At 34.3% G+C, this 70,606-nt stretch overlaps 1 protein-coding gene across 5 annotated transcripts; it reads left to right on the top strand.

Annotated features, from left to right (window-relative positions):
- The first annotated feature begins 23,307 nt into the window (after positions 1-23,307).
- On the top strand, positions 23,308-69,655 carry LOC123558500 (protocadherin-11 X-linked-like). Of its 5 annotated transcripts, XM_053543845.1 has the most exons (9): positions 23,308-23,399; positions 30,030-30,104; positions 30,537-30,619; positions 59,972-62,752; positions 64,948-65,106; positions 65,365-65,479; positions 65,743-66,543; positions 67,315-67,409; positions 68,747-69,655. In XM_053543845.1, the coding sequence occupies exons 4-7, from the start codon at positions 60,035-60,037 to the stop codon at positions 66,165-66,167; spliced, it is 3,417 nt and encodes a 1,138-aa protein (XP_053399820.1). In that variant the 5' UTR covers positions 23,308-23,399; positions 30,030-30,104; positions 30,537-30,619; positions 59,972-60,034; the 3' UTR covers positions 66,168-66,543; positions 67,315-67,409; positions 68,747-69,655. The 5 variants fall into 5 exon arrangements, with proteins under 5 accessions (XP_053399820.1, XP_053399821.1, XP_053399818.1 ...); XM_053543846.1 differs by lacking the exons at positions 23,308-23,399; positions 30,030-30,104; positions 30,537-30,619 and adding an exon at positions 47,588-47,696; XM_053543843.1 differs by lacking the exons at positions 23,308-23,399; positions 30,030-30,104; positions 30,537-30,619 and adding an exon at positions 56,490-56,861.
- Positions 69,656-70,606: the final 951 nt, after the last annotated feature.

Below are 70,606 nucleotides of genomic sequence, written 5' to 3'. Positions count from 1 at the left end.
AGTGGATGTTGGGGTCAGATTTGAGTGTGTACAAGCTTCTACACAATGCTACACCACGTGATCAAAATTATGCAAAATAATGCTGAAAATATTTAAAATCAATATCATTTTCGAGCTAAATACATGTATAGAATTTTTGTACCAAAACTGATATTTCCCACATTTTCTGTGTTTCGTACAATATTCACAAAATAACAGTGATCGAGTTCTTTAACCTTAAGCCTGCCGGCGGCAAGTGATTCTGCCTTAGTGCAGACCAAGATCAGCCTCGCATCCGTACAGTCTGATCATGTTCTGCACTGTTCGCTTCACCCCTTTGAATAATAAATGGTACTGCCCAAACTGAATGATGGACCAGCCCATTTTAGAAATTTAACGGGCTAAAGGCTAAAGTTAAAAAAAAAAAAGACCGTCCTTAGTACCCTTGATCATTGAATATCAGAAAGCAGTATCATTCCGCCCATATGCACAAACATGCTAAATATCTATACGACCTTTAGTTAATATAATTTAAAATCCACGAGTATCTGAGACAAGATGTTTTAGAGAAAATTATTCGATCGATCTTTGAAAAGAAGTGACGAAAAGAGGTAGTTCTTGGATCTTGAAGTGATGGAGCGAGTATTCATTCTCATTTTATCTATTTTTCTTCAGTGCCGGTCGAAAACTAAAGTATGGTGTTTGCCCAGAAATTCCGGACAAGGCAAGGAGGAAGGGTCAACCTGTGAAAATAAGATTTTTTTTTTCACAAACCTGTTTCTGTGAAAATAAGATTTTGGTCGGCATCTTCACCTGTGCTCAGATGCCCATAAATTAAACAGGTAAAATGTTGACAACAATCAAAGAAAGAAATGACGGGAGAATACTTCTGTGTTAGTCCGTTGGGTTGAAATTGACATTAAAGGGAAGTCACTTCTGATAAAGTTGAAGTAACAGTCGTTTACACTTTGTCTCCCTTGGACCGAAAGTGACAATATTACGTGTCTGCACAATGCACGTTCAATTTAGACAAGCAAGTATAATGATAAAACACAGTTATAATTCTGTGAACATAAATATAAAGCAAGAAAAAGAAAACAGATCTAGAATCATACTCGATTATCTTTCTACACTGCATACTGTATGCAACTGTTACTTATCACGGGCGTACGTATCAAACGCTTTTTGGGGGAAATGGCCGATACTATACAACATTATTTTTGTATAATTCTGTACCCTCTGCAATGAATGTGTGCAGGAATTATAATTATAATATTATCGATAACGAGAAGTAACACTGTATTGGATGTGTCCGCTTAAAGCAACGTGAGTTACTCCCCATTACTAAATTGACGCCATTTGTAGTATTTGCAAACGCGCACGCGAGGACCAAACGGCACGCGAGCACGACAATTGATGGTAATTTTTCGTAAATTGGCTTGTACCATTCTTTGTTTTAATGCCATAAAGAAAGTGCACTCTGTCAGTACAATGACACACTTAAATAAACGTCAAATGTAAAATATAAATGTTTGCAAATACTAGATCTACAAATGGTGTCAATTTACTGATAAATGCAACATGAGAAATGTTGTCACCCATGGTCACCCACAACCTGACAACCCCCTGTCCTGACTTTCACCGCCTCAGTAGCCTAGTGGTAAAGTGTCTGCTTTGATTGCAGGTGGTCTGGGGTTTGATCCCAGGCTGTGTCATACCAAAGACATCAAAAATGTTACTGGTAAATCTAGCTCCTTTGCTTATAGTCGAACTAATCCGAAGTATACAGTTTGTTTTATATTGTGACGTCAAACTGCGGTGGCTGCAAAAGTCAGAAATTAAAAAGCAGCCACTCAGCGACAGTAAGCTTGTCAACTTTGCTTAGCACCCTGGACAGAAAGGGTTGTACCAGGAGGTTAAAAATAACAGAATAAGCACAGGTAAGTATCAGTTACTGGATACCTTGTTTGTCACACAAATCTTGAGTTTTGTAGCTTGTGTTGTATTCTTGATTGAATGCGACATTAAATAAAGCTTACTTTTAGGCTGCATTTAAAAAAGTCTTTGTTTGCTGTCTCCCGACCCTACTTTTTAAAGTTGGGCAGGTAGGCAGTTCTTTTTTTCTTTTTTTTTTGGTGAAGGGATTATACTTTTACCAGTAGATATATGATTGTTTCTTACAGAATATTTCTTCTGTAAAAATAAGGCAAATCTCTATATCTTGTACAAAAGGATGAAATTAAATAATACAATTAAAACTTTCTTACTTACTATTCTGCTTACTTGTAATATATGCAGCACTTGTCATATCGCAACTTAAGAAAAAATTTGACCAGCATTGTCCAATAAAAACTTTTGGGGCGCAGCATTTTAAGCGGGTAGGTAGGGAGACAGCAAACAGACATGTTCTTAATTTTGGCCTTACCTTTACTTGCAATTCAGATGCTCCACTAGTTCATCTTATCAAGTTCTTGGGTAGAAGTCACTACACCCTCTTCACTTCAGGTTTGAAGGCTTAAAACCTTACAGTGGTGGAATAGAGAGCAGGATATCAATTTCCAACAGAGTTTAGCCCCAGCAGGCCTTCAGGCATTCCTGCTTTTTCCTACATACTCCTACTTTTTCCTACTTTTTTAATTGCCTCCTACTTTTTCCTACTTTTTGATGAAAACCTACTTCTACTTTCTTGCTTGACATAAAAAAGGAAAAAAAAAACCTTTTCAGTAATTATATTTGCAGGTGATGGACTCTTGATGTGTTGCTGGCAGTTTCTGGAGCCATTTGGTGCCTCCTGCAATACATTGCCTAATATCAAGGTACCTATAATCCTACCAGACCATTTGAGCACACTGATTTAAGCACAAAAACTTCCAGTCAAGACATCTGTGGTCATCATTTTTGGTTGCCAGTGTACAGGCCAAGATCCAGGGCCGGGCCGAGGGGGCTCTGTATCCGCCAGTTGGCTGAGAAGTGACCTATACTGATACAAGATGCACCCTACTTATAATTTTCACAAAGGAATATCAAAATTTAGACTCAGAAATGCACCAGAGGCAACCATTTCATACCTGTTTTTCAAACTTTTCCAAGGGGGAAAGCACCCTAACCCCCACACCCCCTCAATCAGGATGGGAGTAATCCAACATTACCTCAAAATTTTGACTTTAAAATGCACCTGAGGCCACCATTTCATGCCTGTATTTCAAAAATGTCCAGGGAGAGAGACCCCTAACCCCCCTAACATAAGAGAAGTGCAGCCAACAGTAAAAAACACCAGAGGCCACCACTTCATACCTGTATTTCCAAACATTTCCAGGGGGAGATCCCTTCTGACCCCCCTAATATGGACAAAGGCACCCCTCCAATACCTACCCACTCTTAGTGCTCGCTATGCTTCTCGGTGGGGAAGTCTTCATTCTAGAATGATCTTGTGTCGGAAACTAAACAAAGATTTCCAATGAAAGTGCATTGTAAATTAATAGGACTAAGTCTTAGGAAGCGGCTAGTAATACAGTCCCGTACAACTAACCTAAAATTCTAGTTGTACAACTTTAAATGAGTCATATATGATTCAGATAGGCTAGTCATACATGAGTTTTCAATATAAATACTGGTAGATAGATATCATGCATTTTACACTTTGATCGATACCAAGAGAGAAATATCAGCACAAGGGGGGTAACTCTGTAAGTCTTATTGCTGCTGAAATATGCATTAGATCTCCTTAATGGTTTCAGTAAGACAGTAACATAGATGGCAAGATAAACATTTTTTGTAAATTAATTGTGGTCTTAAGTTTTGTAATACAGGTGTAACGGTCAGTTTTTTTCTCCAGTCAGTTTTTTTCCCCGTGGAAAGAACTGACTGGTGGAAAAACTGGCCTGTTACAGTGGTAGCTGTCTTATTCTAACCTGTTTTCATGAATTCAGTTCTTTCAACCAGTAATTTTACTCGTACTAATAATTTCTGTTTCTCCACAAATAACTGATTACTTCCCCACATTGATTAGGGATTAGTTTCTTTTTGTTTAATCCATAGGGAACAGTCACCACCAGTAGAAGGGAGACAACTCCATTAGTCTTATTGTTACTGAAACAGTGAATTGAAAATGACAGACTGTTTGGAAGCCTAATTCCAATTTAATGAAAGAAACAAATTCATTTGCTCGTTTATTTAAGTATTGCAGTTGCAAGATATGTATCAGCAGTCAGAAAATTACCCAGTCAGGATGTAAATTTGCCTCACTTTTGGATGAAATTAGGTAAACAGCAATAAAATATGAATTTTCTGTTATATTACATTGATCAGTTTGATTTAAGGACCAGCACAAGGGAGATAACCCCATCAGCCATATTTCTGTGAAAAGACATTTACCTCCTTTTAAACTTATATGAACTTTAGAGAAAATAAATCGAATTCAGGGTGAGGTATTAGTATAGGTGGATGGGCTGGCTTCCATCATTCGTCGTCCATCATCCATCATCCACAGTTTATGTAAACATCTCCTCTTGGACTTCCGACTACTGGTTAGAAAAACACCAGTCTTTGTCTGTATGATCCTCTCTCAAATGTGTTCAAATAGTTACACTTGGTTCCTCTTACTAGACATAAAACTTCTTCCCATGTACTGTAAGATAGATCTTCATCAAACTAAGTCTGTAGCATCATTATAATGTCCTCTTTCAGTTTTGTTCTTATGAGGTCAATTGGCCCCTGCTACAGCTAGAAATACAATACCTTTTTAACAACTTCTTTTCATTAACTGCTCCATGGATCTTCATCAGACTTTGTAATATCTTTATAAAGTCCTTCCTCAAATTTACCAAGGGTCTGCTAGAGCTAATAAAAAGAAATATCTTTAAACAACTTCTTATGAACTGCTTGATAGATCTTCACCAGACTTGGTCTGTAGCATCATTGAAAGGTCTCCTCTTTACTTTTTTATGCCCCTGAAGGGAGGCATATTAGTTTTCAACTGTCCGTCCGTTAGTTTGTCACAACATTAACTTTTTGCATGAAGAAACTTGACTTGCATACCACTGCACCCAGGACCTTCAAACTTCACATGCTGATAGTACTTATTGAGTACCCGTACACGACCCCTACTGACTTTGGGGTCACCAGGTCAAAGGTTAAGGTCACCAGATCAAAGGTCAAGGCGCTGTGGGGGCATTTGTCACCATTAGTGACAGCTCTTGTTTCAAATGCAGGCCTTTGGTCCCCTTTAGTGGCAGTTAGAGCTTAAAAAAGAAAAAAATCTTTAGTGAACTGCTTGGCTGATCTTCATCAAGTTTAGTCTGTGGCATAATAAAAAGTTCTCTCCAGAGTAAGGAGCACAAAGGCTAAAAATAAAAAAAACTTTAAACAACTTATTGTCATGAATGACTTGATTGATCTTAGACAGACTTGGTCTGCACCATCATTGGAAGGTCCTTTCTTAATTTTTTTTTACAATAAGAGTACTTTGCCTCTTTTAGGGGCTGCTAGAACTAAAACTGGAAAATCATCTAAACAACTTCGTCTGATGAGCTGCATAATAGATCTTTATGACACTTTATATGCATCATTGTGAGGTCATCTCTAAAATGGGGGCACTTGTCCCCCTTTCATGGACTGTTCGGGCTGAAATAGAATATTGAAAAGACTTCTGATTATGAACTTCCTGACTGATCTCCATCAGGCATTCACAGTAGCATCTTTATAAAGTGCTCTCTCAAATTTCTTTGAATGGGGACACCTTGCTTCTTGTAGTTGGCACTAAGGCTAAAATAGAAATGGTTTTAAACAACTTCTTCTCATCAGCCACTTGATAGATCTTCATCAAACTTTACATATGTCACATGAGGGCACTTAGCCTTCTTTGGGCCACTAGAGCTAAAAATAGAAATACCTTTTAACAATTTTTTCTCATGAAGTTCTTGATGGATGTTCATCAAACGTGGTCTGTAGCATTCTTAAAAGAGTCGAATTTCTCTAAATGTGGGCACTTGAGTCCTTGAGGGGAACACTAAAGCTAAACAGAGAAATATCTTTAAATGACTTGCTTGAGATTTTTAAACTTATATACATATGTTTGAGGTCAGAAAGTCAATGGTCAGGTGAGTGAGGCCCATATGTTGTTTCTTCTGCTCTTGCTGCTGATGATGGAGGTGATGTGGCTGATGAATAGGTGATGATGATGCTCGTGGTGATGGTTGTGCTGCTGCTTGTGCTTCTGCTGCTGTACATATTAATAAAAGAGATATTTATAATGATGATGATGATGATGGTGATGAAAATGACTTTGCATGTCTGCATTTTCCAGACAATAAACACTATATTGCTTATGAAAAGGTAATGCTAACGGTGGTGGTCATACTGGCAGATGATGATAATGAAGATGGTGGTGCTGCTGATTATGATGATGAAGGAGACTGGATTTACGATTGGTGATGATGATGATGAGTTGGCTGCTTCTGAGAGTGTCTTATCTTTTTGTCAGGTACTTTGCACATTTAAGTTTTTGACTGCAAGTCACAGATAAGATACTAAACAGTTATGTGATGATTTTATAAAATAGCATCGAAAAATTAAAAACTGTAAGTATAAATTTATGGAAATTGTCATTGTTTACTCTGCAACAGTCAATATATTAAACTTTTGAAACAATTTTTAAGCAGCATAGTCATAAATCAAGTGACCTGTATTTAATAGAAAATCTGTTCTACCCCACTGACTGCACCACCTTAAATACAGTACTGCACTCGTTGATTGTAGGGTACACCATTTTAGGGTAATCTTTACTTAAATAACTAAAGCATTGTTTACATGCATCTGTGGGCAGTGGACTCAACACAATTGGCTGATAGTTGAATTAATTGCTGACCTTTTTCCAAGGTTTACTGATACAGGTTAAGAAATTAATTTATAAAGTGTTCCTTGTATGTTTTTAATGAGTAGCTGTAAATGCATGCATGTCTTTTCTTTAATTGTCCAATTGAACAAAACCTGCTTTTATGTGATATTTGAGACCAAAAAGGCTGCTCTATATTTCATTGATGTTTCCATTTTGAAGGAAATTTTACAGATGTGCTTTGATACCTATAACAAAGAAATTTGTTGATTTCTTGGGCTGTTCAGGTGATAGAAAATTTTAAGATACATTCATTATATATGAATTCCATTTTTAGCTTGACTTTTCGAAGAAAAAGTAGAGCTATTGAACTCGCCCCGGCGTCGGTGTTGGTGTCGGCGTCGGAGTCGCTGTTGGTTAAAGTTTTTTATAAAGTTAAATATCTCTGTTACTATCAAAGCTATTGACTTGAAACTTAAAATAGTTATTTACTATCAAAGTCTACACCAGGAAAAACAATCCCCATAACCCTGAATTGAATTTCGATGGAGTTATGCCCCTTTTTGATTTAGAATTTTTGGTTAAAGTTTTTGATAAAGTCAAATATCTCTGTTATTATCAAAGCTATTGACTTGAAACTTAAAATAGTTATTTACTATCAAAGTCTACACCAGGAGAAAGAATCCCCATACCTCTGATTTGAATTTTGACAGAGTTATGCCTCTTTTTTAACTTAGAATTTTTGGTTAAAGTTTTTGATAAAGTCAAATATCTCTGTTATAATCAAAGCTATTGACTTGAAACTTAAAATAGTTATTTACTATCAAAGTCTACACCAGGGGAAACAAACCCCATAACTCTGATTTGAATTTTGACAGAGTTATGTCCCTGTTTAACTTGGATTTTTTGGTTACAGTGTTATAAAGTTTTTTTCTGGCAAAGCTCTAATTCAGAGCCAAGCACTGAGAAAAGTCGAGCGTGCTGTCTTATGGCTGGCCTTTTGTGGGTCTAAGGTTCCAACCTGATATCTGCCCTTGCCTAAATCAATGCAGGGGGAGCTAAATGGACTGGTATCAATCTTTTTTTGGTGAAAATGGGCTCAGAAGAGCATTGACTACTCGAACGGCCATTTTCAGTATATGGTCTATGTAGGATTGCTCAGTATCCTTGATTACACAAGTATTTCGCTTAACTCTTGTGACTTTGAGTGAATAGTGTCTACTGTAACACCATAGAATTCTTTATAGTCAATATTTCCACAAAAAAGATACTGGCCCCTGTAAATTGGGTATTCTTCCAGCAAAAAAACAACAAAACCTTTTATATTGAACATCTGATTTGTACACTTCATGACATTCCTTGTGTACCAAAATGGGGCAGTTGTGGCCAAGTGGATAAAGTCTCTGATGGAATCACTTCCTCCTCCCTGCTGAAGGTTCAAAACCTTACTTGAAAGAAAGAACTTTTGTATATGAGAAAGCTATCTAGCTGAATTGCTGGGGGTCGTAAGTTCTACCAACGCATGTCATGCCTAGAATAATGTTCAGAGGGGAACCTGGGCACATCCTCGACCACTAAAAGCTGCAAAGCCACCATATGACTGACATTTTGTCAGTGCGATTTGAAAAAAAACCCAAAAAAAACCCAAAAATCTTGGGAACCAAGTCCTGTTTGTTGGCTAATGATTCATAATTAGCACTAATGACTTCAGCAAATCTAATATGCCAAGTGCGGTCTGAAAATAAACAATAATTGTGTTATATATTGCAAGCTGCAAATTTATGGGATAAAATATTAAAAGATAAGGTATTATGTTCACAATTGTTTACAGTATTTTTAGCTCACCTGAGCAATGCTCAGGTGAGTTTTTCTGATCGCTCGATGTCCGGCGTCTGTCGTCCGTCGTCTGTCGTCTGTCGTCTGTCGTCTGTCGTCTGTCAACATTTAGCTTGTGTATGCGATAGAGGCTGTATTTTTCAATTAATCTTCATGAATATTGGTCAGAATGATAACCTTGATGAAATCTAGGCCGAGTTCGAAAATGGGTCATCTCGGGTCAAAAACTAGGTCACTAGGTCAAATCAAAGAAAAACCTTGTGTATGCGATAGAGGCTGTATTTTTCATTTAATCTTCATGAATATTGGTCAGAATGATAACTTTGATGAAATCTAGGCCGAGTTCGAAAATGGGTCATCTCGGGTCAAAAACTAGGTCACTAGGTCAAATCAAAGAAAAACCTTGTGTATGCGATAGAGGCTGTATTTTTCAATTAATCTTCATGAATATTGGTCAGAATGATAACCTTGATGAAATCTAGGCCGAGTTCGAAAATGGGTCATCTCGGGTCAAAAACTAGGTCACTAGGTCAAATCAAAGAAAAACCTTGTGTATGCGATAGAGGCTGTATTTTTCAATTCTTCTTCATGAATATTGGTCAGAATGATTACCTTGATGAAATCTAGGCCGAGTTCGAAAATGGGTCATCTCGGATCAAAAACTAGGTCACTAGGTCAAATCAAAGAAAAACCTTGTGTATGCGATAGAGGCTGTATTTTTCAATTGATCTTCATGAATTTTGGTCAGAATGATTGCCTTGATGAAATCTAGGCCGAGTTCGAAAATGGGTCATCTCGGGTCAAAAACTAGGTCACTAGGTCAAATCGAAGAAAAACCTTGTGTATGCGATAGAGGCGATATTTTTCAATTGATCTTCATGAATTTTGGTCAGAATGATTACCTTGATGAATTCTAGGTCGAGTTCGAAAATGGGTCATCTGGGGTCAAAAACTAGGTCACTAGGTCATATCACGTAAAAACCTTGTGTATGCGATAGAGGCTGTATTTTTCAATTGATCTTCATGAATTTTGGTCAGAATGATTACCTTGATGAAATTTAGACCAATTTCGAAAATAGGTCATCTGGGGTCAAAAACTAGGTCACTAGGTCAAATCAAAGAAAAACCTTGTGTATGCAGTAGAGGCTGTATTTTTCAACTGATCTTCATGAAATTTAGCCAGAATGATTACCTTGATAAAATCTAGGCAGTGTTCGAAAATGGGTCATCTCGGGTCAAAAACTAGGTCACTAGGTCAAATCGAAGAAAAACATTGTGTATGCAATAGAGGATGTATTTTTCAATTGATCTGTATGAAATTTGGTCAGAATGATTGTCTTGATGAAATCTATGTCGATTTTGAATATGGGTTATCTGAGATCAAAAACTAGGTCACTAGGTCAAATTAAAGAAAAATCTTGTGTATGCGATAGAGACTGTTTTTTTTCAATTGATTTTTATGAAATTTGGTCAGGTTGATTGCCTTAATGAAATCTAGGTCGAATTTGAATATGGGTCATCTGAGGTCAAAAACTAGGTCACTTGGTCAAATCAAAGAAAAAACTTCTGTATGTGATAGAGGCTGTATTTTTCAGTTGATCTTCATGAATTTTGGTCAGAATGATTGCCTTGATAAAATCTAGGTCGAGTTTGAACATGGGTCATCTAGGTTCAAAAACTTGGTCATATCTAAGAATATGCTTGTTTTATCGCAAGAGACCAATTTTTTGGTCCAATCTTAATGAAAATTGGTCAGAATATTTGTTTCCTTGAAATCACTAGGTCAAACATGTTTTACACTGTTATGGAGTGTTTCTTAGGTGAGCGACCTAGGGCCATCTTGGCCCTCTTGTTTGTTTACCCAGTTATTTGATCAATATCAATAAACGTATTGATATAATATTTCCAAACTTGATCAGGATCAGTAACATGCTTTTATTGTCATGGAAGAAATTTATTTCTTCTGAAGACAGCCTGTGATTGTCGTTGTTTGTTCACATGCACACTTTGTTGGTACATGTACTAGTATTTCTGTGGCATTGTTTTGTAAAACTTTGGAAGATCATAGACTTGAGTTTTGGCCAGGTAATGTTTTGGCTTCGTTAGTTTCCAGTTGCATCAAAAGATGAAAAAAAACAGGGTTTATGATATTTTTCTAAAGTACCAGTATATATGTATAGTTGCAAAAAGATGGCCCGTTGATCTAGTGAAAACGTGATTGACTGTCCAGGTGTGGGGTTTGAATCCCAGTCCAGGCTCTGGAAATTTCTGGGATGTTCTGAATTGTCTTCCACCTAACAAAGAAGCCAGTACTGGATTTTACCAGAATTGACAATTTTGTGACACTGTGTACACACCAGACACATTGAAGAAATAGAATTTTTGCAAACATCTCAGTTATGTTAGCAGCACAGGCCTGTATCTGATGGATTTCTCTCTCTGTTTTCAGAGGGCTTTTGTTTGCTCTGTCCCTCTGTTCAGATTGCTCTGTATATGTACTGGCAGAGGATAAGTCTGGTGCCCTGAGTGACTGACTTTGTATGTAAAGCATATTTTAATATGTTTATTTTGAAAGGGGCCTTATATAAAATCTGGTATAATATAAATTATATCATCTTATTTTTTTATTTGAGGGGTGGGGGGAGGGAGGGTTCACAAGTTCTGTTAGGTGTAAAAAATTGTTTGTTTCCTGTAATATGCTAAAAAGAATTAGTGTAGGTAGGTTGGTATTTTTAAAAAAAAAATTTTTTTTATTAAGTGGGACTTTTCAGAAATTATTTTTGTGTTGAAAAAATGGATGCAAATAAGGGAATTATGCCTTTAGAGCATCAGTAAGTTGATTTCTAACATCTCTGATCATGTTTAAAGCATAAAAAGAGCAGTTTTGAAAAGAAATCTCCAAGGCCATAAAAACATTAAGGGTTGGGCCAGAAATTTAGGGTAGGTTGGGATTTAGTAAATTTTATGGCCTAAATGTAATTTTCATCAGAAAATCATTACCGTAGATACCCATGTATAATGCGCAGTTTTTTGACCCCCGGGACCACCCCCGAATCGTGGGTGCGCATAATACACAGGTATAGACAATTTTCCAACTTCAAAACAAGTTTGTTACCGATGTTCGCCATTTTGGTAAAGGGAAACTACTCCCCGCGCTTACTGTCTCCGCTAAAATCTAAGATTGCCGTTACGTTCCGTAAAAGATCGAATTGTTTATTTTTCTTTCAAACAAAATTAATTTCATATAAATTTAAAAGTATTTTGACGAAAGAAATGTTTATAAATCACAAAAATTATGTTACTAATTAAAGATCGAGAATTATCTTTAACCGAGATCAAACTGTGAACAACATAATTGACACGAGGTGACACGTTGATTGCCGGTAATTACTGGCTTTATGATCGTGACAAAAAGACTATCACACCTTTTGTTATCAGTTTAAATTGAGAAGCTCATGTCATTTTGAAAGATACCATTCCGTAATATTGAATCAGCTGCTATTTATTTATTGAAAATAGTGAATTAAAAAAGGTAAAACAACAAATATAACAATAATTTACTGGTTTTATTTTCGAGAAAACAAAAATCGATAGTACCGTGAGACCGATGCTGCTCTCCGCCGTGGAGATAAAATTTATTACCGGTGTCGATGTAAACTCTACTTTCGTTTTCCATCCACCTCAAAATTGACCAAAATTTTTTTTTTTTTTTTTTTTTTTTTTTTTTTTTTTCCCAGGATTTTGGACTAAGATCGGGGGTGCGCATTATACACGGGTGCGCATTATACACGGGTATCTACGGTAATATTTTGTGAGTATAAAAATTGAATGAAATTAATGAAACGCCTATGTTAAACATTAATGCAGATATATAAAAGCATTTAATTTTCTTTCCCATTAAAGCAAAAATCTTGGTAAATTTAACCTCGCCAGAGTAACAAACTGTACAACAAAATGTTCTTCCAAATGGTGTTCACAGTAGAAAAGTTGTACTGTACCTCTCTTCAGTGATGGATTCTGAATAACTTTCTTAAGCTACAGTCAAACTTGTGTTACAGACCACCTCTGAAACAGAGACCACCTAGCTCTAAAAAGGGCTGATTTTGTTTCTCATTCAAACATTTATAGTGTATTTTAACCTGTCAATAAAGATGGCTTTTTTGTACCAATTGTGGTCTTTATAGACAGGTTTGACTTCAGATTTAACCATTAGCCTGCTAAATTTCTAAAATGGACTTGTCCACCTTCAGTTTAGGAGGCACCACTTATTATTCAAAGGGGTGTTCACCAAAAATTTACTGACTGAATAGCAAACAGTTGCAGACCAGCGTGCAGGCTGATCTTGGTCCGCACTGGTCTTAAAGGCAAAACTACTTGCCACCAGCAGGCTAAAGGTTAATTAGTTATCCTTAGTATGATATATCAGTAGGGAATATTTATAATACAAAGTCAAACTTAAAGGTAATTTAAGATGGATATCGGCTTTTATTTATTTATTATTTTTGAATACATTGATTTTTTTTATAAATATATCAATACTATCTTTTAAAGATTCGTTATTCTGTGTTGTGTGTAAGTGTATGTTACATGTTTAGTTTAAGGAAATGTTTGCACATATCTTTAATTATTTAATTTATTTATATTATAGCCATTGTCTCACTTAATTTGACACATATATTGATATTTAAACTGTTTTTATGGTCTTTTACCTGAATAAATTAATCTAGTATATATCTATACTGATGATCTGAAAATGATATACTTTACCTCCACTGTCTCACAATTTTTGTATTATATGATGATAAAGGTTATATTTCTAAATAAAAGTGAAGGACGACAAAAGTATGAGCACCGCAGACAGACACTTCTCATTTTTTACTGTCCGTACAGTTTCAGTTTTATTTATTGATCATATGATTAATATTTGTTTTATTTTGACCACTATCTTTAATTTAGACAAATATCTCTTAACTTTTAACGACAGTTTTCTGTTTAACCGCAGGCTGCTGTATATTTCATTGCTTATGGCATTTTAATTTACATATTAAAAACTCATCGTTGTTATAAATTAATTTTAATTATGAGGGAACTTGTAAAGGCTTTTGTGTGAAAAAGAATAAAAATGTTACGGTATCAGGTTTCAGGCGTATGTTCGGTACGGTCGCCGAGAATCTGACACCTATCAACATTATAGTTTGTACGATAATGAAGGGGGTCCGAGATATGATAAGAAGATAGGATTGAAAAAATTATAATTGTTTCACTTAAGAGCATTATTATAAATAAAACTCATGTTTTATGACACGGTAGTTTCCGCAACACAATTTTATACCAAGTGTTTCCTTTGTTAACGTTTTATGTGACAAAATTACTTAACCTTAATTTACAATTTAATATATCATCACAGCTTTTGAGATTTTTTCTTCAGTTTTTCATATAAATTTAATGAAAAAAAATCTCTCCTTTGTCATAAAATCTTTAGACAATGCAACTATGACTATATAAAACGAGACTATTGTATAAAATGTACTTTTAATTTTGCCGATAGAGTATTGTTAAAATAAGTGAACAAGAAACAAGAGATTAACAAAATATTTCATGTAGAAATCACTCCTTTTCATATATATTTCTGTTATTTGGTAAACCGCATTGTATTCTAATCGACCACAAAGTTGTGTGTAAAGTTGTACAGTTACAGGCTCGAATTAATGAACTAGGGTGCATTTAATCAAATTTTAAATCTAATTAGTTCATTTATACTGGGAGGTACATACATTAGAAATGTTTTAGTTTCAGTGCAAAGGTATTATTACATCCCTCTTTTGTTAAATAGTAGAAATTCTATGACATCAAACTTGGGATGTGCGGAAGACGGAAAAAAACGTCATAAGTTTGCACTTCCTTTGATTCTGTTGTTTAGTTGAGAAAAAAATTCTTTGATCAATGTAGATTAGAGTTTTAGATAACTCAAGTTCATAGATTTTTTTAGATAACATAAAGTTAATAATGTAAAGACATGAGTGAATGGCTTGTATGATTGGTTTTTAGTGAAGTAACTTATTTGAATAAAAACAACACTTTAAAAAAATAGATGAAAAAAAGAGATGTGATAAAGTATGTGTTACTCAATATTTTTAGCTCCACTATTCTACTCACGTGGTCGTTGGTGTGAGATTTCTTTGTTAAAGTTTTTCGGCAACCTTTGTTTTTCTTTGTTACTATTGCTTATATCTTACTGTAACTTCACATAAACATTGTCCAGCATACAAATAAAGTATGTGCAGGGGCTGGGTGCATTATACCCAAGGTCAAGGTCACCAAGTTGTTATACTTGGAACTATTTTCATGTTAATTTTTTTCGAAAGCTTCGTTTATAGACACTCCTTTGGTACTTTAAAAGATAATAACTTGAAATTAAAAATATTTCTTTATAATCATCATCGGCATGTGTGGTGACAATCACCATAACTCTAATAGTATTTTCGACAGAATTATGCTCCTTTCATACTTAAGTTTTTTGGCAATCTTCGCTTTCTGGATATAACTTTAGTACAATATAAGATTATGACTTGAAACTTAAAATGTATCTTTATCATCATCATCTGCATGTGTGGTAACAATTCCCATGATTCTGATTTGTATTTTGGACCAAATTCTGCTCATTTCATACTTAAATTTGTTGACAAACTTCGTTTTCTGGACATAGCTTTGGTACTATATAAGATTATATTGACTTGAAACTCAAAATATATCTTTACCATTATCATTATAGAGTATCTTCCTTTTCAAACAGAGGTCTTTTATTGAGACATAAATTCATTTTACTGTCAAATCGCGAATAGTGGAGCTTGCTGTCTATGGACAGCGCTTTTTTCAATCAAAGAGCTATAAAAATAAATAGATTGGCAACTTGAAAGGCATAAAGAGCAAATCTCGCCAAAAAACGTGACAACTGAATGAGATCTCGTTTACAGGAAGTGACGCGTTCAAATAAATTAATTATCACCGTATGACCACGTTTCTTTTGATGGTAAGAAACGTGTACTTTGTGTCTTAAGACTATTTCACATTAAACTAATGTTGTTTTAGAAGCAAACATGTATTTTAAATGTAGTTTAAAGGCACATATTGTAACTCCATGCTCGCCGATATTTGTTAGACTAAGATAACGCCGATTCACGCTCTGACACGAGATCACGCGATATTACAGCCAGTTGCCATTCTGTGTATTTTATACTTCTTTGTTTCAATCAATAATCAAAATTCTAAACTAATACCATTACACCCTTTGTCTCAGTATTTGTTCAGGCAAATAAGATCTGACTATTAGGTAACCTACCGATATGGTTTAACCCTTACCCTGCTCAGTTATAATGAACTTGTCCATCTTTCGATTTGGGCAGTACCATTATAAACTGTTAAAAGGGGAGCATACTAAAAAGATACTGACTGAATTTCGAACAGTGCAGATCAAGATCAGACCGCACAGATGTGCAAGCTGATCATGATCTACACTGGTTGCAAAGGCAGAATCAATCGTGTCCAGCATTGTAAGGGTTAAGTGAAGGGAAGAGCCTCATTTGATGCAGAGTTACGTACACATGTATATTTATATTAAGATGGGTAGACCCTCATGTTGGTGCAAAGATATGCATATGAATTAAGAGGATGAATTTCTTTTCAGAGTAGTTACTCATGCTAATTTAGAGGGGTAGACTCCCATTTGGTGCAAAATTGCACATATCAATTGAGAAGGAAAAACATCCATTCGGTGTAAACATGTTCACATGAATGAGTTTGCTATACATAAATTTAAAGCTTTAGAAACATGACCGGTAATTCAAAGATCTGCTGTTCTTTTACATGATTTCGGACAAAATTAGATCTTGTTTCCAGTGTATTACCAGTTGTATACAAAGTTCCAAATCTTGCTGTCTCTTAAGGCTTTCAAATGGCCCTAAAATTCTTAAAAAATCCTAATTTTTTGATGCCTCCCTAAAATTCCTAAAAGAACACTGAAAAAGGGCCAATTTCCTAAAAACGCCCTTTTTTTATAAAAAAAAAATTATCCCTAATTTTTTTGTAATTTCTGTCTGAATGTAAATTTGTTTTGCACAAAGTCATGCATGATTAGTATTATAGTGAACCAATTAATTTATTGAAGTTAATATTCTTTAAGATTCATTTACAGATGATGATTCTGTGCTCACCCCCCACCCCGAAGTTAACTGAGAAGTGACCTAAAATCTAAGTTACACCCATCTGTACATTTTCTCAAAATTTTGGCCCAAAAAACGCACCAGAAGCCACCATTCCATACTATTATTTTAAAATTTTCCATGTGAAATCCCCATGACCCCCCTCAACTGAGGGGGAGTTTCCAGTAACTCAAAATTTAGATAAAATATGCACCAGTTACCACCAATTCATACCTGTATTTCAAAATTTTCCAGATGGAGAGTCCCCATACCCCAAGTAAAATTATAGGGATACCCCTCCTACACATCAAAATAGAGACTGAAAAATGCCCTACAATCCAGCATTTCATACCTGTATTTTAAAATTCATACCTGTATTTCAGAATTGTCCACATGGGTGAGGCAGCCCCTAGCCTGGGAAGCCGTTGATAATATTTGTGCTTTGTCAGAAGAAATTCAGTGATTTTTTTTGCCCTTTTGGGATAAGGTCCGGTACCGGATAAATTGGGAAAAATAGTGGGTTTTTTACTCAGATTGGGAATTTTTATAGTTAATTAATAACGTCATTTAGAATGCTTCTTCCTTTAATTCCATGTAAATAGCATCAAACAAACTGTTTACATGATTAAATCATGGTGAATGTCAATGTAACTAAGTTTTCCTTCTGCAGTCATCAAAATGCAAACTTAATTTGGTCATTTGGGGAATTCTTGGATGATAATTGGGAAAAAAGATTGCATTTTTCAATTGGGAAAAGGTCCTTTTAGGGGTATTTTATAAAGAAGGAAAAAAATCGCTGAAATTAAACCTAATATCTATGCATTGAAGAACCCACTTGATTTGCGCTAATTGATGTTAATTGGCATTCATCGAGTTTCTGATATTGTCAATTTGCAGGTAGAAAAAAGTTATAAATTGTCAGACTGGATTCCCAGGCAAGGCAGCCCCCTGACCTCCGTAAAACTAGGGGGGCTACATCCTCCTATGTATACCTCAAAATTTAGAACAAAAAATACACCAGTGCCCACCATTTCATACCTGTATTATAAAATTTTCCATGGGGAGAGCCCCCCTAAACCCCCACCCACCTCTAAATTAAGAGGAGTACCCCTCCAGTACCTCAAAATTTAGACCCAAAATGCACCAGTGCCCCCCATTTCATACCTGTATATCAAAAGCTTTCAGGGGGAGACATTCTTCCCAACAGGGACAAAAAACCTTATCTCCCATACCTATCCCCTCTCGGCGCTTTGTACCTCGCCATTGATGAACCAGACCTAGTGATGATGAAATGCAAGAATATATTTGATCAATGGGCGGGCTTGACATGTTGCCCTTGGGCATTTAGTCCTAATTTAGCCCTTATTTTTTTGCAGAAATAGCCCTTATTTTAGCCCTAATTTTTCTCCAAATAATGCTTGAAAGCTTGTCTCTTGTATGTTTCAGACTGAATTATGTCTCCCCCAGGAGACATATTGTTTTTGCCCTGTCCGTCCGTCCGTCTGTCCGTCCGTCCTTCCTTCCATCCGTATGTCACACTTCATTTCCGAGCAATAACTGGAGAACCATTTGACCTAGAACCTTCAAACTTCATAGGGTTGTAGGGCTGCTGGAGTAGAAGACCCCTATTGTTTTTGGGGTCACTCCATCAAAGGTCAAGGTCACAGGGGCCCGAACATTGAAAACCATTTCCGATCAATAACTAGAGAACCACTTGACCCAGAATGTTGAAACTTCATAGGATGATTGGTCATGAAGAGTAGATGACCCCTATTGATTTTGGGGTCACTCGAAAAGGTCAAGGTCACAGGGGCCTGAACATGGAAAACCATTTCCGATCAATAACTAGAGAACCACTTGACCCAGAATGTTGAAACTTCATAGGATGATTGTACATGCAAAGTAGATGACCCCTATTGATTTTGGGGTCACTCCATTAAAGGTCAAGGTTACAGGGGCCCGAACATTGAAAACCATTTCCGGTTAGTAACTTGAGAACCACTTGACCCAGAATGTTGAAACTTCTTAGGATGATTGGTCATGAAGAGTAGATGACCCCTATTGATTTTGGGGTCACTCTGTCAAAGGTCAAGGTCACAGGGGCCTCAACATGGAAAACCATTTCCGATCAATAACTAGAGAACCACTTGACCCAGAATGTTGAAACTTCATAGGATGATTGTACATGCAGAGTAGATGACCCCTATCGATTTTGGGGTCACTCCATTAAAGGTCAAGGTCACAGGGGCCCGAACATTGAAAACCATTTCCGGTCAGTAACTTGAGAACCACTTGACCGAGAATGTTGAAACTTCATAGGATGATTGGTCATGAAGAGTAGATGACCCCTATTGATTTTGGGGTCACTCTGTCAAAGGTCAAGGTCACAGGGGCCTGAACATGGAAAACCATTTCCGATCAATAACTAGAGAACCACTTGACCCAGAATGTTGAAACTTCATAGGATGATTGTACATGCAAAGTAGATGACCCCTATCGATTTTGGGGTCACTCCATTAAAGGTCAAGGTCACAGGGGCCTGAACATTGAAAACCATTTCCGGTCAGTAACTTGAGAACCACTTGACACAGAATGTTGAAACTTCATAGGATAATTGTTCATGAAGAGTAGATGACCCCTATTGATTTTGGGGTCACTCTGTCAAAGGTCAAGGACACAGGGGCCTGAACATGGAAAACCAATTCCGATCAATAACTAGAGAACCACTTGACCCAGAATGTTGAATCTTCATAGGATGATTGTACATGCAAAGTAGATGACCCCTATCGATTTTGGGGTCACTCCATTAAAGGTCAAGGTCACAGGGGCCTGAACATTGAAAACCATTTCCGGTCAGTAACTTGAGAACCACTTGACCCAGAATGTTGAAACTTAATAGGATGATTGGTCATGCACAGTAGATGACCCCTTACGATTTTGGGGTCACTCCATTAAAGGTCAAGGTCACAGGGGCCTGAACATTGAAAACCATTTCCGGTCAGTAACTTGAGAACCACTTGACCCAGAATGTTGAAACTTCATAGGATGATTGGTCATGAAGAGTAGATGACCCCTAATGATTTTAGGGTCACTCTGTTAAAGGTCAAGGCCACAGGGGCCTGAACATGGAAAACCATTTCTAATCAATAACTTGAGAACCTCTCGACCCAGAATGTTGAAACTTCATATGATGATTGTTCATGCAGAGTAAATGACCCCTATTGTTTTTGGGGTCACTCCGTTAAAGGTCAAGGTCACAGGGGCCTGAACATTGATAACCAGTTCCGATCAATAACTTGAGAACCACTCAACCCAGAATGTTGAAACTTCATAGGATGATTGAACATGTAGAGTAGATGACCCCTATTGATTTTGGGGTCAGTCTATTAAAGGTCAAGGCCACAGTGGCCTGTTCATGTAAAAACATTTTTTGGAAATAACTTGAGAACCACTTGACCTACAATGTTGAAACTTAATAGGATGATTGGACTTGCAGAGTAGATGACCCCTATTTATTTTGAGATCACTTGATCAAAGGTCAAGGTCACAGAAGCCTGATGTGTGACTTGAGAACCACTAGGCCAAGAGTGTTGAAATTTAGGGGGATGATTGGACATGCCAAGTAGATGATCCCTATTGCAACCAACCATCAGTGTTTCTTTGACTTTTGCTCCTGACCCCTATTGACTTCTTGCCTATAGGACTTTGCATTGGGGGAGACATGCGCTTTTTTACAAAAGCATTTTCTAGTTAGATCTTGTTGCCCCTGCCACTGTATTAGTAGTTGTGCATTAAGTTTGAAAAAATTGTTTCCTGTATGTTTTGTGACAAAATGATGTCTTGTTCCCAATGTACTGCCAATGTATTACCAGTTGAGCACCAAGTTTGAAAAGCTTTTGTTTCTTGTATGGATTCAGATAGGGGAATTTCATGTTGCCATTGTATTACCAGTTGTGCACCAAGTTTGAAAAGCTTTCTGTTTCTTGTATGGTTTCAGATAGGGGAATTTCATGTTGTCCATGTATTACCAGTTGTGCACCAAGTTTGGAAAGCTTACTATTTCTTGTTTTTGTTTTTTTAGATAGGGGAATTTCCTGCTGCCAATATATGACCAGTTGTACACCAGTTTGTAAAACTTGCTGTTTCTTGTATGTTTTCAGATAGGGGAATTTTATGTTGCCAATGTGTTACCAGTTGTACACCAAGTTTGAAAAGCTTGCTGTTCCTTGTATGTTTTCAGACAGGGGAATTTCATGTTGCCAATGTATTACCAGTTGTGCACCAAGTTTGAAAACTTGCTGTTTCTTGTATAGTTTCAGATAGGGGAATTTATTTTGCCAATGTATTACCAGTTGTGCACCAAGTTTGAAAAGCTTGCTGTTTCTTGTATAGTTTCAGATAGGGGAATTTCATGTTGCCAATGTATTACCAGTTGTGCAATAAGTTAGAAAAGCTTGCTGTTTTTTGTACGTTTTCAGATAGGGGGATTTCATGCTGCCAATGTATTACCAGTTGTGCACCAAGTTTGAAAAGGTTGCTGTTTCTTGTATGTTTTTCAGATAGGGGAATTTCCTGCTGCCAACGTATTACCAGTAACTGTTGTGGACCAAGTTTGAAAAGTTCACAATTTTTTTGTATGTTTTTAGGTAAAAGGATGTCATGTTACCAAAAATGTATTACCACATGTGCAGTGTAATCTAGGATTGGTGTGCCAGGTGGAAACAATGATCTCTTTGAAGGTACAGCCTTTTTATGCCCCCAAAGGGAGGCATATTAGTTTTCAACTGTCCATCCATTCATTAGTTCGTTCGCTCTTTAGTTCGTCACAACGTTAACTTTTTGCATGAAGGCACTTTACTCGCGAACCACTGCACCCAGGACCTTCAAACTTCACGTACTGATAGTATTATTGAGTACACAACCTCTACTTACATTGGGGTCACCAGGTCAAAGGTCAAGGTCACAGGGGCCAATGTTAACTTTTTGCATGAAGGCACTTTACTCCTGAACCACTGCACCAAGGACCTTCAAACTTCACATGCTGATAGTACTTATTGAGTACATGACCCCTATTGACATTGGGGTCACCAGGTCAAAGGTCAAGGTCACCAGGTCAAAGGTCAAGGTGCTGTGGGGGCATTTTGTCACCATTAGTGACAGCTCTTGTTTTGTAGACTACATGTCGATATCGTAGTTGCATCAAAACTGCAAATTTATAGTGAAATATTAAAACACTGAAAGCAAATTGTTCTTTCCTATTAAAGTGAAGATACAACTATTCAGTTATAGATGCAAAAGGCACTGAAAAATATCTGTTTTTCATCAATGTGTAACATAATGTATTTTTTTTTGTTATCAGAATATCTCTTACAGTATACAAAAGTTACGTAATTTACCTTTTCCATCATCCTGTCTGGTCCCAACTTGAACTAACCAAATTTTAAATTTTTATCTAGACTGTGACTATAATCAGTTCCGTGTAAGTTTTGTTGTGTGTGTTCTTGAGGTTTTGCATATTTAGATAAAAAAAAAATATTACCAGTAGTTGAGATGGAGTGGGAGTGAGGGAGGTGGTTTTAATCTAGCAAACAAAGATTATCAAAAATGTGGAAATGATATCAAACTGTTCGGCCAGGTGTAATTGATTATGACATTTTAAATACTTTAGAAACTGCCAACATCAAAGCTACTTTTGTTGAATCATTAGTACGATCAATCTGTAATAATAATCAAATACTGTGAAATCACAAATATTCGTGGGGGACTAATTTTCGTGGTTGAGTCAATCCACGAAATTCAATCCCAACAAACAAGTAAAATTCCCATTCATTTTATGTTCAAAAGTTGAAATCCACAAATTCATATCCCCACAATATTGCCATTTTGACCAAAACCACGAAATTTCATGCCCACGAAATTAAATGATTTTACAGTATTCACAAAAATGATGAAATAGCATATTATTCACTGTTTTATGTGTTTCTCTGTAAATACTAGGGAATGGAGACTGATGTTAGACCAATTAAAAACTCATTTATCAAAAAAAATTATGATAAGAAAGGTGACACGCATTTACTCACAATATGTTGTTACGTGCATTGATCTATGTTGTTCTCCATTCTACAACCTGTGGCACATAATCCATTATTTCCCCTAATTGAAGGATGATGATGTATCAGATGCAAGAACCATGTTACTAAAAAAAATTATTATGAGGGTCAAGATATTTTCAAGAACCATGTCAACAGCTCAAAGGTCAAGGTCACAATGTCTTAATTGTCAAGGACACTTTTCATCATATTGCAGGGTCAACAACATAAGTCTAGATGCCAAATCTGATATTGATTAGGTTTTGAATGCCCATCAGTTTCAAGGTCATGTGTTATTAATAGAAGGGAGGCAAAGATACGTTGAGTCTTACTGTGCTAGTCTCTCCGGCTATTTTCAGGGAAGCAAGGGAGTTCTTGTATGACCCGATTGGCAGTGTCATCATAAGCCTTGAGATGGACCAGGAGGAAACATGAAAAGATTGTGATGTGTTGTTGCATGGCAAGGTAAGCACAGGAAGATGTAAACTCTTGAGTCAGAATTTCCTTAATCTTGCTATTATTCAAAATGATATCCTGAATTTCAAAAAGTATGTCAGAATAAAGAAATAACCACATTGTTGATATCTCACCACAATCGCATGCTGACTTGCAACGCGAGCTGACCTCTTTGATCCCGAAAATAATTACACAAATTTTATAGTGCAAAAATATTTTATCAATAATTTCTTAATGTCCATTGCCCATGAAACTTAATATTTATTTAATGATGATTTTAATTCAGTAAAATGGTTTCTTTATGATTCAGTGTACAATAATTCTGCATATTAAGGGACTCAGTCGTTAATAGGCATTCGACATGCAATTGATTGCCGAGAATAGATCGTGTATAGCGTACCTTTACTCAGGCTCTTTAGTTTTTGACAGAAAATGAAAAGACGGGCATGAAAATTAATAACTTGGGAGGGATGAATATTTCATTGATTTGGCGATGATTTTACAGTGTATTAGACTGTCATAAAGGTTCTGTCAGTAATTTATCGCAACCTTTTAAACTCAATTTTGGCCACTTACTTAAAATCAAAAGGAAATAGCGGCTTAAGGGTTCAAACAGGGCTAAACTTCGACGCCTTTCTCGGATTAATATTTTATCGAGTGGACATTGGACATGTGGCTGGGTAATATGAATCCATTTCATATGCTAGGAAGGTTCTTTATAATTGCGGCTTGTATTCATTTGAGTTTTATGCTAGTATACCCAGTACCCTTTACAGCTCATTTAACTGCTACAGAATTAGCGGCACAAATGTTAAAAATTGTTCAATCAAGTTTCCCGCTAATTAGTGTACAGGACTCACTATCATGAATTCAGGAAATTATGAAAAGATGCCATGTTAAAGCCTGCATTGGCGAACTCTAAAGTAAAACATGGCAGGTAAAAGCAGTCATACGAATTACTAGCATGACTTGCAGTATGGCTGAACCATTGTCAGAAATCATGATTTTGATAGTTTATACCTGTTTATTTTAGATAGATAGTGAAGCAAGTTCTACAAGTATACAATATAATATTAATCACTCTCGACACCTCATTCCTGATGTAATCCCATCACCATGAGGGTATGAGAGAAGAGAAGCCCTTTTAATGCTGAGCTACTGGTACCATTTTTCACATCTTTGGTATGACGTAGCCGGGAATGGAACGGTTAGTTCCTTCTAATTTTATAAAAACAAGACTAGTTAATGTTATTGAATGGGTTTTGTTGATGTACTCATTCTGTAATATATACATTTTTTTAAAAAGATAGTTAAGCATTTAGGATGGAAATCTCATATGTTCCCCTATGAGTTCAAATTAGTAATTCAAATTTGACAGAACCCACAAAGAAGTACAAAATAATTATATGAAAAGTAAGAATAAGCATATAAAGTTATATAATATGAGTGCAGTTAAACCTTTTTGTAATTTACTGTTGATAGAAAACTTAAAAATATTCCATCAAATAACCCTGTATGTGTTGTGACATTAACCCTTACCTTGCTGGAGATGATTGATTCTGCCTTTGTGACCAGTGCAAATCTGCAGTGTTTGCCATTCATTCAGTATCTGTATTATAAGTACCCCTTTTAACACTTAATGGTACTGTCCAGATTGAAAGATGGACAAGTTCGTTATAGATTGTAGCTAGGTAAGGGTTAAAGAAAGAACAATGAGCATTTCAAAACAACTTTTTTGCAGGTGATCTTTGTTTGAAGCTATCTTCATATTTTTATCCATTTATTTTGGTCTTCTAGTTGGGACGATTTTTTTTATTCAGAATGTCAATTTGACATTTAAGTATCTTTGTAACACAATCTGACTAAAGTACTTGATCTTCTAAACGAAGATCTGAGAACGACCCATTCACATTCGTCTTCTGTATATTTTGGATTTCCATTATTGCTATTTTTATGTTATCCAATCAGACGACTTGTTCGATTGTCAAAGGATAAGAAAAATATGCGGTTATTCCAGGACTCGAACCCGGGACCCCTCGTTTACAAAACAAGTGGCCTACCGACTGAGCTAACCGGCTGTCTGATACATTACGACATAAAAATTGTAAATATCAAAAGTCAATGCTACATGTAGATTTGCAAGATGTTGTAAGCTAGGCTCTGAATGGCTAGCGAAAGAGCCGTCAGAACGAGGCAATGAATAGGTCGTTTTCAGATCCTATGCGTAGCGTAATATAGGAGATGTACTTTAGTCAGATTGCTTTGTAACAAATAATACATATATTTATATACTGATGGCATCATGACTGACACACATTTACTTGAATTATTGACCATTTCTTTGACATTTAATTATTAAAGTTTAGCTTCTGGACCAATTCAGAATGTAATGATTGCATAAGAGGTACTAAAGCAAAGTGTTTATGATACTATTTTATCTTTATTTTCTATAGCAAAATTGAGACACCGCATCATTTCAGAACTATAAAACCAGTCTACCCAGCATGTGTAATTATGAGTGCCCTCTGCATTTGACTGGTTCAAAAGTTGTGAAAATTATAGGTTACCAGTCCAATAATAGGCAGAGACCCAGTCCATTCAGTGGAATTGAAGAGGGAAAGTCATCCCCTTTAGGTAATGTCACTGTGTAATGACCATTTCCTTTAAGAAGTAGATTGCGTTATTTAGTAGGATTGTTGATTAATTGGCTACAAGCTCAGAAGTCACAATGGACGCGGGGACAAGTGGTTTGAAAGGGTGCTTAACCGTGAAAGGCATCCCCGCTGTGGGATTACATAAACACGCTTTAATTTAAGAGCATGTCCTCAAGGGTACCTAGTAATTTAATATTGTGGTCAATCGTGAGATGCCAAAATTGTATTTTCTACAGTGATTCTATTGGTTTTCTTTCTGATAGGTCAAGAATACCAGTTTCCCAAAATGAAAATACAAGACCATTTAAAGTTATTTTGTATGATGGTGAAAAGATCAGATAATTAAAGAGAGACAAATTTGTTTATTAATTTTGTAATTAGCATTTTGAAGGTTACTAGGTTTAAGAATTTCTTCCTATTTAAATTTTGTTAGAACTTCGTAATGTTTTCTTGCATACAGGACAAGTTTTCCTGTCTTTTTGCTGTTGCTTGAAAAACTTGTCTTAACACCTTAGGGTGTAAGAGGACTCGCATGCTGTACTTTATAAATGAATTCTTTTAAAAATTCATATGCTACTACAATCAAATACTGCTGAAAAGAAAAGCTTTTTTTTACATTTTATTTCTTCTGATATTGAAGAATACACTATGCAAGAAAAAGAATTTTAGTGGTTGTAGGTGTGGATGAAAATATCCAGTGCCTAGGTAAGTGTTTGCCTTGTCACTGTCTAAACGAATTCCCTTGATATTTCAATATACACAGTCAGTCAGGGAAAGATTTTTAAAAAATACATTATTCTAAAGACATTCAAAATGGTATAAGGAGTATTTTAGATTGAGTATGTCTTGAAACTATAGTTTTGACACTTTACAGGTTTTTTGTTTGTTTTTTTTTTCATCATTTATTATGATAGTGTCACATGTCCTTGGAAAATGCTAATTCAGTCGGAAAAGCCAGATTTGATCATTTGATCAAAATTTAATTTTTGTTTGTTTATTTTGGGTTTAACGCCATTTTTAGCTCATCTGATTTTTTGAAAAAAAATGATGAGTTATTGTCATCACTTGAGCGGTTGTCGGCGTCGGCGTCGGCGTCTGCGTCGGCGTTGCCTGGTTAAGTTTTATGTTTAGGTCAGCTTTTCTCCTAAACTATCAAAGCTATTGCTTTGAAACTTGGAATACTTGTTCACCATCATAAGCTGACCCTGTATAGCAAGAAACATAACTCCATCTTGCTTTTTGCAAGATTTATGGCCCCTTTTGTACTTAGAAAATATCAGATTTCTTGGTTAAGTTTTATGTTTAGGTCAACTTTTCTCCTAAACTATCAAAGCTATTGCTTTGAAACTTGGAATACTTGTTCACCATCATAAGCAGACCCTGTACATCAAGAAACATAACTCCATCTTGCTTTTTGCAAGATTTATTGCCCCTTTTGGACTTAGAAAATCAGTTTTCTTGGTTAAGTTTTATGTTTAGGTCAGCTTTTATCCTAAACTATCAAAGCTATTGCTTTAAAACTTGCAACACTTGTTCACCATCATAAGTTGACCCTGTATAGCAAGAAACATAACTCTGTCCTGCTTTTTGCAAGATTTATGGCCCCTTTTGGACTTAGAAAATATCAGATTTCTTGGTTAAGTTTTATGTTTAGGTCAACTTTTTCTGTTAAACTATCAAAGCTATTGCTTTGAAACTTGCAACACTTGTTCACCATCATAAGCTGACCCTGTACAGCAAGCAACATAACTCCATCCTGCTTTTTGCAATACTTATTGCCCCTTTTGGACTTAGAAAATCATTTTCTTGGTTGAGTATTATGTTTAAGTCAACTTTTCTCATAAACTATCAAAGCTATTGCTTTAAAACTTGCAACAGTTTTTCACCATCATAAGTGGACACTGTACATCAAGAAACATAACTCTATCCTGCTTTTTGCAAGAATGATGGCCCTTTTTAGACTTAGAAAATCATGGGTAGGACAATATTTCTATTACACAAAAAAAATCAGATGAGCGTCAGCACCCGCAAGGCGGTGCTCTTGTTCAACAGTATTTCAGTTACGTAACTACGGGCAGTTAACCTAACCAGTGTTCCTGGATTCTGTACCAGTACAAACCTGTTCTCTGCATGTAACTGCCAACTTCTCCACATGAAACAGAGGTGGAGGACAAATATTCTCAGACACAATGTTTTTTATCTAATTGTCACGGAGAACATACGGGGATCGAACTCATGACCTCGCGGTACGTAGATCTGCGCTCTCCCTATTGAGCTAAGTGGGCGGGCTTCAAAATTTAATGTCCAACCACAATTAGTGGAAAAAGAACATCTAAAAATGCAAATGTGCCACACAATAATGGCAACTTTGGCATCTTTCAATTGAAAGCTTGAACAAGCAGAGTCAGAGACTGAATGGTAATTTCTCCTTTGTTCTAACTTTGGCTTTTCACATCATTTTGATAAAATTTTACTTCGTTTCTTTTGAAAAGCTAAAATATTTATTGGTTACCCATCTGGAATGGAAACTTGTAAATTGCTCTGTTAATGTCTTTGTCAGGTTGCTTACTAATCAATGGTCTATAACAGTATTTGCCATATGAGACACAGTCGGTTGTTCTGGTAATTACGTAACTTTTCAGAGAAAGAAGGTGAAAATTTTGCTGTTGTGGAAGCTGTAATCTTCAATTCATTATTTTCTTGTCAATGTTTGTGACATTTTCTTGGAATTGATGAACACTTATGTGACTTTAATGATATTTTTGTTTGATCAGATGTCTGTAAGAACATAATTACCAGTAGTACAAGATAATTAGGAAAACACAGTGATAAATTGGTAGTAATGGCTTTTGTAATTTTACCAATGGATGACTGTAAATTTCACAGTTCTAAAACTTTCGGGGAGGGGGTAGGGGGAAAAGAGTGGGGATTTCAGTTGATAGTGCATGTTGGGTCTACAGTTTAAAGATAAAAGAATGTTGATGTGAAGATTCAATGTGTTTGAATGTACACATCTTGTTTTTTTTCGTGGTCAGTCAATGAATTGCGGAGTTAAGGGCCTTTGGACGTATTCAAAATTGGTAAACTGGCATTATTGGTAAATAGAATTACTTCTATAGGTTTGATTCCTCTCCTTGTCATACCAAAGATGTCAAAAAACGGTACTAGTAGACTCCTCACTTGGTGTTCAGTATTAAAAGGATAATACAAGAACTGGTCAGTATAATGTGACTGGGTAGGGTAGTCAGGTGTCCAAGTTGTGATATTCCAGTGAGGCAGCACTGTAAAGTTCAGCATTGAACTCAATGCTGCAAGTAGGCACTGTTGTGTGCATGACTGAAAAAATGTTATTAAAGACACTAAACCTGAATATGCACACGCACACCGATGAAAATTCATATACGTGATCATACGGAAATGGTATTGTGTATTTTTTGGGTCAGTTATGCAACTTTGAATTCCGACAGAGCAGTACTTCAGAGGTATGAATCACTTTCAGGGATAATCCTAGTTGTCATTAATTTATCATCCTTGTAATCACGCTATTTCCAAAACTTTGATATAAACGGAAATTAAAGCTTGTTTAGGAAAACAATGAATTTTGTTTTACAGTCATGATACATGTAATTTATGTCTTAAATTGAAATACATTCGTCATTTTGTTTGCACAGTTTCAGGTTGATTATTAGCAAAAAATAAATAAATGAGCCGTGCCGTGAGAAAACCAACATATTGGTTTTGCAACCAGCATGGATCCAGACCAGCCTGCGCATCCGCGCAGTCTGGTCAGAATCCATGCTGTTCGCTTTCAAAGTCTATTGCAATTGGAGAAACCGTTAGCGAACAGCATGGATCCTGACCAGACTGCGTGGATGTGCAAGCTGGTCTGGATCCATGCTGGTCTTAAATGCACTGTGTTGGTTTTCTCATGGCGCGGCTCAAATTAGAAACCATCTTGTTACTGCAAGAAACTGATTGATTTCAGGATTGTGTTACCGTAGCAACAGTGTAGTACCTGCAAAAAAAAAATGACCAAGTTCCCTGACAAAAGGCAATCAAGGTATCATTTTCTTCCTTTCAAGTTTGAACAAATCATTCAGGCTTGTTACATGTAATATTAACCTTTTCCCTATTATTTTCCTTGCCGTGGTACCTAAACTTAAGAGCTTGCTTACTGTTGAGTTACTATCAAATTGTAAAAGAAAGAAGTTTATTTCAAATTGTTTGAAATTGTGGGTGGTATGGTAGTGTATTTATAATATATATATATATATATACCAACCATCATGTATGGAAGAATATTTGGAAATGTTATAATGCAAAGCAAAATTGAGATGAAGTGATTTTAAAATCTTATATGCATAAAATACTTTGTGATGAACTTTATTGAAATAAGCACTCCTCTTTCTGTGCTCAAATTTATAGAGAATTCATTTACTTAACTTTGTTATGAATTTATGTGCAGTTATTCTGAAAATTCTGTTGGAAATAGGAAAGATGTTGTAGATGAATAAAGATGTTGTAGAAATAAAGAAAAAAAGTTTATGGGACTTGTGGAAGAAGAAAAACCAAAAGGTAAATTAGTTTAATGAAAGTATTTTATGCACCCATCATAAAATTGGGTGGGGGGTGCATATAGTGTTACCCGTGTCCATGTGTGTGTGTTTGGGAAATGGTGGTGTTCATGTCCGGGCCTTAACTTTGACATGCATGGTCCGATTTCAGTATAATTTCACACAATGATAAGCATGGATAGACAATGTGTCATCGCAAAACCTTTCACAGTTAAAGTCAGGTCAAGCCTTGTGAACTACCAATTTCCTAATATACTGATAAGTGGTCTTCGTCTGTCCAAATTGACTGCATAGTCAGATTTGATATTTGCACAAAAGATCAGCATGGATTGATGACATGTCATGCTGCTCAAAGGTCAAGGTCACAGACCTTGGTTGAATTTGTAAAATTTTGGATGAATTGTATATTTTTCAGGCTCATACTTTTGACATGCTTAGTTGGGTTCTTCTTTTAGTTTATTAGCAGTACCATGCCGTTGACCTTTTTCTTGTGTGTCTGTGACACATTTCTAGTTTTTTCTTGCATTCCAGAGGAGTGAGTGCTGGATAAAGTGCCCCACGATTTTATGTGTGCTCATATTATAACTGGTATCGAACTATCTTGAACTTATCACAGAATTCCACCTATCTGGAAGACATTTTCAAGTCTCATCCGGAAAGCATATCTTTAATAATTTCAGATGGAATTTTGGTTATCTTGAAGTTTTATCTCTTGGAATACAAGATACAGGGTTTCATATATATATTTCTTGCACACAAGTCAGATTTCTACCTTGCTCACAAAAATTCCCAACACCCTCTCCATACCCTACTTCAAAAAAAAAAAAAGTACCGATATGTAAATTCAAATCTTGACTGTCAGTAATATGCAAATGAACTTGGGCTGAAAAAAAAAATGGAATTTGTTTTTTAATTTTAAGAATGGTTTAATTAAAGTCTTCAAATAACGTGTCTTTGTCAAATTTTTGATTTCTGCATAGCAGCTGTTTAGAGTATAAGTCTTGCAGACTCTGTGTGTTCTTTATGTTTGTTTGCTTTTTATTTTTTGTTGTGTCTTTGTTCATTTTAGTAGTGAAAAATAACATTTTCCAGTAAAATCTTTAATTGTGTCAGTGGGAGTGTTTTTTAAGTAATCTACCATGTAGAGAGGCATCTTTAAAAACACTTGAAAGAGATATTCATGTAGAATAGTAGACAAAAGATTACAATATTTCAAATCATTATATCACATTTTATTGATGTACACATTTGAAAAAGATATGTCTTGTTCAATTTTAGCGATTTTCTAACCTGAGCTTCGTATGCTAGGTTATGATGCTACATGAAAAATTACTTGAATCTACATTATACCTCTGACTTAGCAGTGAGCTTTGATAGAAAAGATATTATTCAGAATGAAAAGTCAGTATAAAATACCAGATATATTACAGGGAACGGCCCTCTTAAAAAACAGAACCCCTGAGTATTGGAAACCTCCCTATCTGAATGAACTTTGCTGTCCTGAAATTTGACCTTCGTGTTTCATTTTAAAATACCCCTGTAAACTGAAACCGCTGTATTCCAGAAACAGACCAGTTTTCGAAAGCAGACTTTTTTTTTCAACAAAAAATTACCCCTGAAAACCAAAGAATTTTAAAGACAATCAGAATTTAGCACTTGCTTTTTATTATGCTTCACAGAATATATTCTGTTTGTAGAATATGTCCATAAAAACTTTTAATGATATGAGCCGTGCCATGAGAAAACCAACATAGTGGGTATGCGACCAGCATGGATCCAGACCAGCCTGCGCATCCGCGCAGTCTGGTCAGGCTCCATGCTGTTCGCTTTTAAAGGCTATTGGAATTGGAGAAACTATTAGCGAACAGCATGGATCCTGACCAGACTGCGCGGATGCGCAGGCTGGTCTGGATCCATGCTGGTCGCACACCCACTATGTTGGTTTTCCCATGGCACGGCTCATATAATGTTTCATTTGGTAACTAAACAAGATCAAAATTTAAAATGATTCAGGTTACTTTGTAATTCAATAACTATTGATGTAAATGTAGCTTACATTCCACTGAGGAAACCTCTCTAAACCAAAAACCCCTCCAAAGCAGACTTCTACTCTGGCCTGGAGGCCATTCGGGTTAGAGGGGTTCCACTGTATTAAAGAATTCTTGGCCTCAACAGATGCTGTTAGTCTATTACAAACTGTGTACGTTGTTATGAATCCCACCTTGCATGCTGTCCCTCGGTCCTTTAATTATAATGACAATAGAGGCAAGTCAACAAAGAGAGCAAGGTTTACATTGTCATAGTAACTGAATAGAAATTATAACCGATGATTTTCAAAAATCACTTCATGTTTTACCAATTCATCCACTGACACCTTGTAAATAATGACCGCTGACTAAGTAGGTGGAGAACAGTCCCTTCGTTGTAGCCAGAAAGACTGGCTTTGCTAGTCTCTATTGACAGTAAGGGGATTGAAAAATGATCCCTTAGTTTCCCCTTTCAATTAATTAGGGAACAATAAATAGTCCCTTCTTTTTGACAAAGTGATAAGAAGTTTCAATTAGCTTTTAAATAAATTTTCATTATGAGTGAAAACTAGCCACTAACATGTACTTTAAAAGTCATTTTAGGAATTTGAATGGAGTTTTAGCAAATTTTGTTTTATTGTATTCTATTTAAAATGAAAAATGGGAAAATGAGTTCTTTCAATCTTTGTGACAGGGAAGAGATTTGGTGTTCTGTGATCGGCTACTCTAATACAGTTTAGTTTTAACACAAAATTGAAAAATATACTGTAAATACCTTATACCTTAAAATATGCTATGTAGTCAAAATGGAAAAAGGTTTTTATTATAATAACCTTTAGCCTGCTGGCGGCAAGTGATTTTGCCTTTGCAACCAGTGCAGACCTAGTTACTGCTGATCATGGTCTGCACTGTTTCCTATTCAGTCAGTAAATTTTCAGTGAACACCCCTTTGAGTTATAAGTGGTACTGTCCAAATTGAATGATGAACCAGTCCATTTTAGAAATTTAGCTGGGTAAGGGTTAAGGTAATGGATCTGTAATGACAATCAGTAATTTCCATTCGATTCTGTTTAAGCTGTAAGTTATTTTCTCTGCTAGAGAAACCATTGCAAGTACGAGCGGAAGGACGGAAGTTGCATGGAAATATTTCCGATGAATATGATAAATCCACCACCTTAAAGGGAAAACAACGGGAACATTAACAGCTGGTAGCTAAAAGAGCCAATTTTTATCTTTAAATATTAAACAGCCACTTAGCTTTATCATTCATGCATGTAGATTAACATCTTAAGGGATTGCGACTTAGAGTCTGAAGCCGTGCCCCTGTCTTACTTATGAACATATTTAGATGCGGATGAAATATTTAACTGCAAATATTTAGCAATAATAACCAGTTATTTAGCCAACAATTTTCCAGTAAGCGAGAGAAATTTATAGTTTTTTTTCGATATTTTCCAGATTATATCTAAGGTTTTCTCACTTTATGTTCAAATTATAACAAAAAAAATGTTATTTCTACATAATTAGGTCTTTGTATGCTAAATTATCTGTGCATGGTATGAGCAAAAATGAACGCGATACTTTATAGATTTGTCTCCATCCGGTATATTCAACATAGGTACGGTAAGTAAATTAAATTGCAGTCGTAGCAGTTTTGCTTTTCAGAATGTTTTTATATCTTCATGGATGCATGGATTTATAAACTAAACTGCTTTTACATCAAGAAATCTGACGTTACATGTTTGAATTGCTCCTTTTTTCCGAAAAGGAGGAACCTGACTTTTTGACCAAGAAGTGGTTAAAGACACTGATTTTGAATCACATACACCTTACTGTTATGGGTTTAATACCTTGCTTGGGATTACAACTCTTCATGAGAGGAAGTCATCCAGCTGACTTGCAGAAGGTTGGTGCTCATGCCTGCAATAATGGCATGATAATAATATAGGGAAACCATGAGAAGCATGACTTATAACTGTGTTTGTGTGATGTTAAAACCAACAAAAACAACAAATCCAAAATTTTCGATCTAGTGTCAATACATAAGCATTAAGAAATCATCAAAAATCATAGTAATAACAGAGTTTCTGTTAGAAACTTAGTAGCCATTTGGTACTGCTGTATACAGCCAATGGTCAAGCTTTTATTTTTGAAAAGCTTTTTTTCTGCAAAATAACAGTTTTGGTTTAAATTGTTCTTAAATTAAGTATCTTATATTTTGTATGGAAAATGACACCATGTATGCTGTCAGTGTTGTCAGACAAAACAATGTTGTAATGAGACTTATGAAAACAGGTATCACTCATACAGAGTCCACTTGTCATATGAAATAATAACAATAATCACTTAGAACATATATACGGGACCCGACAGTGAAGTCCATGGATTGATTTGGGAATATTGAACACTGTATTGATAGATTTGACAAGTATCATTGTAAAAATCGAAGTTTATCAAAGAAAAACATCAGCCCCCTTAGGTGGGCCTGATTTTTATTGCACAGTTTAATTGTTGTTCGATTACTTTTATTACATTTCGTACTAAAGGTATCTTTGATCTTACTCTAAATTTTTAAATTTCACTTTTCCAGGCATTTTTAAGAGAATTTTTTTTAAAGACTGGTCTGAGATCAGCTAGCACAAAAAATTAGTAACACAGGAAGTTGATATTTTTTTTACCATGCCTTATATTTTGTTGATCAATAGCATTTTTATTACTATTTTCGCTGGAGACGATTGTGTCTGCTTTGACATTTTTAATAGTGATTTCGTATTGACTTTGTTATTTGGCCCAGGACTGTTGTATTATTTTAGGCAATAAATTATTTATAATCTGTATTGGTTATCAAATAATATCAGTAAGATTTTTAGATGTTGAATAAATGTGTTTTTTTTTTAAATTCAAGATGGTGTCAGTTTTTCTGCCAAGACTGGATCGTGATATTGGACTAGTTGGCTGAATAAGTCAGAAGTTGTATTGCTTCCAATGGAGGTGATTGACCAATCAGATTAAAGGAATCTGATAGTGGCCCAGAAAATCCAGCATTGGCAGAGATAAACTAAAATATTGCTGTCTTGAACAAATAACTTAGTGTTGAGACAGATATTACTTGAGCCACGCCATGAGAAAACCAACATAATGGTTTTGCGACCAGCATGGATCTAGACCAGGATCCATGCTGTTCGCTAACAGTTTCTATAATTTTTATTGGCTTTGAAAGTGAACAGCATGGATCCTGACCAGACTGCGCGGATGCGCAGGCTGGTCTGGATCCATGCTGGTCGCAAAGCCACTATGTTGGTTTTCTCATGGCACGGCTAACTTACAGTCAAACCTGAATTAAACAGCCAGCCAAGGGAGAAACACATTTTGGCCACTTACAGGTGGTGGCTGCTGTACACAGATTGAAATTAGAACAAAATGCCAATGTGGGAAGTAAGCTGACTTGCTGCTTAACCCTTACCATGCTGGACACGATTGATTCTGCTTAACCCTTACCATGCTGGACACGATTGATTCTGCTTAACCCTTACCATGCTGGACACGATTGATTCTGCTTAACCCTTACCATGCTGGACATGATTGATTCTGTTTTTGTGACTAGTGTAGATCATGATCTACACTGTTCCCTATTCAACCAGTATATGTTTGGTAAGCAACCCGGTAAACAATTTATGGTACTGTCCAAATTGGAAGATGGTCAAGTCCATTATAGAAATTTAGCAATATGAAGTGTAATGGAAAATTTCTTCTTAATACAGGGGGTCATTAAGGCAGGTTCAACTGTCCTTATAAATTGATACTTCTATACAAAATAAATGTAAATAAGTAGTGTTACTTCTTGGTCTAAGGTAGTTTTCAGTCAGTGTAAGTGAGTTTCAAGAACACCATATTCTGTTCTTGAAAGCAGAACAACTTTTTTTTTCATCTAAAGCAAAGGACATTATGCTACCATTTCAGGAAGTATGTTGCAATTTTCATCAAAAATTGCATGAGAACTGAAACTAAAGAATAGTAAGTTTTAAAACAAGTTTTAACAAAAAAAAAAACCCAACACATAATGTATTGTAGATCAGGTAAACTAAATTTACCCAGATTTTTCTAATTACAAAATTGGTACAAATATATAAGTTTTTTCAGTAGTTATATACTATTAAAATTTAATAGTTTAATAATACAATATTTCATCTTATATTTAAAGAATAACTTGTTTATAGCCATTGTAGGTGTCAATTTTATTGTGTAATAGTATACTATTTTATTACCTTAATCATGAATGTATGATTTCAAATCTTTTTCAAATTACATCGTATTTACAATCAAAATTTCAATGATATCTTTTTGAAATCAGTGCAATAGTTCTGCTATAAACTCATCAACTTTACTTTACTATACCACTACATTTTCCCTTATCAGTGTAATTAAGGTTTGACTTTTGTAATTACATCACACTGGCATTTATATGACCCTATGTAAAATGGGCAATTTTATTTCATTTAATTTATGATTTTTAAAGAAATTTAAACCAGTATTAGGGATAATTCAAATATTTGTAAGTTTATTTTTGATGCACTTTAGGTTTGCTTCATTTAAGTTTTTGGGTCCAAGTTTTTGATGCACTAATCAGCTTCATTTTCATTTTTATATGAACTGTTTTGTTGCATTAATTTACTTTGAATTGATTTGCTTTGGTTTGGTTTTCAATGTACTGATATGATTCATTTAAAGGTTTTTAATGCACTTATGTGCTTTGTTTACTGATTTGTTTAATTTATACAGATTTGCTTTGTTTAGGGTTTTAATGCACTAATTTCCTTCATTTTTGGGTTTTAGAGCACTAATTTGCTTCGTTTAAGGGTTTCAATGCACTAATTGCTTTGTTTTAGAGTTTTAATGCACTAATTTGCTTCATTTTAGGGTTTTAATGCACTGATTTGCTTCATTTTTCAATGCAGTGTTTTTCTTTTTATTTACTTTATTACTTATTTTAGAATTTTGATGTTCTGATTTGCTTTATTTTAAGCAGTTGCAATGATTTTCTTCATAAACTATAATTATGTATTAATGCAAAATGATAGATTCAGTTTGCAATGATTTTTTTCTAACAAGAAAAAAAAATTACTTTCAACATGCTGCTTAGGTTGAAGAATATTGAATGTATATTTTACATAAATTCTCCTTTAATATAATACAGGTAGCATTGTAAGTGACAATTTTATGGCACCCTAATGTGCTATTTTATTACTCTAATCATGAATGTATGATTTCAAATCTCTTTCAAATGACATCATATTTACAATTTAGTTTACAATAAAATGTTTTAAATTTCAATGATATCTTCTTTTAAATCAGTATAATAGTAAAAACCATAAATGCATCATCTAGCTGTTCATTAACCTCAAGATTTTTACCTTATCTGTCTAATTAAGGTTTTCACTTTTGTAATTACTTCATGGTGGCATTTATATGGCCCTAATAGGTAAAATGGGCAATTACGTTTTATTTATAAGCAGAATTTTAGAAGAAAATAAAATCATTTCAGTTTCTAAAGGCTGGAGGAAAGAACAGTAGAATAAAGACTTAATGTCATTGGATTTTACCCTGCAAATATTTGTAAGTAAAGTTATAATATTTCCTGTTACAAGCATCTATTTGTAATTAAAACTTTTAAAGGCTCATAATGCTTTTGTTATAATGTGGCAGCTGCAATTTTTTCAGTTATAAACATAAAATATACAAATTTCTTGTTAAATCCTTTTATCAGTAACTTTCTCAAGACTTAATGTTTGTCAAAGAATTGAATATTGATTTACAGTGGAAAGTTTTATTGAATCCTTTATTTTTTCATTACCTCCCTTTATGGTTCTATAACTTCATATGCAGTTTTGAATGCAGTTCTTTTCTAACATTGTTATTATGCATATTATGCATTCACATCTGTTTTGGACAGCTATAACACCTGTTTTTAACATAAAACTTTAAGTCATATGAAACTTTAAGGTATTTGTGCATATTTGGACTGTTTAATTTATTCAATTTTTTTCTGATATAGTGTGCTTTTTTGCCAAACTGGTACTTTTAACAATTTTTTATACTGGGAAATATAATTATGGAAAGTTATCAGATTTTTACTATTTTATCTTCTTGCAAACTTAAGGAAACTAAATACACATCCATATGTACTAACTGACATACCCATTTACCAACTCCTGTGCTTATTTTGCAAGTCTTTGTTGCGAGATAACCCTTTCTTTGTATTGAAGCGTATTTTGATATCAACATATCTTTTAATGAAACTGATCTCTGTTAAAACAAGTTTTATCAACAGATACATGGACTACTTTAAGTCAGTATTTTCTGGCTCCGATGTATATGAGAGACCGGTCCAGACTTTCTTTATATAAATACTGTATCATATGGCATTAATTTATAACTTACTCACCAACATGCATAATCACCTTAAAATTAGAACAAGTAGACTACTCCAGTAATAAACTTATTATTATGAGCGTTTAACAGCGCTTTTGAATGTTTATTTTATAGATGAAAAGAGCGCTATAAAAATCTGGTAAATAATAATAATAATAATAATGATATTACGGTAAAGTGAAGTTCTGTACTGAAGATGCTGTCATACATTAAAACATTGAACACTTTGGGAAGGAAAATTAGGATGCAAACATAGACATTATGGAAAAGTAGGCCTAAGATCACATGAATTGCTGGAGTGATTGAGCTTGCTCTAGCCTCTGATGTTCAAGTGTGTCAAGGTGCTTGAGCCTTCGGTGCTAATAGGAGCAATATTTCAATATGTGTTGGTTTTTTGTGTGTAATATTTTGATTAGACACCAGTGGATTTCCATATAAAAACAGAAAAACATTAAATCAGAAATCAAAATAATTTTCATGGATGGTGTACAGCAGTACTTGGTAGTATTATTCATTGTTGAAGTTTAGACCGTAATTAAAGTAATGTCTTTATTTCTAAATGTTTTTTTATAATATTTAGTAACATTATTTCCGAATTACTAATCAAGCATTAATCATGACTATCTGTGAAAGATCATTGTCTCAGAGTTAATATTCCCCGATTTAATCTCAAATTTTCATACACCAAATAAACGTCTCTTTAATTCGTCATCACCCCATGACAAATAAAACTATCATATGCTCAAACTGCGGTGTTCTTTATCAGTTGAGTCCATTCATCTCCTTTTAAAAGTCATCTCAAATGGTCTTTTTAAAATCATGACCAGAAAAATTGTCATTTGTTCTGACTTATCAATAGATAAACAATGTATCTTCCGTTGGCTTAATTAAGGATTGCGTTTTAAAACGATGTTGTGGGTAAATTAAGGTATCTTGTATCCCACCCACTGGTGTATAGTATGTCGAATTTCAGCGTATTTATTTTAGTATAATGGTTTTTAGTTTAAAATTTAGCGCCAGAGACTGTCTAAGTAGTGAGACGTCAAGTAGACATTACAGAAAGACTTGAACTTGTATCATCTTAAGTCATAACGTCTCGAAAAAAATTGCTTTTTATGCCAAGTTCGTAATAATATTCCTGTTCTGTAAAGGCATGTAGAATGGACTGCCAACTAACAAACTTCCTGAAAGAACTGTTTGCAGTTCTTTTGCCAGTTATTCAGATGGGTGATTTGAAAAATACTGTCTCAAACAGGCCAATCTCAAACAATACTTTTTGTCGAGCCCGCTTTCAGAAGCGAAGACATACATTGTCCCAATGGCTGTTCGGTTTATGTGCATGCATGCATCCGTCCAGATTTGTTTGTCCGAACCATAACTTAAACATGCATTGAGCAATCTTGTCTATATTTGGCATGAATGTTAACCGCAGTGAGACTGAGTGTCACGTGCAAACTTCAGTTTCCTATCTCAAAAGTCAAGTTCACAGTTAGAGGTCAAAGGGCGGGCTTAGCATGTTGCCTGTGGGCATCTAGTTCTAAGTAAAAGAATGCAGAAATATTTTTGCCTGTCAAGCATGTTACATCATCCGTGATGTATGTCTGTGAATATTTTTTTTGCCATGGACATATTTCGATGTAATTTTGTAAAGTCCTTTTCAAGAAGTAATTTTTTTGTCAATGGAACCAGTATGTTATCGTGAATTACGAAAAAACAGACAGATGAACTTTGAATCAGTGTCTTCCACTTCTGGTTCATTTAGAGAATTTGTCAGTTTCTTTCAAAGGACAGGTTGGTACTGGTACAGGGTTATGTTTGCTGACCACTAGTCAGCAACTAAATTGCTGTTTCATAATGGCGGTTTTAACTAGACAATAAATTAGTGTTTATTTGTTTATTCCAACAACTTAGAAAATTGTATAACCACGTTTTTTTTCATGATGAAACAAATCAGAGGGTTCTACATGTACTGACATCACCTGTCATGGGCCAGATTTGGCGTAATTGATCACTGACTCATTGATTTATCAAAGATAAAATTTGATTCAAATAAATGAAAAAAAGTAACCTAAGACAGAAATGTTTTTCGTAATATAATAGTCAGCATTCAGTCAAAATAAAATGGCTATGTACGGGATAACTTTGGAAGAGCGTGTAAATGGATGATTGTTTTTAATTTGAAGATAAAGATGTCATTGAAAATAATTTAATTTTAATCGTTAATACATGTTTAATGGTACATGCAATGGTTTTTGTAGACAGACAGCACATGGTTATCATACTAAATAGTATGCCAGGTGTAAAGCGTTTAATTTAAGCATTAACTAATTTCAAATTCTATAAAATTTAATGCAGGTGATCGCCAGAAAAAAACAACTTTATATTTGAAAATCGTGAAGTTTATTGATTTTGCCGTCTTTCGTCTGTTATATTTTCCGTCTGCTGTATTGCCCCGTCTGCTATATTGCCCACGCATGCACATTTGCTTTAATGAGTTGTAAAATGGTATTGTATTGGTTGATATTTAAAGAAAAGTATGATTTATCAAGAAATGAATGCTATATTGTAAATAAGACAATTGTTAACTGCTTACAAATTTTAAAAGTTATTTTACTGCAATGTCCGTTGATAGAATCTTTTCAAGCAGTTCCATGTTATTATGTCTAAAAGTTCTTCTTACAGAAAGAAACTTTATTAATAAAATGGACCTGAAATTAACCTTAATAGCCTGTTGGCGGCAAATGATTCGGCCTTTGCAACCTGTGCAGAGCAAGTCAGATTAGCCTACACATCCGTGCAGTCTGATCATGATCTGCACTGTTTGCTATTCTTATAAAGAATAGCGTTCTAAATTTTGGCACCTCAGATCTTATTGAAGTAAGGAATGGAATCATGGGTATAACTTTACCAATAAAAGAAAGCCATAGCCTTTCATTAGGCATTTTCGGCATAATTTATTTATACTTGAAAATAAACCATTTAATATTTATTGAGACATATAATTTCTTTTACAGAAATCAGTAGTTTATATTTCAAGAAACTTCCAAAACTGAGCCTTAAAAGAATTCTACCTGAAAGTTCTTTTAAGCATATTATATGACTCCCAGTTAATTTGCTGGAAACAAAATTAAATGTAGGAACTGCCGATCACATCCATGAATATTTTGTTACAAATATAAATAATAATAGTTTTGCATGTCCGGTAAATGATGGATGTATAGCGTAAAATCTAGATACAATTATCTACTTAACTATTTCTCTACCTTTTGTAATGTCTGTGTCACCTTCAACAAGCCGATTTGGTTTAAGAAAAACACGATTTCTGTCAGGTAGAAATGTTCGTGACACTTGCGTTCTTAATTAGCTAATTGTGTTTTTGACAGGGAAATTGTTTTAGATATTTAGTAATAGATGAAAGTCAATATAAAAGTCATTATTGTATTAATGTTGTATATTGTTAAGGGATGATAGGATTTGGAATTTGATTGACAGCTCATTAAGGCACCAGGATCTTTGTTTAGGTATTTTTCTTCCGGATAGAAAATAACATGTTTTTTGGGGGGTGAAAAGGATAGTTTTGTAGCATTTTGACAAGTTTGTCTTTGTTAACAAATTCATTGCCACGTAAAATCATTTCGGGCTTTTTTTTTTCTTTTCGTTTTTTGAAGAGGTTGTTGTTTTTGTTCATGGTCTTGATTCCTGACAAACAAATGAGGAAAACACATTTTGTGACCTTGTAAAGTGTTGGGGTTTCTTTCTTGTGGGTATGGGGTTGGTGTCGGTGTTTCATTCTTGAAATAAGTTTATCATTTGTACTTCGTACTAGTATTTGTCAAGTTAAAAGGAGACTATCATCAATTTTTGCAATATTTGGATTGGTGATAAGCAATTTTTGACAGATGTGTGAGGGCTCATGTATTGTCTTGTAGTTTTTAGCTCGACTGTTCGAAGAATAAGTAGAGCTATCCTACTCACCACGGCGTCGGCATCGGCGTCACACCCTGGTTAAGTTTTTCGTACCAGTCCACATTTTGACAAAGTCTTTTGAGATAAAGCTTTGAAACTTTCAACACTTGTTTACCATCACCATGTCCAGTTATAGGCAAGAGTACATAACTCTGTCAAGCATTTTGACTGAATTATGGCCCCTTTTGACTTAGAAATCTTGGTTAAGTTTTTCGTACCAGTTCATATTTTGACAAAGTCTTTTGAGATAAAGCTTTGAAACTTTCAACACTTGTTTACCATCACCATGTTCAGTTGTAGGCAAGAGTACATATCTCCATCAAGCATTTTGGTTGAATTATGGCCCCTTTTTGACTTAGAAATCTTGGTTATGTTTTTCGTACCAGTCCACATTTTGACAAAGTCTTTTGAGATAAAGCTTTGAAACTTTCAACACTTGTTTACCATCACAATGTCCAGTTGTAGGCAAGAGTACATAACTCCATCAAGCATTTTGACTGAATTATGGCCCCTTTTGACTTAGAAATCTTGGTTAAGTTTTTCGTACGAGTTTATATTTTGTGTAAAGTGTTTGACATATGGCTTTGAAACTTTTATATCTTGTTCAGTATAATAGTCTCTATCAATAGGCAAGAGTACGTAACTCTCTCATCTTTTTTGGCTGAATTATGGCCCTTTTTGAACTTGGAAATTGGTTCTGTTTTGTAAATGTCCATGTTTTGTCAAGACTATTTGACATATGGCTTTTAAACTTTAAACACTTGTTTATCATTATGATTTCCATCTGTAGACAAGAGTACATAACTCTGACAATTATTTTGACTGAATTATGGCCCTTTTTGGACTTTGAAATTTGTTCAGTTTTTCTTACAAGTCAGCGTTTTGTCAAAACTGTTTGAACTGTGGCTTTGAAACTTTTAACACTAGTTTATCAACATGATTTCCATCTGTAGGCAAGAGTACATAACTCTGTCAACTATTTTGACTGAATTATGGCCCTTTTTGGACTTAGAAAATTATTTAAATTTTTCATATAAGTCCATGTTTTGCCTAACATATAACTTAACATATTTGCTATCATGGTCACACATTGCCATTTAGTGCAAGACTTATTGAAATCCACAAATACAGGAACATTTTTTGTTTAATCCATTTTTTTGTTTAGTCTGAAAATCTATGGAAATATTTTGACCCCATTCTTCAATCAATTCTTCGAATAGTCGAGCGCGCTGTCATCCGACAGCTCTTGTTAGCTCGACTGTTCAAAGAATAGGGGAGCTATCCTAGTCGCCCAGGTGTCAGCATTAGCGTTGTCACACAAATGTTTTCAAAGTCCATTGAGATATTGCTTTGATATTTTGCATACTTGTTTACCATCATGACCCCAGTCTGTAAAAAGGAGGAGGCAACTCTACCAAGCATTTTGACTGAATTATGGCCCCTTTTCAACTTAGAATATGCTTATTGTAATGTTAAAGTTTATATTTATAGTTAAATTTAAAGTTAAAATGTATAGCTTATATCATACTATCAAGCACTGAGAATAGTTGAGCGCACTGTCAACTGACAGCTCTTGTTGTCATTCTTCAAACATTTATGTAGCTCATACAAGTAGATGGCTTTCCATTTTTAACTGGCAAATGTCTAAATTGCATACAGAGAACATGATCGGACAAATATTTCTCATTACAAGTCCCTACCATATAATAGTGCATAAGGATAACAGACTGGTCACCATTTTATTAATGGCCAAAATTGTTGTACTTTGTGGTAGACTCAGGTCCCCTGTAAACTTGAAAAGATATGATCTATAGTAATCAGCAGCCATTTTTGAATGGGAACCATGACAGGATACGGAACCATATTAAATCTTTTGGTTACCTCTAGCATATACTGGATGATGCCAATCATATACTGGTTTAGACACCATGTCTGCTGTAATAACAATGTAAGATCAGCTACCAGAGTTATCAAACACAATTACAGCCATAATCTGTCAAATTTCTCAGATATCTAGGCCCCTAAAATCACCTGATGGCCCCAGAGTAATATAGTACCACACCCTACAGCCAGATACCAATCAGAGCAATGTATGTTGGCACCTATCTTGATTTCTAACATCACAATCTAGATCCCCTAAAATAATCATACCCCACCCCCTTTAGACTGATAGAGATCAGTGGGAACAAGATCAGTAACAGCTCTCCTTGGGAAAGGGAAAGAATTGTTTTAAAGGGATTTTAGGATAAAATGGGAGTCAGTTGCTCAGGGCTATATACTAAGATGATTTTACTATCATCACTATTTAATTGTTGGTGTTATCTTGCATGTACATCAGTGATATAATTTATGATAATTTCATTATTCACATAATATGTTTTAGAACATATATTTTCTCACGCTGAATGACTTTATTTGAGAAAATGTTCCTTGGTTGATACACACATTTTATATTCACATTTATTTAATAAAATCTGTGGCAAGATCCTTTGCAAGCATAGAATGCAACCAAGCAAGTTGAAGCAACATAATAGCAGACTCAATTGTTAAGTTTTAAATCGGTTATATTAGAGTGTACTATACAGTATAAAGGAGTTGCCATCAGATTGTGAAATTGTAAAAAGAAATATAAAAAATTCAATATTTAGAATAAAAACTCCCCAGTACATTAGTTTTAAGTAAAATAGTAAAGTAGTAAAAATTTGTAAGTTATTAGAGGTATGTAATCATTGTTAAGCGTGAGTTCTGCAGCCATGATATTGCATGACTTTTTAAGTGCATAACATTGCACCAGGTATTTCTTAATACAGAGCTATTAAATAGTTTTACTATATACTTCTTTTACAAAAGATAGAATTTAGTTTTAGATTACTACTTTTTTCATTTTAACAGGATACCACTTAAAAAAAGGAGAAAATATTTAATATTTCGCTATGTACAGTTTCTATTTATGGTAGGCCTACTTTGCAATGTGTGACTCTGGCTGTGATTGCTGTGTTGTATGCTTTCAGGATATCTACCCTTACTTTTTAATTTTCCGTGTTTTTAACTACATTTTGTAGTTCCAGACCAGCGAAATATTTATTCAAGTTTTTCTGCTGTGAAGTTACCATATATATTCCAAGATATCTACCCTTACTTTTTAATTTTCAGTGTTTTTAACTGCATTTTGTAAGTCCAGGCCAGTGAAATATAAATTCAATATTTTTTTCGCTGTGAAATAACCAGATATATTTCACTCAATTATTTCAATAAGTCACTGAAAAATATGTAACAGATATTACATAAAACACAACAAAAACCCAAATAATAAGTTATATGACCACTGAGATATGCCGCAGGCCATAATAGTTAAAGATGCTGAAGATAAGGTATTTGCTGGTGATAACCATAAATTTGTTAAGATGTAAACCTGATTATATAGAAGATTCAAATGATTTTAAACAAGATCAAAGAAAGGCGGGCTTTAAAGTCAAAATAGTAACCCTAGATTTTATTTCACTGTGGACAGGAATCAATTAGGCGATATAGCGGTGATGTAATCAGTTTAAAGGGATAAAAAGTTTTAAGATCGCGATTATGTAACGCTATCTAGAAATTGAAAAGATAAGTGAGAAATTTAGTGAAAAGATCGAAAATTAGATTTTAGATAAATAACTTTGAGATGGTAAACTTGTATTAGAAAATTGTCCGATGATTGTCCGTAAAGATAGTCACAGTGTCTCGACTTAAAGCGAAAGCGATTATTTGTTGGACAGCTGGGGAAAGGGTTATAAATGAGCCAATGTCAGTGACGGACACAGTGAATTGTTGGACATTCATATGGTAACATTGTGGTACAAGGGAAAGTCATTTGTGATTTTATGTTTCGAAGAGTGACATTTGTAATAGATATATATATATATAGATATATACTTTGAGGAAAGTGGAATAATTACTGTTTATTCGCAGTTAATTGGTGTGTCTGGAGTAATTAACTTTTATATGGTAAGTCTATAAAATTGTGAAATTCAGAAGTAACTGTGTGTAGAAAGATTTATATATGTATGGAAAATATGATTTAAGATGTTAAAGATTAACATTTCTAAAAATATATCTTTTAAGAAATAAAACTTCTGTTTAGGTTAAAATAGAGTAACAGTACTAATATTGTATGAGATGCAAATGTAACTTGTATACTTATACCATCTCATATGCAAAACAATGCATGTTAAAAGTGTATTCTTTTTCCTTTTTATACATTGTTTAGAATATGTAAAAATTAAAATGAATCAAGTTGTATTCAGATAAAAACTGGGATGTCTATTTTACATTCCGATCTTTGTTTTTTGTGTCAACTTCCCATAGAAAAAGGCGATGCATTTGTGACCGAATGATTAATGATGGTGACCACACTGTTTCTGTTTAGTTTTCGCTATCTTCCGATTTAGATAAAACAGTTGGTGCGGCCCTTCACCTTAGCTACCTTATAATGGCTAAACAAACAGGATTATTTATTAGGAAATTTGTGATATATCAGTGAAACATGGCTTTAATTTGGATAACGGCTTTCCTCTGAATAAACATTTAGAGATAGGACATCGGGCTTGTGTGTTGTTTCTGTCAAGTGCTCTCGAGAGCTGTTTGGATTAGGTAATACTGGGATTAGAGAAAGTGGTAGGTAAAAGGATAAAGTATTGATACAGTGGCAGCATTTTGACAGAATAATTTCAGTATGGGGCTTAATTAGAATTAGAGTTAGAATGATGTGGGTTTTTTCAGTTTGTTTATCATTACTTGGTTAGAAGAAATTTTCATCTATTTTATGTTGAAATTATCATTTTCTTTATATTTCCTAATAATTTTATGTAAAAACAATATTGTTATTTTAGAGGACTTCTGAAAACAAATCTGAGACTTTTTTTTCTCAGCCAACTTTCTGACTTAATGTTAGCATAATAATTATGAAGAATGACTTTTGTAACCATAATGAAAATCAATATTTTAGTATTTAAAAATTTTGTTATTTGTTTATATCAAATTTGATTTTACATTTAATTACATTCATTTTTGAAAAAGTTCTGGAACAAGCTTAACTTTGTTATGTATGTAGAAGTGTAGATCTTTAGCCTGCTGGCAACATTATGATTCTGCCTTTGTGACCATGGCAGTGTAGACCAAGATCAGCCTGCAATTTGTTCATGCAGGCTGATCATGGTCTGCACTGTTCACTATTCAGTCAGTAAATCTTCATTGAACACCCCTTTATAAATAATAAATGTTACTGCCAAAATTGAATGATAGACCAGTTCATTTTAAAACTTTAGCACGGTAAAGGGTAAAATAAAACAGATATGGAATTATCATAACTATTGAAGAAAAGAGAGCGAAATTGCGCTGAATCTCATGATGGCCGAACAGGAACTTGTTCATGGATGTAGCACTTTCTTGCAAGTTTCTTTACAAGCATTAATTCAGTGTTTCATAAATTAATCAGTGCAAAATGTGATTTTATGATCGAGTTACAGTTCTCTTGTTTATTATTACTTAATTTCTATGATAAAAGTTACTTAAATTTGTTGTTTTCTACTAAGCAACACAAAGAGGAGAAATACATAATGATACATTATATAAACAGAAATTCCAAAATTGCCTTTACAGGCTGTTCACAAGTCTTCACATTGTGCTTATTATGTGGTTGTTCACATCTTCATTCTGCAATCATATTGACAGGCCATAAACTGTCAGCCCCATTTTTGGAAACTGTCAATATTGTGGCCCTTAATAGACCTGAGTTATCAGATGTTTCCCTGCTAGCACAAAAATAACTGTCACTGATGATTGTCTCAAGTAATCATAAGGGCCATAACTCTTTCATCACCTTTCATTATGTCAATAATAATGGAGTTGTCAATGAAATGTTAACTGATTTAAGGGGCTGGTTTTGTCAATGTACCCATTCTGCTTTTTTGTGTGGTTACTTTTTTAATTGCCTTTGTTAGGCAATGAGAAGTCATAAAGTTTTTTGTGGACTTAATTGTTAAAATAAGGCATGTACATTAAATATTCATTAGGTTCTTTATGCATTCATTAAGTCTTGCTGAATAAATTCTAAAAAAAAGAATATTAACTGACAAATTTTAATGTGCCTTATCTTGGGACACAAGCAATAGATTACACAAATGTTTTATTCTAAGAACATTTTTGATTTACAGAGATGTGAATCATAAAAAAAAAAAATCTTAATTTTGAGAACTTGAGTTATCAGTTTGTTAACAAATCATCAGGAGCCTGTCTCACATGGTAGGGTATGTCATTTTGCAATTGAAACAGATTTGATTTATTTCATAGGAGAGAATTGATGAAGAGCAAATTTTGTATGATAGTCCATGCACTTTCTCTTTGTATTTAGTGTCTGTGTAGAAATTCATGAAATTGTGACAGAGTGTAGATTTAGGTGGCTCATTTGGAGTCACTTGCCTGCACTGCTGTGGGTTTGTGCCACTGAAAATGGGCTGAAATTCTTTTTTTGTCATTTTCTGTTTTTAGCTCACCTGAGCAATGCTCAGGTGAGTTTTTCTGATCACTCAATGTCCGGCGTCCGTCGTCTGTCTGTCTGTCGTCTGTCGTCTGTCGTCTGTCGTCTGTCAACATTTAGCTTGTGTATGCGATAGAGGCTGTATTTTTCAATTAATCTTCATGAATTTTGGTCAGAATGATAACCTTGATGAAATCTAGGCCGAGTTCGAAAATGGGTCATCTCGGGTCAAAAACTAGGTCACTAGGTCAAATCAAAGAAAAACCTTGTGTATGCGATAGAGGCTGTATTTTTCAATTGATCTTCATGAATATTGGTCAGAATGATAACCTTGATGAAATCTAGGCCGAGTTCGAAAATGGGTCATCCCGGGTCAGAAACTAGGTCACTAGGTCAAATCAAAGAAAAACCTTGTGTATGCGATAGAGGCTGTATTTTTCAATTGATCTTCATGAATATTGGTCAGAATGATAATCTTGATGAAATCTAGGCCGAGTTCGAAAATGGGTCATCTAGGTTCAAAAACTAGGTCACTAGGTCAAATCAAAGAAAAACCTTGTGTATGCGATAGAGGCGGTATTTTTCAATTGCTCTTCATGAATTTTGGTCAGAATGATTACCTTGATGAAATCTAGGCCGAGTTCGAAAATGGGTCATCTCGGTTCAAAAACTAGGTCACTAGGTCAAATCAAAGAAAAACCTTGTGTATGCGATAGAGGCGGTATTTTTCAATTGATCTTCATGAATTTTGGTCAGAATGATATCCTTGATGAAATCTAGGCCGAGTTTGAAAATGGGTCATCTCGGGTCAAAAACTAGGTCACTAGGTCAAATCAAGGAAAAACCTTGTGTATGCAATAGAGGCTGTATTTTTCAATTGATCTTCATGATATTTAGCCAGAATGATTACCTTGATAAAATCTAGGCCGAGTTCGAAAATGGGTCATCTGGGATCAAAAACTAGGTCACTAGGTCAAATCGAAGAAAAACATTGTGTATGCAATAGAGGATGTAGTTTTCAATTGATCTTCATGAAATTTGGTCAGAGTGATTGCCTTGATGAAATCTAGGTCGAGTTTGAATATGGGTTATCTGAGGTCAAAAACTAGGTCACTAGATCAAATTAAAGAAAAATCTTGTGTATGCGATAGAGACTGTTTTTTTCAATTGATTTTTATGAAATTTGGTCAGGATGATTGCCTTAATGAAATCTAGGTCGAATTTGAATATGGGTCATCTGAGGTCAAAAACTAGGTCACTTGGTCAAATCAAAGAAAAAACTTGTGTATGTGATAGAGGCTGTATTTTTCAATTGATCTTCATGAATTTTGGTCAGAATGATTGCCTTGATAAAATCTAGGTCGAGTTTGAACATTTGGTCATCTAGGGTCAAAAACTAGGTCATATCTAAGAAAATGCTTGTTTTATCGCAAGAGACCAATTTTTTGGTCCAATCTTAATGAAAATTGGTCAGAATATTAATTTTTGTTTCCATGAAATCACTAGGTCAGACATGTTTTACACTGTTATGGTGTGTTTCTTAGGTGAGCGACCTAGGGCCATCTTGGCCCTCTTGTTTTGCATCATTTTAAAAGAATGTGTGTTATTTCCAGCGCTGTATAACAAATGTAACGCATTTAACCCTTGTCCCTTATGTCCCTGACTTTCGGGGTTTTCTATGTCTGACGTTGCTGTTAATCATGGTTTTAATGTTTAAATAATGACTACTGTTAGAATTGGGCCCTGTGGTTAGTAAATGGTCAAAATGTGTGAAAATTTGTCACACGTCTGCGACTCTTGGCTTGATTTATATGTCCCTTTTTGTGACTGGTGGGATGGGGCCTAGGTAGAAAATAGCTGCCTCCAATCCCTTAATGTAGGCGTCCATCATGCTAATGATGGATTTTAGGCATGGTTTGACAATCACTGTAGAAATAAAATGAATTGTTTTAGGGCAATTTTTTTACTTTTGCAAAAAGCATGCAGTTTGACATGTTAGGCCTGATAAATGAGTACAAATTGTGACTCGGATTGTAAGAAAAACTTGCTGGGATAATTAACATGTTTCTGCTTATTTATATACTAAAAAACACAGATTTTTGGAAATAAAATGTAATGTGGTTTAATGGTCTAAAATAACATAAATTTGCCTTACAAAATATGTAAATTTGTTTCAGTTTTCTGAATTTCTTGGATTGATAATAGTGAATATTTGTTTGCGTTTCTCATCTTAAATTATAATTTCAAAACTCCATAATAACTGTCATTAACGGCCTCAGTTTTTGTATAAAATGTATATAAACCTATCATTTTCAGCTACTTATTCCAAAGAAAGACAATTTTCACATCCAGCCGTGATGATATTATGAAATATTTTTTAATACAGATATATTCAAACATCTGCTCTCCGTAGAGAAATTACAAGACTATAGTGCGGATGACACATTAAAGGATATGTTATGATGTAATTGTAGACTAAAATTGCTGCGTTAATTGTGCATCTGCGCTAACCAAAACTTATTGTGCATTTTAGTGGAAGATATAGCTTCCTTGCTGGTAATTTGAAGACTTGTGTTCCGCTAATTATCTCAGTGGGCTGCTTTTTTTTCAGCAGCGTTAAGCCTTCCTTACCCTGCTAAATTTCTATAACAAGTTGACCATCTTTCAGTTCGGACAGTAACAATGATTGTAAAAGGGGGGTGCATACAAAAAAAAAAGATGCAGACTGAATGGCGAACAGTGCAGATCATGATCAGACTGCACAGATATGCAGGTTGATCATGATCTGCACTGGTCACAAAGACAGAAACGATTGTATTCAGCATATTAGTAGAATGTGGAAATTTGTCAATAATTTATCTAGACTTCCATTATTAAAATGAATTAGAAGCTGTTATTCAAATTTGATTTGAAACTTTTTTCCTCCGTCCCCATAGGTTCAGAGAATGATACCATTATTGTCAAAATTATTATAAGTAAAGACAAAAAAAAAAAAAGATTATTTTTGGTAATTTATTTTAGTCAAAAGCACAGTAGACTAGTCCATAACATTGTCAACATATAGTCAGCTAATTTGAAAATGTTTACGCCTCCCTTATCGCCATTTTTTTCTTGTACAGGTGAAGATGTGATAATGGCGTAAAAGTTATCATCACATTTCATACAATCTAATTCAAGTATTGGGTGACATTAATATTTGATTCAAGCAGGAAAGCCTTATGCGTTAATTAGGATAAAATAAGGACACAATTGTAATTGATATCAAAGGGTAAATGATGCACAGCTTGTTAACTGTATGTAATATTAGGTAAATTTAATATACATTACATAAAAGAAGGTGTTAACAAGTGCAAATTAGGTATCAATTCTTGCAAATCAATTTTTTGTAATAAATTCAGTGACGGTCATGTCTGTAAGTTTGCTATACTTTGTTCCGATGTCAGGATTTTATCTTTAAGAACTGTGACTGACTTCCTGACTATCTTTGCGGCTCTGTGGGATATTTTTAAATTTCGGCTATAAATAAAGACAGTGGTCTTGTCAGCTGTGCAACGGATGACACTTTCATACTTAGCAAGGCTGTGATATTGTGGTTCACAAGTTTGATTATGGCAAACTTAGAATTTTTTTTATTGGCAGCCATTCTCAAATTAGAAATTGTCAGCAGACAGATTTGAAGTGCGAAATACATGTACATTACTTTGATGATAAAAATCATTTTTTTATTTAAAGTAATCAAACGCGTGGAAACTATACTAAGAAATTTTACAAAATATAATATTTTAATGGTTATAATAGGGCAAAGGTCATTTTAACTGGAATTTTCAAAAAAGGAAGGAAGTCAGAATTTTCTGGAGTATTAGATTTGCAAATAAAAAGGTAAACATTAAGTTATTTCACTGTTAAGTATATTTAAATGTCTGTTATAATGATTGTTTTGTAAGACATTTATAAAGATGAAATAAATCGATGGTTGTTTTCTGTTGTTTTGTCCCTTTATGTGTGCCTTGTCACATAAAAAGGGATTTTTTTTTTCAGATTTCAGGATATGGAGAACTGGGTTCTTGTAGATTTGAAAAATGAATATTTCCTTCTGTTTTATTAGATAAAAGTGCTGCTCTTTTTATTTTGCATTTTTTTTCTCATTAAAAACAAGAATAGAAACTTACAATACATTAAATGAAATACAAGGTTGCATTATTTTGAAAAGTCTGTTTTTCAAAATAAAGAAGAAGAATTTGCATAACACTCCATTTAAATGTGATGCCACACAGTAAATATCTAAAATGACTTCTGAAATAATATAAATTTCATATGATATGTGGCATGTGGTGTACTATTAGGCTTTATTCAAATAAAATTTCATACATAAAGCGTTAAAATAGTACACAGATAGTTTAAGTTAATATTTCATTACGGTTCAAAATCTTGATTTATTTACCCAGTATAGTTAATGCATGAAAAAAATAATCTTCAGTGTACCATGTTACACATTGAAAATTACGTGAATAGTGAATCAGGTGTCAGAAAACAAATACGGTTTACAAAGGATGCAGCGTCATCGTTTACACGGTACCCTAGTAGGGGAGTCGTCTTACAAATAGAAGTATAATACGAAATGTTGACAGATTTAATTATCTGTTGAATAAAACTTGAAAATGATATAACTGATATCTATTGTACTACTTTTTTTTTTACTTCGAGTCGATAATAACACGATACCCATCTGCTTATTAAGAAACAGTTTTTCTTACATAAGGTCGATATAAACGCAACACCCATTTGCATAAATTATTAAAGAGAAGTTTATATTACGATTTATAACTTTCAAAACATCTGTAAAAATTTTGTTTTCTTTAAATTAAAAAAGTTTCCGATGGCTTTAGTGAGTGAGTAGGGGGCTTCCATGGCAGAGTTGTTATGGTTGCTTCTGACTTTAAATCACTTGCCACTATTCTCCGTGGGTGCGAAACCTCCTTTGGGGTGTACAGTTCTTTCATACAAGGAAGCAACTTGGCTGGCTTGTGAAAGGTCCATGGTTCTACAAAGGTTTCCATCGCTGCGTGAAATAATGTTTGGAGGGGCATCTGGGGTCTTCCTTAGCCAGTTAAAGCTGGAAAGTTTTGATATGACCAATTATTTTGTTGATGTGATGTTAAACACAACAAAAACAAACATTGATTATGTGAGACATTCAGATGATAAGTAGAAGAGGATCTTTGGTCCAATAGCACAATACTGGACTACTCAAGCAAGAGTAGCACATGCAAACCCTGCCACTTCAGCTGAAGTTAGACATGGCACAAAATCAAGACTCAGTGGGTGACTTTTCTAAATATTGTGTATCACAAAAACTGGGGCAGATTTTTGAGGTGTCAACTTCATACGTAGTTTCCAAGTCTTTACCGACTTTGAATAAACTTAGATGCAAAGTGCTAGCAAATTTAAATATAGTAAATAAAACGTCCATATAAAAAGCATATTATGATGGCTTTGCCGCTTAAAAAAAATAAAAATGATAAAAGTATAGGAATCTTGCACAAACTTTCTATTGAATATGTTAATTAAGCAGGACAGTTGTGTGACAAGTTACAGCCCTGTACTTTAACCTACATGTTTCAGTGTTGTGCAGATTGAAAATCGGGGCCCCTGCTTTCATCATGTTTGACCCTAGATAAGAAAACCAATAATTTTGATTTCATTGATCCATGATAATTCCTTGAGCATACAGTAAATTGTATCTTTATCAGTAAAGATAGAAATATGATTGGGCAATGAGAATAAAATGAGCTTTTATTTATTTTTTTTTTGTATTTTCTAAGATTTTAAAATATTTGTCATTGTATCAAAATTGTGGAAGTTCTGTAATTTATAATATTTAGGAAAATGTATAATTTTAAGTGTACTTAGTTTCTCATGAAATAGTAAGATGTACTCACAAGGGGCAGGAAAACAATGGCTTTTGATTACACCTTTGAATGTCACAATGGTTCTCTATGGCTGTGTTTGGGGTACCTAAATGTGCTTCTGGGAAATCTACCCCTACCTTATATTTTTTTCTCAAAAAAAGCACATATCGGAACCTGTCTGTACAAATGATCAAACAAAATCCATAAATAATTTATCAAACTTTAGAATGACAAAAATAGTAGAGACAAATAATACTATTTAAATATTACTTTAAAATGCGGGTTTATTATTCTTTGTTAAAAAATTCTTGCATGTGATTTATATTCGAAACTTGTGGAATTTTATGTATTACCCAGTGTGCCAATTTGATACGGAACTAAGAACCTTTTCCCTCCACAAAACATAATTATATGCTCTTTTGTTGTATTTAATGTACATGTACTTTGTTGCTATAAAACTGTATTAAGATTTTATTACATGTTTAATGCAATAAATATATTGAATTGAATATTATCCTGCAACTTATCCTTAATTGCAATTTAGATAAGCCGTTTTCTTTTGAAGTTTTTATTTCTGTGTATTGTTAAATGTATTATATATTTTTAAACTTAATCCAGATAATAAAAGAAACAAAAATATTAACATAGATTTTCTGTAATTGCTTAAGTAAGTACAAAAGTTGATTTTTTTTTTCATACTGAAGTTTCCATTATGTCTTTGATGGTGTATTAAGGTGATATAAATCCCATAAAATATTATAACCACCTTAAAAAGTGCAACAATAAAAGACTAGATTATTAATCAAGATTAATTATAAATCTATTGATAGCCCAATCTGAGGTAAACTGCTACAGTTGTATATACATCAAAGGGTAATTTCCATAAACAAACAAATCATTGATGGATTAAAAACTATTGTCAACAGATGGATAAAAAACAAACACTAACAATAGGCCAATTATGATAATCACTGCAAGCATTCAGATGCATGTTCATAGAGTTTAATCACTCAATTGATTAAGATCAAAGGAGATACTATCATGTTTATTCACTCAAAAGACATTAAAGAAAAAAACAAAAGATGCTATATTCTATATTAGAAGATTTTTGACCATTTTGACTCATTCTGATATTCTGACACTGATGTGGAAGTACTTGTTGATAGATTTTGCTGAAACTTTTAATGATTTTGTTTGATTTAAAGTCAATCAATTGACATATTAAAGTGATTAAAGAGTGCTTATAAATTGATACATTTGATTGTTGTTTGATAGTCTTATATTATAACTACTTGTGTTGTGTGACAAAGGGATATATTATTGGAGTCTATATAAAAATTGAAGTGAATTTTATTATAAAACAAAAAGCAAAAGAAGAAGAAAAAAGAATTTTTAGTAAGTAAATCTTTTTGAATAATTTAAACTTATACTTTGATATATATGATATATAAAATAATATTACTGTATGAAAATAATATAATGATAACAACTTTCAGTTAATTTAATGACAAACTTCAGATTTATATGTTATATGTAATTTTAACCAATTTGATATAAAATATGATGATAAAACATTTTTTGTGTGTTTTGCTAATTTGTTGACAATCTTATAATTAACATTATCAGGATTGGAAACAGGAAACTAATTTGTAAAATATCATGTCATAAAGGGAGGTAATTGTTCTATAATTATAATTATTGTGAGATAAGAAAAGGTATCAGAGCATGCTGTGTTGACTTCCTGTTTCCTATATATCAAACAAATAAATAGGTCTGAATATCCAAGACTTTGTCAGTCTAAAAACTTGGCATATATTTGAAGCATCTCAAGAAAACTTTTAAGTTTTTTTTTATGTAACTGTGTTTCTGTATACATGAGAAATATTGTTTATATGTGAGAAGTGAGTATACTATATGATTTTTCTCCTTTTCTTTTAATGAAATGTTTTTGAACAAATACCTTTTTTTGTTTTTTTGTTACGATTTTAAAGAATTGAATATTAACTGTTTGTTGTTTTTTTTTTTCTCAATATGGTTGTACTAAAAAAATATTCTTATATATCATGAATAATTTTTTGTTTGCAAGTTTTATCTTTAAAAAAAAAACAAAAAAAACAACAACGAAAAATCAACAGAGGGTTTAGGAATGATGATAATTTTTTTTTACCTTAAAATTCTGTGATATTTCGATATTATACTAACTTGCTATCACAAAACTTAAGTCAACATATAAATCAAAAAGTTTGAAAGAGTTTTCTTTACCTCAATGGTCCTTGAAATTATTCATCTGTAATTTAATATTCATCAAATTTATAATATTATATCTTTCTTCAGTAAATACTAGCAATAAATTACACGCTGTTTTGGTGTTTTATGAAAAGATGAGTTTGGATAAGGTGACGCTTAAAACACCTGTCTTTGGTTTCTGTACTCAGTTAACGCTCGTAATGAAGAAAAAACTTTGGCGCAAAGATAAATGGGAGGTCGTACAATTTATAAAAGTCAATAATATTTTTCTTTATTCCTTATTACGAGGTTTTTAGAGACTGTATCGACTATCCTAAGACGCGCTTGGACGCACTTGCGGCAATTTTTCTATTGGAGGATAAACTAGCTTCATACACACCACACGCTTTGGTTTAAAGTCAGTTGGATTTGCGTTTAAGAGGAGAATGAAGTGCACTTGATTAATTTTATCTGAGTCATTATCTAATGGAACATGTTCTTAAATAGATGAAGATGTTTAAGTGTCTAATTAATACAAAGCAGGCAAATAAATTTTGGAGCTAATATTTTGAAGAAATGAATTTGACAGTATTCTTATTGGAGTTTTACAATAGATGGTAAAAGATATTTGTCTCTTTTTGCATTTTTTTTTTGCTCTTCTTTATTATTCTTTCTGCTTTATTTCTGCTATTTATGTGCTCCAAAATAATGTAACATTGCGCAATGACAACGATGGATGGAAAATACTTGTTATCTGTCAAACTTTCAGGTTTTATCTGTAAATTGAAGAATTCTTTCTTCACCTAAGGTGAGAATTGAAATCAGGATTAAGGGTATCAATGAATTTATCCAATGGTATCTATATGTCTAGAAATAATGTTTTAACTATTGAAATGAAGTCTTTGCACAAGGTTTGCAGTAAATCTTTGTTCCTTAAGCCACACTTTGAAAATGTTGTCTCATATTGTGTAATATGGATTTTCATTTGTATACTTTTCATATAGGCCTCTAACTAAAGAAACAATTTGGATTTATCATCTAACTCGAGGGCTCTTTGAACAAGCCAGGAACAAATTCTTGTTTAAATAGACTCAAGTCACCATGCTATAATGAAAACCATCAGTGGCAATATTTTAACAAAACGCGAATAAAAGTTGTTACAAATTCTGTAAATATGCATTCAAACATGACACGATGGACAATTAATTCTATTACAATGTAGTTTGTGTATTTTACAAGAAACTGTTACGGGGATTTAAGAATAGGGATAGTGTTTAAAGAATAAAAATATTAGTTAAGGGCCAACCACCAAACTGTTTAAATAGACTTTTTTATTTGTACAAAGATTTTGATGTTGGTTTCAAAAACACTGCATTGATTGACCATCAGTTAAGTAGTAACTACACTTGAACACACAATGCCGCTGTTTCGCTTGTAGTGCATAACCTGTTTTGTCAGTGCAAAAAAAATTTCTAATTTTTTATATTTGAATGGATTTGATTTATTTTGAAAGAAGATAGGAAAAAAAGTGAAATTATACCATTATTGATCATTGCTAATGGAGTTTATAACGACATCAAATTGAGCACTGCATACAAACAAGGTAAAACATGTCATGAATACTAATGCAGTATAAGTGATTAGTTTTGCAACTAGTTTTAGTCGTTGTAAGAGCTTCACTTCTGTTACGGCGATTAAACAAAACAAATCTGAAATACGGAGGATCGGAATCAGTGAATAAATGTGTTTTTTAATTGAATTGAAGAAAAAATGGAACCTTATGACTTATGTCAGGTTTCAAAAACAGTTTAATTTTCCGTTAAGTGGTTTTCAAGTTTCAAGATGGTTTAAAGATAGTTAAAATGTTTTTAGAATGTTGTTTAGATAATTGTGAGCGTTTCTGATATTGATGGATAATAAAACCATTGAAAATCAATTTAGGCATTTAACTAATTGTGAATTACACTGTTTCTCAGATATTTATCTCATTCAAAAATCAGCTTTCTAATTTTTCTTCTTTGATAATGCTTTTTTTTTCCCCCCAAAAAAAATATTCAATTTGGTTCTTGGACAACTTTTGTATGAAACAGATTGGAACCACTGCCTTATATAATGTTTTTTTTTTTTTGCATGATTTTAATAGGCAACTTACAGGGTATGGACACTTTGTTTTGCTGCATCTCTGTGATTCCAGCTTGTATATAAGTTTTGATTCCATAAATTGTACTTTTATTATTTTTTTTAAACTTTATTCTGAATGTATTTTTTGTATTTTTCAGAATAGTAGCAGCCAAGATTTTCTCATGAAATAACAACTGAAGCAACCGAATATCATCTTCATCATGGCTTCTCTCGCCATATTCACCATCATCATTATTGGTCCAGCTGCTATTGCAGTAGTAAACGCTGAGAATCCCACCATCCGGTTCAACATCAGTGAAGAAGTGCGGAGTGGACAGAAAGTTGGGAGTATACCCACAGCAGCCAAACAGTTTTTGAATACTACTGCTTCCAGTTTATTATACACTTTCTTGCCACCAACGGATGCCAATACATTATTCAGTATTCACGATGAAAGTGGGGACATATTTACTTCAGTTGTAATTGATCGGGAAGATGTGTGCAAATATGACCTTGTTTGTAAGATTGACTTTGATGTGGCTGTACGATCGGTAGATAACGGTTACTTCCAAATTGTATCTGTGCAGATCTACATTGATGATGAAAATGACAACTCTCCATTGTTTCCTATGGATGTTTACCACCTAAATATTTCCGAAGGCACAAGTTCCGGTTCATACAATATTCAGCCGGCTGTAGACAAGGATCTAGGGGGAAATAACTCTATTCAGTCTTACCATCTTGTACTTAATCCAGATTCTCAGGGCTATTTTCAATTAATTGCGAATAAAAATCTTGTTGGAACATTTATGCTGAAATTGGTCTTGCAGAAAGTTTTGGACAGAGAAGAAAAGGACACTTACACATTGGAGATCGTGGCCAAAGATGGCGGAAATCCCCCAAATACAGGAACGTTGAAAGTTGTAGTCCACGTCTTAGACACCAATGACAATACCCCAGAATTTACAAGCCTCGTGTATAACATTTCAATCAAAGAAAATTTAGCTGCAATGGAAACCATTCTGAATCTAACAGCCACGGACAGTGATCTTGGAGAGAACGCAAGGGTAACCTATAGAATAAGTGAATTCCAGAAAAACAGAGACATTCTTGATGAATATTTCTTGATAAACGAAACAACTGGTGAATTGAAAGTGAAATCAGATTTGTCAACAATTGCAGGGGAAACGTACAGATTCATTGTTGAAGCAGTGGATCATGGGGTGGTTCCATTGTTTTCACAAGCTGAAGTTGTAGTTCATATTGAAGATTACGGAAACAACGCTCCGGTTGTCAGTATTAGCTACATCTCTCCCGGAAATACTGGTTTTGTTAATGTTTCGGAAAATGCAAGGAACAACAGCTTTGTTGCTCATGTGAATGTGGAAGACCAAGACAGTGGTTTGAATGGAGAAGTCAGATGTGAAATATCGAATAGCTACTTCTCTGTTGTTCCTATGGACAAAGGATTCAAAGTTGTTGTGAATGCTGTTTTGGACAGAGAAGTACTGAATGCATACAATCTGACAGTAACTTGTTTTGACAAAGGTAGCCCCGTCATGAGCGGTTCGACACATTTTATTGTACGTATTTCAGACTACAACGACAATAAACCTGGTTTTGTCCAGCCAACTTACGCTGCAAAGTTAACTGAAAACAATAAAGGAAATGAAGAATTACTGAAAGTTTCAGCTACCGATCCCGATGAAGGCAGAAATGCTGTCGTTCACTATGCAATGCATGGGGATGCTCTGGGAAGATTTGTTGTTGATAGCGCAACTGGAGTCGTCAGAGTAAATGAAATTTTCGATCGAGAAAAAGAGCCTGTCATAACATTTCGAGTTCTTGCGATTGACAGTGGTTTTCCTACAGCACTTACTGGAACTGCCACAGTGACTCTTACCCTAACAGATAAAAATGACAATCCACCAACATTTAACAAAACTGTTCATGGATTTAAAATCTTTGAAAACCAGCCTACAGGTACTGATGTAGCCATGTTACAAGCCTTTGATCTGGATGATGGAGTTAATGCAGAATTTGATTTTTCTATTGAATCCGAGTATATAGACAACATTCCATTTGTCCTGTTTTCTGATGGTCTTTTGAAAGCAAACAAGCAGTTGGACAGGGAGGAGAAGAGCAGATATGACTTTGTTGTCATAGTTACCGATCATGGTGAAAATCAACAGAGCAGTTTGGCGCACGTAACTATTATTGTAGAAGATGTTAATGACAATCGTCCAATTATTACATTCCCGAAACCGACAAATAAAAGTGTTACTGTATTGTACCCAGACTTTGAAAGTGAGTATGTAGCAACCATTGAAGCATATGACCTTGATGAAGGAAGAAATAAAGAGCTACAGTTTTCTATAAGAGCTGGAAATGAACTGGGAATATTTAAAATTGACAAGAACTCTGGAGTAATATTCTTTGACAGTCAAGTAGATATTGGTTCGGATAGAGATATTGCTCTTGACATTGCTGTAGCCGATAAAGGAGAAACTCCCCTAGAAACTGTGACGACTCTTGAAATTCAACTGAAATACACGAATGCTACATTCCTGGCATCAGCAGATTCTTTGAGTAATTCCAAATATATCATCATTTCCGTTGTTGTTGTGGTTGTGACCTTGGTAATTTCGGGAGCAATAATTGCAGTCATCCTTGTCCTACGTACATTGGACCGAAAACGAAAAATGGAACAAGGGAATGATTCTGCCCAGACGTTAGATTCCGATTTTGGATTTACGCAGGTGACACAGAACCATACCATACTTTCTACAGATACGTTGTCATCTGGGTCAGGGGAAGGCCACGACCTTATAAAGAAGAAGGAAGTCAGTTTCGTCCTCGACAACAATGATTCTTTCAACTACCATCAACAGTATCAGAATGGTAACATCTCCATGGCGTCACAAGACAAACCATCTAAGGTATATATTAATCTTAAAAATTTATTTGAAACTAGTTTTCAGATATTTCGTTATGTTAAAATTTACAAAATGAAATTAATGAACTAAAGAAAGCCTACTCATGAACGAAACAAATCCGTTTTGGCTGACATGGCAAACTGGTATGCAAGTGAAATAAAACACTTTTACTATTCCATCATGTTCGGACCTTACGGAATACCCTATTGTGATAAAATTACAACATTTTGTTTTGCTATGGTTTGAGCCACACAATGCCAGAAAAGGTCCCGACAGTTATATTTGTCAGGAATTTAGAAAATTAATTGAATTGAAACCTCTGCATTTTGCCCAGTTCATGCATAGCAGGAAAAAAAGTTTCAATAAATTTCAGATCTTAAATTTTATTTTTTTTTATTTTATTTTATTCCAACGTTTGACATCTGTATCATGAGGTAGTTTTAGAAAGAGTATTTAGTAAAGCAGGCATCAAATTACAAGTTAAAACTTGATGAATTAGAAATGCCGCAAAAGTTCGTCGAAGGATAATTACTTGATAAACTTAAAGGATGTAAACAAACTTATTCAGTTAGTAAATATTTGAAACACGTTTAAACATTCAAGAGTATATAATCATTACTGTTATAATGTTAATATTTTTAGAAACTACAAATTAAAATTTACGCCTGTATTTTGTGTATTTACATTGTGCAATAGATTTTATAGCGCTAGTGTGTTTATTCCCTGAAAATCAATTCTCCAAATTACTAGTATTTGTCAGATAATTGTAAAGAGTGCAAGGTATATTTCATATAATGACATATTTATTTACTTTAAATAGCTTGCGGCAAATACAAGACTTCATTTAATAAAAAAAAAGTAAATAGTGCAAACAAAAAAATACCGGAATTTGAAACTCGAATCTTAATTTAAGCAAGGCTTCAAAGGAGTAGTAAAATGAGCCGCGCCATGAGAAAACCAACATAGTGGGTTTGCGACCAGCATGGATCCAGACCAGCCTGCACATCCGCGCAGTCTGATCAGGATCCATACTGTTTGCTAATGGTTTCTCTAATTGCAAAAAGCTTTGAAAGCGAACAGCATGGATCCTGACCAGACTGGGCAGATGCACAGGCTGGTCTGGATCCATGCTGGTCACAAACGCACTATGTTGGTTTTCTCATGGCACGGCTCAAATGATGGAAAATGATAAAGCTGAAATTATTTTTTTAACTTTTCATATGAATTGTATGATATTAGCGTATGAATTACAGTTAAATTGTATACGATATTGTCAGGTTACCTAATACTTCTAATTTACAATTTGAAGTGACGGCTAAATAGACTTTATTCAGTGTCCTTTATCTCACACTGTTTTCAGAATTGATATCGGGTGTCGAATTTTGTAAATTGAAAGGGATTTACAATTCTTAAAATTGGGGTCTAGATTGATGACCCCGGGATTAAGTAAAGCATCAAATATAAAATGACGTGTATTTTTGGGGTCAGGTTGCCTCTGCAGTTTGAAATTATACCCCTGTCACTTTTGATGATATGACGTATAACTAGTCCACTAATCTTGATCTGACTTGGTATTTTGACTGTTCTTTGCTGAAAATTTGAAATAATTTGATGAAATTAAGATATTTAAAAAAGTAAGGAATGAGAGAATTTTGCACACTTTTCTTACTATCTGTATATCAGTAAAGGAAAATTGGGTTTTAGTATTCGGGGAGGTTTATTTCGAACAAAGGTAGATTTAGAGATTCAAGCGTTAACTGCCGATAAATGTAGATGATTTTTTCGATTATATGACCATTTTTGTTTAGATAAATATCTTTTTTTCCTTTGATTTTTAAATGAAGTTGGTGATAAACGATAAGAAAGGAAAAGTTAAAAGCCATCATATAAACCGATAAACTTTGTATTGTATACCACTATGGAGCCCAGAATCCAAGTCAAACATAATTTATGGTGTGTTATATTGTTATGTGTTGTAATTATGTATTATTAGCTCTGAAATGATTAATTATAGTAATTTCAACACCTTTTTACTGAATTTGGAATGAGTTATACACTTTTGAACAAAAGAGAGAGCACTAAAATTAAAAATTTTTACATGAGATTTTAAAAAGTGTTGATGATCAGTCACACATTTTGAATTCAAAAATGATGAGATTTTAAGCTCATTTTCAATATTTACTTTTGTTTCATTTCAGTCATCGTTACGGTATTCAGCGCGCACAGACCTGTCTCAGAATGTCCTTGACACACGGGAACTTCAGAACGAGGCTAACGCTCAGCTACAGACTATCAAGTTACAGCAGATGATGCTGCAGAGCCGAGCGAAACAGTGGGTACAGCAACAACAACAACAGGTTAGTAAAATGCCTAGGCTCGGACATAAAACCTATCTGCCGGTCAGATATCATTGGTTAGATATTAAATTCCGATTTTGTGACCTGTTTACTGTTGAAAAACTAGGGGAAAAAAGCCATAGTAAAATGTAAACAAGAACTTTCTTTTTTTAAGTTCTCATTTTATTTACATTTGCTGATGCAGTAGAAATGAAATTTTTATTGAAATTTAACATGTTCTGAATTTATTGCCTATAACGTTTACCATCTAATTTGCAGTATGGAATAGTGGCACATGAAGACCACCATAGCGATGGTTCGGCAGAGACAATTGGTAGTGACAGTGGTCGTGGATGTAGTGAAGAAGATGATGTTTTCAGCACTCCCTCTGCTGGTAAGTAATTTCTGTCTTGATAATGAAGGATTTGTCACACATGAATATTGGGAAATTTCACAGAAAAAATTCACACAGTATTGAACATTTTTGACGCATCTTTCAAGTGAAAGGATAATGAAGTAGTTTTAAGTCATTTTTCGGTCTTCTACTAGAACTGCCTTTATTTATTATATTAATTTACAGTAGAAAATTGTTTAGTATATATTATGTTAGTTTATTGTTTCTTTCATTAAATTATTGATTCTTCATTTCGTTTTCAGATGACCCAAAGTTATTCGAGATATCTAGTCCCGAGTCTCAGCACAGTTACCACCCGCAGCCAGTGGATCCATACAACCAGCCTTGTGGTTCATACATCAAGCAGCCTTGGACACGTAAACCCCATTTAGCACATAAAGATTACAAATCTAGTCATAGCCAACTTGGATTAAACAGAAACTTAAATGTTCGACATTCAGTGCATTTAGAAAATATTCCAAGTCGATATACAGATGTAAGTCAGAATCGGTCTTCATGGGGTAGTGCATTTTATGGAGGGCTAGGACCAATGGATTTTACCGGGGATTCTGCCCTTCATTCGTTTTTCGACAAAACACCTGTAATAATGCTGAATAGAGATGACGACGATAATTGCTCAACGACAACATCTGGAAGTTATACCATACAGTCGGAGGAAATTTTGTGATTCTGTTGTAATGACCAGTTGTTTATTCAGCAAATTAACTGTGATAAACAATAATTGGAATATTTATGATAGTTTATATTGTTCACAGAACAGAGGAAAAATGGTGAATGCTTACAGTTTGTTTTGTGCAGCATGACACTTGACTTCTGTAATCATTTTTCCTACCTGATGTTACATTTGAAAAACAAATGTCATCACACTGACATGACAAACATCTAAGTTTGAATAATAGAACTAATCTGTAACTTGTTAAACCCTGTTACATCAGAATGTGTCATTTTCAAAGCCATTCCACAATCCAGTCCGTATCGCCGAGACACAGCAGTATTCACCACGCAGGGAGCCAGCACAAGGACAGGCAATCGCAGTTGTGAAGGTAAGAGGAATGTTTGCCAAGTTGTACTTCTAACAACAGATTATCAAATTGTGCTGTCAAATTTCATGTTAATATCATTGTAAAATATTAGGGTTCAGATTTTTTATTTTGGGAATTTGGTAGTAAATTTTTGCTTTTGCCTCTGTAAGTTGGACTTAATCCAGTAATACTAAAATTATTTAGATTAATTTTGAAAAGATTTTTTTTTTCATATGATTTTTTCCAATGAATTTTACTTGGTTAAGATCAGGTTTTTTAATCAACAATGAACTTCACATTATACTGCATTAATGTTTTCTGGCTTATTCAAACATTGAAACACTAAGAAATGTTTAAAGTTTAACCTGCTAGTTTTCGATAAAAGAATTTTAGAATATTTTTATATCTATGTATTAAGGAAATTTCTTGCTGGTATTTTGGTGACAAATTATCTTAAGATAGGTCTCAATTCTGAATAATTGCATTAGTGTGTGGTTTATCATTGGCTACCTGTCGTTTAACCGGAATTTAAACATCACTTTAAATCCTGTTCAAATTAATTTATATTTAAAGTAAACTCTCTTTGAAGATTTATGAGTATCAAGGGTGTCAGAGTCAGTTTCTGTTGTAGAGTTGTTAAAAATAAATCTGTACTTGATTTCTGTATTCCTTGAAACTTGAAATGTTAAAAATGAATTGAAATAGATTTTTTTACAGCTTAATAAAAGCACAGAAGTAACAAATTTATTATTCCTCATGCTAAATTTCTAAAATTTTATTTTACTTTTTCAGGGAGATTGATGGAGCTGTATGACCACAATTGACTTCCCAGCATGCCGCAGTTGCAATGGTAAAATTCGTTAAAGGATGGAATAAAATCCATGCAGGTATGCACACAGTTTTTATTGTTTCATTTGTCACTCAGAAATTCATAAAAACTCAGTAAAATTTACATTTAATGTACAAAAATGCATAAAATTTTTCATTTTTTTTACCACCCACACTGCTAAGTGAAAATGTTTAAAGTATGAAAAAAAGTTCATCAGTGTACATGTACAAAAATTATGTTTTATTTATTTTGATTCTGCCTTTGTGACCAGTGTAGATCATGATCGGCCTGCACATCCATACAGTCTGATCAAGATCTGCACTGTTTACTATTTAGTCAGTATCTTTTTGGTAAACATCCTTTTAAACAGTTATTGGCACTGTCCAAATTGAAAGATAGACAAGATCATTATGGAAATTTAGCAGGGTAAGGGTTAGACAATTTATACTGATAGCCACATATAAAATATTGATATTAAAGTAGATGGAAAGGATAAACATACAAACATTCTTAGTTGACATTATTAAAACTGTAATCACAGATCAGTTTTTTAATGAAACTTTGAATGTCTTCATATGAGCTGCACCATGAGAAAACCAACATAGTGCATTTGCGACCAGCATGGATCCAGACCAGCCTGCACATCTGTGCGGTCTGATCAGGATCCATACTGTTTGCTTACGGTTTCTCTAATTGCAAAAGGCTTTGAAAGTGAACAGCATGGATCCTGACCAGACTAGGCAGATGCACAGGCTGGTCTGGATCCATGCTGGTCGCAAATGCACTATGTTGGTTTTCTCATGGCGTGGCTCAGATTGTTTCTCTGTCATCTGAAAAGGAAAACATTTCCCTGAAACATTTTCCAAGTAACAATTTGATCAAGATAAGCTAAAAAACCACTTCATGCAGTCCTAATTAAACCTTACTAATTTGCATTTTAATTAAACAAACGGGCTAAATCAATACCTTAAGAAATAAAACAGATATTAAATAGGCATATATTTCTGATAAATGATCAGCATGCAAGTTTAAACTCCCTGTGGAAAATTAAACGAGTACAACCTCCTGAATAATTCATTTCATCTTAAAGTAATTGTAGGGATATCTAGATATGGTGACTCCCTTTGGTTTTTTTCCAAGGTTATTAAACCAAGTTTGGAAACCAGTGTCAGAACTCCAGCATATGATTGAATGAATCTAAGCTCATTCTTGAAATGGACCAATGGCAAGGCTGTATTCTTAGACTGGTCTCCAAACTTAAGCGTTTAAAATTTATAACTTCAGAACCAGAATAAGCTGGAACAGTCAAAAATGTTATGCCTAACACTAGACCTGAAGTAAGGCTGAGCTTTTTGCACTATGTACATTGATGAGAATCTTATTGCCTATTTCCAGGTCATAGTTTCACAGTACATCAAAAAGAAACCCAGATGTAGGATGATGTCCTATACAGGTGGGATGACTGTCTATACAGGATGACGGTCTGTACAGGGTGACAGTCTATACAAGATGACAGTCTATACAGGGTGACGGTTTATACAAGATGAATGTCTGTACAAGATGATGACCTGCACAAGGTGACAGTTTATACAGGGTGAATGTCTGTACAGAATGACGTTCTGCACAGGATGACAGTTTATACAGGATGACAAATATACAAGGATTGGGACGGATTAGCATTGCCACCTTGAGACACCCATACACAAGAAAGGGAAAAACTTTTATGTACTTAAATTGTATTTGGACACTGTCTTGACGATTTATTGAAACCAAAAACTGTAGATTATTATTTCTGTGAATAAAATAAGTTAACAGATCAAGCCCATGTATTACCATATTGATATTATTGAAGCATAGGCAGTCTGTGTCAGACTACACTGACCAATGACATGATAGGAGTTTTATAATATGCTAAATTGCTTCACATAAGATTTTGTAGACAAGAATGTAGAAATTGTTACAGATTGTAAATCTGTTATGTTTTAGTGCTTACAGATAGGTCCAATACCATCATATTTATTTGTGTGATGATGGTAGAAGCTTGCTCAGGTGCTAGGTTGTGTGAGACCAAAGTTGAAGTAAAAATTTCTAGCAGTGTTACATAAATGCGGCAGATTAAGCTTTAAAAAATTGTAGACTGCAGTTTTAACTTGTACTTAATAGGTACACATGATTTTGTTTTATGTAAAAGGTGCTTATTGTAAAGTTTATTGTATATTTTATTTGTTGTTGTAGATCCTAGTGCAAGCTAAAACATTGTTCAAATGATCTCAAATTGATAAACATAAACATTTAAATATCTAACTTGCTTTTTGTTATACTTTTGATAAATCAGTAGTCCACTCCATATGATTCCTTCTATTTTCCAAACACTGAAGAGTTTGCCATTTTTAGCTCACCTGAGCCAAAGTCTAAGGGTGAGCTATTGTGATCACTCACCGTCCATCGTCCGTCCGTAAATTTTTACTTTAAACAACATCTCCTCATAAACCGCTAGGCCAATTTCATCCAAACTTCACAGGAATGTTCCTTGGGTGAAGCTCTACAAAAATTATTCAAAGAATTGAATTCCATGCAGAACTCTGGTTGCCATGGCAACCGAAAGGAAAAACTTTAAAAATCTTCTCAAAAACCAGAAGCCCAAGAGCGTAGATATTTGGTGTGAAGAATTCCCTAGTGGACCTCTACCAAGTTTGTTCAAATCATGACCCCGGGGTCAAAATTGAACCCGCCCAAGGGGTCAGATTATTTTTACATAGGAAAATCTAAAAAAAAGTCTTCTCAAAAACCAGAAGCCCTAGAGCTTAGATATTTGACATGTAGCATTGCCTAGTGGACCTCTACTAAGTTGTTCAAATCATGACCCCAGGGTCAAAATTGACCCCACACCAGGGGTCACTTGATTTTACATAGATTTCTATAGGAAAATATTCAAAAATTAAAAAAAATAAACCAGAAGGCCTAGAGCTTAGATATTTGACATGTAGCATTGCCTAGTGGACCTCTACAAAATTTGTTCAAATCATGACCCCCGGGCTCAAAATTGACCCTGCCCCAGGGGTCACTTGATTTTACATAGGAAAATCTTGAAATTTTTTCTAAAAATAAACCATTAGGCCTAGAGCTTAGATATTTAACATGTAGCATTGCCTAGTGAACCTCTACAAAATTTGTTCAAATCATGACCCCCGGGTCAAAATTGACCCCGCCCCAGGGGTCACTTGATTTTACATAGGAAAATCTTCAAAATTTTTC

This window comes from Mercenaria mercenaria, chromosome 5 (assembly GCF_021730395.1).
Source record: "Mercenaria mercenaria strain notata chromosome 5, MADL_Memer_1, whole genome shotgun sequence".
NCBI lineage: Eukaryota > Metazoa > Mollusca > Bivalvia > Venerida > Veneridae > Mercenaria > Mercenaria mercenaria.
The sequence above is the reverse complement of the archived record's forward strand: the minus strand, read 5'-3'. Positions and strand labels throughout refer to the sequence as shown.

What these genes read in the sequence shown, in the direction of transcription:
- LOC123558500 (XM_053543845.1), top strand. Translation starts at nt 60,035, where the DNA reads ATGGCTTCTCTCGCCATATTCACCATCATCATTATTGGTCCAGCTGCT. An exon ending in CACAAGACAAACCATCTAAG is followed by an intron (nt 62,753 to 64,947) that starts GTATATATTAAT and finishes GTTTCATTTCAG; the next exon opens with TCATCGTTACGGTATTCAGC. An exon ending in TACAGCAACAACAACAACAG is followed by an intron (nt 65,107 to 65,364) that starts GTTAGTAAAATG and finishes TCTAATTTGCAG; the next exon opens with TATGGAATAGTGGCACATGA.